Raw genomic sequence first — 64311 nt, 5'->3', positions numbered from 1 at the left:
AAATTGATGACGTCATAAAACAAACTTTCTAGAAAAAAAAAAAAAATTTGTTTTCGGTTGTTGTTGTTGTTGTTGTTGTTATCGAATAAAAAAAAAAAAAATGAAGAAAAAAATATTAACGAGGAATACAAGAGCACAAAAGGTTTTTTTTTTATTCTCCAAAAAAAAAAAAATTCGGTAATAACTTTCTTGTAGTAATAACAATAATAATAATAATAATAATAATAATAATAATAATAATAATAATAATAATAATAATAATAATAATAATAATAATAATAATAATAATAATAATAATAATAATAATAATAATTTTTTCCAGGGATTTTATTTATATGTATATACAATTGAAATTGTAAGAAATGGAAAAAAATTTTTATTTCCATTTCATTTCTTTCTTTTTCTTTCTCTCTCTCTCTCTCTCTAATTTAAATAATAATATTTATGCTAATAATAATGATAATAATAATAAGTTTTGGCCATGTTGATAACGAGAGAAAAGTTATGATTTATTAATAATAACTATCAAAATTTTATATGTATATAAACCGCGGGTTATAAATTTTTCCTGGAAAACCTAATAATAACAATCCTTTTTCGATTCAACTTTAAGTATCATTATTATTATTATCATTATTATTATTTATCGTTTTCTTTCTTTTCTTAATTTTAATGGAAAATTTTTTTTTTCAATAATTCAAAAAAAAAAAAATTATTTTCATTTACTGGCACTTTTTGTTTTGAGAGAAAGTGGAGAGGGAAAGGGGGGTTTTTCCTCTCCCACACCAATAACGTCTATCACGCGTTTGGATTTATTAAAAAAAAAAAAAGAAGGAGAGGGAGAGGGAAAGGGGGGGGGGGTAAAAAATTTTAAGAAAACTATTAGGAAACCTTTTGTAACATCCTTTTTAACCTTTTTTTTTCCTTTTTCTGAACAGAAAATATATATATATATATATATAATAAATTTTTTTTTTTTTTTGTTTACTGAGTCTGCGGAATAGAAAAGGCGTGACGCAGCTGGAAACGTGATTTTCTCTCTCTCTCTCTCTCTTTCTCTCACTTTCTCAACATTCAAGTTGTGACTTTTGTGCGGTTTTCACGTTTTCATTTTATCATTATCATTACTATTATTATTATTATTTATTAAATAGTTTTTTTTTTTATGCGTGAGTGTAAAGTGCGTGATATGCGTGATATTAATAATAATAATAATAATAAAAATCGGGAGCTGTACATAAATATAAATTTTTTTTTAATAAATTTGAAAATTGAATGTAAATTTTAAATAATTTTTTCGCGGTTTTTCATTTGTAAATTATTTAACGGTTAAATAGACTACTGGAGAAGGAAAATTTTTACTGGAGAAAATAATAATAATAATAATTTTTAATTATTATAAAGATCGTGCGTCGTATTTTTTTTTTATTATTTTGAAATTCGAAAAATAAAATTTTTTTTTACGGGGTTGTTAATGTTGGTAGTGTGATAATTTAAAAAAAAGGTTTTTTACGTTGGCAGCACTGCTTAAATTTTACATTTTGTTTATTTTTATTAATTAAAAAAAAAAAAGTGTGAGTAATTGTTATTATGATTTAGTGGGGGAAAAAAAATTTTTTTTTTTTGATGATGAGGATACATTTCATCCCTTTTTCCTTTTTTTCCTTCCTTCTCACATCCCTGTTTCGTTTATTTTTTGTTATTTTTTTCATCCCTTTTCTCCTCCCCCCTCCCTAAACTCTCTCCCTCCCCGAAAAAAAAAAAGAAAATTTACATTTATTATGATCGTAAATTTACATTTTACATAAAAAAAAAAAAAAAAATACTCTTGAGAATAAATTTAACGACGAAACGAACGACTCCGGTGATTACGATGACTGGAGAAAAAAAAAAATTAAAATAATAATGATGATAATGATGATGATAATATGTCCGAGTTTTTAATTAATGGCGACACCTTTGCAATCAAACGTCACATTAATAATAAAATTTTCCAGCGGTTATGGAATATGGGGGGGAGGGGAAAAAAAAATTCGTTTAACCGGAATCGTATGGATCCCTTCGTTTTTTTTTTTTTTTTTTTTGGAAAATCAATTCCAATGTGAATTTCTCAAGTTTTTCCAGTTTTTTTTTTTGTGTTTCCAGTTATACAGAAACGTTCATCTTATCATTCTAACGTTATCACTTAACCTCTTTCTTTCTCTCTCTCTTTCTTTCTCTCTCTCTCTCTTTGTCTCTCTCTCGAAAAAAAATTTATTTTTATATATTGAATAGAAAAAAAAAAAAAATAAGACAAAAAAAAAAAAGGAAAATTATTATCATTATTATTATTTTTTTTTTTTTTTTTTAATTTAAAAAATTCCAGTTCTAAATTTTCTTTTTTTTTTCTTCTTCTTCTTCCACGTTTTTTAATAATAAAATTTTCACTCGTTTTTTTTTTAACTCTTCAAACACGAAAAATAGGAAAACTTTTTTTTTCCCGCATCAAAATAAGAAAAAAAAAAAAATTTGAAGGAAATTCACTAAAACGACGACGACGAAGGGGATGATGATGATGATAATAATAATAATAATAATAATAATAATAATAATAATAATAATAATAATAATAGATTAAGTTTTTTTAGAAAGATTACGTGTGCGTGTGTGTGTTTGAGGGGGGGAAGAGGTTTGGGGGAAAGCTCAAAAAAATTTTTTTTTTTAAATAAAACGATTAACTCCTTCTTACACGCAATTTTTAATAACAATTTAAATAATTTAAAATATAATAATAATAATAACAATAATAATAATAATAATGATGATGATGATGATGATGATGATGATGATAATGATAATGATAATAATAATACGGGTAGTTTTATTTAAAATAGGAAACATCCAATTTAGATTTTTCTTTTTTTCTTTTTACGTTTTCTATTTCAAATTTCAGGTACGTAAAAAAAAAAAAAAAAGAAAAACCTTTTCCGGTTTTGTTTTGAGTTCAGTTTAGTTCAGTCAGTTTTTTTTACTTTTTCCGGTTCATTTCCCGTTCCAAAAAAATAAAAATTTTTTGGCAGATGGAAAATTAATCTTTTCTTTTTCGTAATTCGTTTTTTTTTTTTTTTTTTTTTAAGGATTGTTTTTATATATTTTTTTTCCAGCCGCATTTATTCCATTCCTCGTTCCAGTTTTTTTTTTATTTGTTGTTTATGATCCTTCAGCGAAATTTTTTTTTTTTTTTTCCTTTTCCTTTTCCTCTTTTACTACTACCCCTTTTGAAAATTTACTTCCTGTTATTTTTTTTTTTTGCGGTTTATTATTCGGATTTTTTACGCGAAGTCACGCACGAATCGTGAAAAAAAAAAAAAAAAATTTTTCCAAACGTTATTATTCGTTATTATCGATTTATTATTTAATAATTTTTATTGATTGATTGATTTAATTAATTAATAAATAAATAATTTATCGTTTTTCCCAAAAAAAAAAAAAAATTTATTTATTTATTCATTGTTGCCAACATTTGAAAAATCTCATAAGGTTTTATACATAAATTATTTTTAATTAAGGATGAAAAAAAATCTATACCAATTTTATTATTATTATTATTATTATTATTATTATTATCATCGTCGTCATCATCATCATCATCATCATCATCATTTGTTTAAAATCGATGACGAGACGTAAGACAAATGACGAGCGAAATTTTTAAAAATAGAAAAAAAAAGAAAAGAAAATTTATTGGAAAACTTTTTTTTTTTTAGAATTTTCGGTATTTTAAAAATAGTAATAATAATAATGATAATGATAATAATAATAATAAATATTAAATTGTTTAATAAACGAAAGGTGAAAAGGTTAAAAAAAAAAAAAGTTTTATATAAAACAGGAAAAAGGTAGACAAAAGACGAAAAGGTTGAGAGAGTGTGAGGAGGGAGGGGGAAAAGGGGAAAGGGGGAGCAAGGAAGGAGAGTGAGAGAAGGAAAGGGAAAAATTACTGGAAAAGTCCTAAGGCTCTTGTCAATTTTATAAGTGAACAAATTAGAAATTTCGAATCGTCGAACCATTTTCGGGGGGAAAAAAAGGATAAAATTTTTGATAAATTTATCGATACAATACAAGGGATAAAATTTTCCGGGAAATTTTTTTTTCTTTTCTATTTAAAAATTAAACAGACCGTAAATTTTTTTTTACTCTCAGGTACGTACGGAAAGGTTACACGCACGAAAAATCTCAAAAAATAATCATTATTATTATTATTATTATTAATATAATCGAACGAAAAATTATTTTTTAAAAAGAAAAAAAAATTTTTTAATAAAAAATTTGAATAAAAAATCAATTTATCTTCTTCTTCCACGTTTTTTTTTTTTTAAATTTACCCGCCATTTTTTTTTAATACGAATAAAACGTTATAAGAAAAAATTGTCCAGTCAAAAACGTTTTTTTTCCTTTTTTTTTCTTTTTTTCTTTCTAGAATCTTCTCTTCACGTTCGATACGTTTTTTCACAATTTTTTTGTGTCGTATTTATTGTCCTTTTTTATTTTCGCTTGAGTTAATTTTAACAAACAGTTCTAGTTGGATGATTTTTAAAAAAAAAAAAAAAAATTTCATCAATGCATTTCGAGATAAAAAAAAAAAAAAAAAAAAAAAAAATTTCAAATCACTCGTTTAAAAAGGGGTTAAAATTGAAATGAATTTTTTTTTTCCCCCTCGGTTTTGTTTTTTTGGTTAATAACGAATAAAGTGATATTATTAAAAAAAAATTTTTGGAAAAGAATTCGTATGAATTTTCTTCGGAAAAAATTTTCCGAGATTTCCAAGAATTTTCCTAGAGAAATGAAAATTAATAAAACGATTGGGGAAAAAAATTTACGACACGAAAATAATAATAAAAAAAAAAGGAAATAGTTTTGAAATCGATAAGAAAATCATTATTATTATTATTATTATTATTATTTCTTTCCTTTTTGTCCTTTGGAAATCAAAAACGGAAATAACAACAACAACAACGACAACAGGGACAGAAACGACAGAAAAAAAGATCAAAAAAAAAAGAAAAGAAAATTTTATTATTTTCCCCGCCCTCCCCTTCCTCCCCTTCCTCCCCTCCCCTCTTCCCCCCGATTACTTTTTTCTATTTTAAAAGAAAAATCAAAACTTTACACTTTTATGATTATTCTGTATCCACGACATTTTCATTATTGTTATGGTTTCGATGTTAAAAAAAATTTTTTTTTTGAACCCCCAGGAGAGAAAATTTCGAATTTATCCAATATTTGTTTTCTTTTTCTCTCTCTCTCTCTCTCTCTCTCTCTCTCTCTCGGTGGGGGGAAGAAGAAAGGAAGGGAGGAAGGGGGAGGAAATGTTTTTAAGAAGAGAAAGACAATCGTAAAATAAACAAATTATTACAATCGATAACAACAACAAGGACAAAAAACAAACAAACAAAAAAAATTTAATAATTTATAATTAAATCATTGCATTAGATAAAAATAGAAAAAAAGGAAAAAAAAGGAAAAAAGAGGAAAAAAAGGAAAAAAAAGGAAAAAAAAAAAAAAGGAAAAAAGTTTTTTTTTTTTTTTCTAAGTTTCAGAGAGTTTTTTTTAGTTGTTGATAATTATTTATGAAAAGTTTTTTTCACAAAGGATTTATTATTATTATTATTATCTTTTCATCCATTTTATTTTTATTTTTAATAAACTTTTTATTTTTTTATTTTATTAACATCAAACGATTACATAAAGTTTATAAATTTTTTATTTATTAAACATGTCAGAAAAATGATCAAAAAACGTTTTATCGTAAATAATAAACTTTTTAAAATCGTATTCGAAAAGGAAAAAAAAAAAAGAAAATTTTTTTATCTTACTCTATGACTTTAACTAATGACACGAAAATTTTCGAATTTTTTTTTTTTTGTCGTTGGTTTTATTTAAAACAAATGATGCAATCATTCTATTTTTTTTGGTAAACAAAACTGAAAATGCGGGTTTTTTGTTTTAAAAAGCAGAAGATAAAAAAACAAAAAAATATTTAAAATGTAATAATGTAAATTTTATTTTTATTTTATTTTTTTTTTTTGTTACAAAACCATAATTAATTTTAGTTTTTTAATTAAAATAAATAAATTTTCTTTTTTTTTTCCTCTTCTTCTTCTTCTCCTCATTATTATTATTATTTTAACTTTAACTTTTACTTTTAAATAATTATTTAAACGAATAAATAAATAAATAAACAAATTACAAATAAATTAAAATCAAAGCAAAATGAAAACGAAAAAGAAAGAAATAAATCCGTTTTTTTGTTTTGATGCGTTTGAAAAATCGATTTTGATTTTCCAAAACAACATCCATCAAAAAAAAATGTAAATAAATAAATAAATTTCGTATGTATTTCCCTTCTCTTCCCGCCCCCTTTTCCCCCCGGAATCGTATTTCGTTTCACTTATTATTATTATTATTATTTAATCCTACCTTTTTACGCTCCTCGTATAAAAAAAAAAAAATAATTTTTTTTAATTTAATCTATACACGTCGGATTAACAAATCATAAAAAATGGCGTCTGCGCTAAAAAAACAATTTTTTTTTTTTTTACTTTTTAAAACACGTTAATATAATTAATGATGATAATGATGATGATGATAAAACGTAACGTTCCACGTTTTTTTTTTTTTAAATTTTTTTTTCGGTTTAAAAACGAAAATTTAATACAAAAAGAAAAAGATAAATTATTAAAAAAAAAATTAACGGTTTTTTTAAAAATGACGTCATCGATGCGATTAACCAATCGTAAATATTTGTTTATTTAAATAAATTATACGTATAATTTGTTTCAGTTGTCGAATGTTTTTATTATACATTTCTTTTTTTTTTTTGAGTAAATAAAAATCGTTTTAATAACTGTAATTATTATTATTATTATTATTGTCGTCGTCGTCTGCTTCACGTATAAAATAAAATCGATCTATAAAATATTACAATAAAAATATAATAACAACACACCGCCGCCATTTTACACAACATGATGACGTCATGTTTTTTTTTTCAAAAAATTTAAGTTGGTAACACCGAAACGGTGTGATTTTTGTAATACAAACAACATTCAGTTTTCGTTAACGTTAATTAACGGACGTTTCACGTAAATTTTTGTTTTATTTTACCTTGTGAAGAGAATAAAATAATTTTTTTGTCATAATTATTTTAATTTCGTTATCATAATTACGTGACAGATAAATTTTATTAATAATAATAAATTAAAACGTGTTTAAAAAAAAAAAATAAAATAAACTCTCGCGCGTGAGAATCGTTTTTATAATAATAATAATATTTTCAGTCTGAAAAATTTAAAAAAAAAAAAATGCATTTGTTTAAATTCATAAATTTATTATCGATTAATAAATTAGTTGTTTTATTATTAATAAATTAAAACGAAATGAATTTAACGTGAAAAATAATAATAATAATTAAAAAAAGTGTGCTTAACTTGACAATAATAATAGCAACACATATAATAAAAGCGGATTTGTCCGCCATATTGTTTTTATCAGCAATGGTTAAATTATGTTGGAAGTTCTCGCGAGCGTTTCACGATTTGCGGGTAAGTTTTTTTTTTTTTAATAAAAACTTTTCTTATTATTATTATTACTTTTTGACGTAATAATTTTAATAATAATAATAATAATATAAAAAAGAATATAGTGATATGCTAAGAATATGTTTAAAAAAAAATAGATTTGATTTTTTTTTTCTGTGTTAAATCCTATGAGTTTTTTTTTGTTTGTTGTTGTTGTTGTTGTTCTCCATAAAATAAAATGACAATAAAAAAAAGAAAATAATTTATTTGTAAAGAAGATTTAAAAACAAAGTTTTTGTCATAAAAAAAAAAAAAAAAAAAACTAAAAAGTTAAAAAGAAACTTTTTTTTTTTTTTTTGGATTTTTTCGAAATAAGAAATGGCGTCAGGTGTAATAAAATAACGTGTCGGAATGGTTACCGATTGAAAATTTTATTTAAAACTTTTTTAAATCGATCTGTAGTTAAAAAACATAAGGAATAATATCCGAAAAAGTTGCCACACGAGTGAGAATAGAAAAAAATATTCGTGGGGGGGCAAGAGAATAGTTCATAGAGTTAAATGGCGGTGAATTCACAAGGGAAATTATACTCCCCCGGGCTTGATGTTTTCTCCCTCGAATCATTTTTTTAAAATAAAAACCTCCTCTGCCATACTCTCTCCTCTTTTTTAAGATTTTTTACGTATGCTTTTGAAAAATTAAAAAAAAAAAAAATGTCGGAAACAGGAAGTAGAACAAAAATTTCGATTTCTGTTGAGATTTGAAAACGCATCAAATTTTCACCAAATCTCTTTAAGATGATATTTTTCAAATAAATGATTAACGTGACATTAACCTTTTGGATAAAAACGTTTATATTTCCACGATTTTCTAGAAATGGAAACCTCTGCCCTTCCATACATGACAAATTTAAAAAACGTAACGAATAATAAAAACTGGATCTTGATCTATTACTAAGTTGGAATTTTATTTAGAAAAATTTTTTTCCACCTGCCGGACAAAATTGGAACGAAATTCCCACCACGTGATCCACCCACGTGATTATGGTGATACGTTATCATCAAATGATAAAAAATATAAACAAATTTAACGTTTAGTTTAGTAAAACATGTCGTGGATTGAGATTTACTTATAAAATTTTCGTCGTCGATATGTTTTAATACTTTCTGAACAAAAAAAATACCTTTCGTTATTATTATTATTATTATTATTATTATTATTATTATTATTATTATTATTATTATTATTATTATTATTATTATTATTATTATTATTATTATTTTAAAAGGAATGAATAATTTAAAGGTCGTGACAAAAAAAATTAACTTAAAGAAAATTTTAAATAATTTTGCAAAAAAAAAAAAAAATTCTTGTGTTTTTGTTTTGTTGTTGTTTTGTTTTTGTTGTTGTTGTTCTTTCTTATTGTTTGTTCTTTTTTTTTTGGGGGGGGGGGAATTTTCAATATTCAATCATTATTTCAACGAAGCACAAATTCATCATCATCATCATTATTCTTTAAAGAAAAAATTTTTTTTTTTTTGCTGTTTTTTTTTTTTTTTTTTTTTTTATAAACGTATCTCTCTCTCTCTCTCTCTCTCTCCCTCTCTCTTTCTCTCTCTCTCACTGAGTAAATGTTTCAAGAGTTAAGGTTTTTTAATAAAAAAGCTAGAAAATAAAAAAAAAAAAGGTTTAACCGGAAATTGCTTTTTGAATCAATTGGCAGAAGCATCAAAATAACAAGACCGAAATAATTCATTTTTACTTTTTTTTTTATTTTATTTTTTATTTCAATTTTCTATCTTTTATTTTTTTCCATTTGGTTTTTATTTTAAAAGCTTTTAAAAACTTTCCCGACGTAATAAAATAATAATGATAATAATAATAATAATAATAAAGTAATTAAAGTAATTTTTTAAATATTTTTGTTGTAAAGTAAAAAGTTATTTGTTTGCTCCTGTATTTCCGCCATTTTTTTTTTAAATATAAATATCGAAAGGGTTTTTATTTTTATTTTTTTTTAATTTTTCAAACGTGCACGCACTCGTACGCACACGCACACACACACACACAAACGTATAGAAATAAATAAATAAATAAATAAAAAGAAAATTTGAAGTCTTTTTTTTAATGTTTACCATAAAGAATTAAATTTCAAATAAAGCTCAAAAAAAAAAAACTTTCATATCAAAGAAAAATAAAAAAAAGAAAAAGAAAGAAAAATTCAATTCGATTCGATACCGAGAATAATAATAATAAAAATAAATAAATAAATATACGTACGTGGCAGAAGATAAAAAGAAAAAAGAAAAATCTGAGAAGATGATGCGACATTTTTTAAATTTATCACTTCGAATAACTATATACGCATTAATATTATCATTATTATTATTTATTTATTTTTTTTTTTTTTTAAATTTTCCTTTGGAAATTTTTATTAAAATTTCAAATAAAAATTTTTCACGCTTTGATTTTTTTCTAATTTTATTTAAAAATACAAAAAAAAAAAAGAAAAATGGCGGAAGGAAAATTTATTCTTAAGGAGAGAAAAAAAAAACAGAAAAATTTATTTAATAAGAAACCGAAGAAAAGAAAGATAATTAATTTTAAAGAAAATCATAGAGTAATAAAAAATAAAAACGTTTTAACGAATGAAGTGTTATGTTATGTTGGTAATACTTCTTTTTTTTTACTTACTCTATGGATTCGATTAATTTATATAATTTTCCTTTTTTTTCCGAAGGTAAATCGACCGTATTTTAGTAAATTTTTTTTTTTTTTTGGAAAATTTCCAGGAAAATTTCAAATTGGTTGTTGTCGGTTGTTATATCAATGAAGGTTTAATAAAAGTTTTTAATTAAATAAAAAAGGAAACCATTAATCCCCCGCTCGCCCCCCCCCCGAAAAAAAAAAAATTAAAATAATAAATTTTCATTTTACATATTTCATACTTAGGAAACCGGAATAATAATAATAATAATAATAATAATAATAATAATTTTTTTTTATTTATATTTTCCGAGGGGTAAAATTAATTTTTCCAAATGACAAATAATTCATTTCCGTTTCCTCAACAGCAAAGTAATAATAAATTAAATTAAATTTATAAAATCAATTAATTAATAATAACAACCAAAGTCATTAAATTTTATTATTATTATTATTTTCCCGCCATTTTTATCAAAAAAATGTTTAGCGACAAGTTTTAGGGATACAAAAAAAAAAAAATTTTCTCTTAAATTTTTCTTTTTTTTTCTTTTTCTTTCCATTATTTTCCATTTTCGTCTGCTAATTGATTTAAACGTTTTTTTTTTTTTTTTTTTACTAAAGTGAATTCGTTTTAATTTAAGAGAAACCTTTTTTTTTTTTGAAAAGGCATTTCTGACAAGTCGCTCTTTGAACAGTAAGTAGTAAGTAAAAAAGGTTCTAGAACTTTACCCGAGAGAAAAAAGGGAAGGGGGAAAAGGAAGGAGGAAGGGGGGAAATAAAAAAATAAAAGAAAAAGAAGAAAGATAAAAAAAAATATATATATTCATCAAATCCTCCACGCAAACTTGAGGGGTTTTTTTTGGGGGGGAAGGGGAGGGAGGGGGAGCTCGAACGAACCGCGTATGAAATTGTCCAAAAAAAAAAAAAAAAAAGGTAATTTGATATTCTGACCTTTGTAATTTAAAGATTCTTTTTTTCCGTTTGTTTTACCAAAAAAAAAAAATTTTATTTTTTACCTGGGGGGCCCCTCCCCCCACCCCTAAATTTTTTACATATAAAAGCTAACAAATATTACGTAATTTTTTCTTTTTCGTAAGAAGAAGAAAAAGGAAACAAAAAAATGAAAAAAATTTTTTTTTTTTTTGAATGTAAATTAAGTGAGGGGCGATGGGGGAGGGGCTTAGTTAACGTGTACGTTACATTAAAAATTTCATTGCAATGTTTTAAATTCGTTCCCCCGTGTTTTTTTTTTTTTTCGACGTTCATTAACGGAAAATTTTTTGTTTTGTTTTTCCAGTATCAACTCCGGCATTAGTTGGAATTTGTTTGGCAGCTTTGGCATTTTTCGTCGGTATATTTGCCGTGACTTGTTTTTGTCATAGGAGTCGTTATACAAATTATGGCTCTAATAAATTATTCGGTTCGAAAAAATTTAAAGCGGGAGCTGAAAAACCGTTGGCTTTTCATCAGCATAGAAAACCGACCGCTGTGAAAAGCCCGGCCGGAACCGGTGGAAACATTCATTATCTTAAGAAATCACCGAGTCCGACGGGTGGAAAATCTCCATCGGGGGTAAGTTAACACAAATTAACAAAAAAGTAAGAAATTTTAATTATTTCCCACGAGTGAGAAAGAGAGAGAGAGAGAGAGAGAGAGAGTATTAATTGATTTTAAATTTAGGGCAGCGCAGCATCTTCTCCAACGAATCCAGATCAAAGGAGTCCAATAACTGATCTTTCTCCAACTGCTGCTGCTTGTGCTGGTGGTGAAAATGGACAAAAAAATACTCTGACTGTAACGAATTCGGCTCCAGTTTGCGTTGTGGAAAATGAAAAACAAAAATCCAACAGCGTACAGAGTAAAGACGAAACAGAATCCAACGAAAAAAATACAACATCGACTGGAAAATTAGGTTTAATCGTGTTTAAATTGAGGTTCGTTTGTATTTTGTTGAATTATAAAAAAAATTTTTGGGATTTTTTTAATGCTGTTGTTGTTGCTGTTGCGATTTCAGGTACAAAACGGAAAAGAATGCATTGATTGTAAGCGTTGTTAAATGTAAAGATTTACCGGCAAAAGATAGCAATACCGATTCGAGCGATCCATACGTTAAACTTCAATTGCTACCCGACAAACAGCACAAAGTGAAAACTCGAGTTTTACGTAAAACAAGAAATCCTGTTTACGATGAAGATTTTACATTTTACGGAATAAGTCCGAGTCAACTTCAGGTTCGTTAGAACAACAAAAAACAAAAAACATTTTCAACGTGACAAACATGAACTTCCGGTTTCTTTTGTTTCCAGGCTACGACACTTCATTTCGTCGTGTTAAGTTTTGACAGATATTCTCGTGACGATATTATCGGTGAAGTTTTTTGTTCTCTTTCAAACATTGACGTGACACAATTTGAAAATCAACAATTGGCTCTCTGTCGAGAAATACAACCGAGGAGTATCAAAGTAAGTCAAAAATGGGGGGGGGGGGGGAAACCAACAAAAACGAAACATTTTTAAACGTTAAATAAAAATTTGCTTTGCAGATAAGATCTCAAGGACGCGGGGAAATTTTAATTTCGTTATGTTGGCAACCCGCGGCAAATAGATTAACCGTCGTCATACTCAAAGCTCGAAATTTGCCAAAAATGGACGTCACCGGTCTTGCAGGTATTGAAATAATTCAAAACGGATTTTTATTTATATCTCTTCGTATTTTCCGTACCTGACATTTTTTAAATCTTATTATATATATTTTATATTAGGAAAAAATGTTTTTTTTTTGATTAAATAAAAGGTTTTAGATGTTTTTTGAATGTTTTTCTCTACATTTTTTGATTATGAAAATGAAAAACTGTTTCAGATCCCTACGTGAAAATGTATTTGTTATGTAATAATCAAAGAATAGCTAAAAAGAAAACTCATGTTAAGAAAAGAACATTAAATCCTGTTTTCAACGAATCATTCATTTTTGAAATACCAGCTGGAGCTGAGAAATTAGACAATATATCATTAGAGTTTTTGCTTTTGGATTGGGACAGGGTCACTAAAAACGAGGTCAGTTTTCTCTCTTTCTCTCTCTCTCTCCATAAAATCCAATAGAAGGAAAAGACATGTAAAAATTTACATGATTTGTTTCCAGGTCATTGGTCGTTTGGAATTAGGAGGCGAAAAAGCGACAGGAACAGCATTACATCACTGGAACGAAGTTTGTAACTCGCCAAGGCGACAAATTGCAGAATGGCACAAACTTAAAGAATAAAAAAATTCCACATTGATGAACTGTTCTCATTTTTATTTAATCATCACCATTTTACAAAAATTTATTCCCTGGAAGATGAAAAGGGAATATATTTATATTAAAAATACTTATATATATATAAATACTACATCTATATAAATTCTCTATGCATGTTTTGCATTAATGATATTAATGATATAATATCCGTATATCTATGTTCTAGAAAAAGAAAAAATAATAATAATAATAATTCTAATAAGAGAAAACAAATTTTAAGTAGTTGCTAACTAAAAAACTATTTTCACTATTTTAAGGTCAATATTCATCTGACTTTTTAAATACACAACCTAAGCATTATTATTATTATATAAAAAGTTTTTAAAAGGTGGCAATCGAAAATATTAATACTTTTATTTAAATCGATTAAAAGTAAATTTTTTTTATTGTTATCAATTGTTTATTACACATACTGACTTGAATTAATAATTATTTATAAATTTTTTATTTATTTATTTATTTATTGTATGTGTTTAATTTAGAGTTTTGGAAAATGAAAGGAAAATAAACATAAGATAAATTTTGCACAAAATAAAATTGCGCATTATTTCGTGCTTTTTCTTAGCTTATTTAATAATTAATTATATAGAATAAATAATAAATGACAGATTTTGTATTATATACTTTAAATTCATTTTAATTTGTTTCTACAAATAAATAAATTTAAAGAGAAAAATAATGTAAATGATATTTTTTTAATTATTTTACCTTTTTAAATTTAAAGATTTATATATAAAAGGAATTTTTTTTATTTATTATTATAATTTGCTTCCTAATTAAAAAATGTAATTAAAAAAAAAAATAAACTTGCACTTTTAACATAATAAAAATATTTATTAAATTATTAATAATTTTTTATTTTGTTATGTACTTTCTCTCTGCATATATTCAATTTTTCTCATTTTTCATTATTATTATCATTCATAGATTTTGTAACTGAGTAAGTATACTTGAGTAGTGATTCTTAAATGAAATCTACACATTACAAATTAAACAATATAATTATTTAAAAATAATTTACCAATGACTTTTGAAGTCCAACAGGAAAGACGTAGTATTGGTTTTAAAGTGAATAAAACGACTTTTTTTTAATTAAAATAATTTTTTTCTTTAGATTTTTATTTAATTATTAAAAATTTAAAAAAAAAAAACATTTTTTATAAAAATTTCTTTCTAAAAAGTTTAATCAAATCACATTTTTCATAAATATTAATGATTAGAAATTTGATTTAAACAATTCTGCGTTTTAAATAAACGCTGAACGCCATTTTTAATAACGCAATGTTGCCAAATTTTATCATAGAGTATCAATTACGTAAAAATAAATTTAAATATTATTTGAATTAAAGAATAATTACATTTTTAAAAATAAAATTTAAATTTTTTAAATAAAATTATTAAAAATATCGAGTTTGATTTTTGTAGGAAAGTTAAAAATTTACGAAAACAAACGTTTTTTGTAAAAGTGGCAACAGTGTTGCAACGTTTCGATTAAATCTTAAATTAAATTATTGATTTTTTTTTTTTAATATATGCCGTATGGTGCCAAGAAAATGACCAATATTTAGTATAAATGTTTTTTTTTTTTAATTTAGTAACGTTCATAAAAAAAAATCATATATAAATAAATAATGTGAGTACTTTTAAACGTTTTTCTAAATTTTATTTCGGGAGATATAATTTACGAGGTCAATGTTTGAATCTAAACAATTATGTTGACCCTTAAAGTATTTGTAGTAATTTCTTTCAAAAAAATAAATTCTCAAATTCGATTCGATATAAATTACAAGCAAGTAAACTTTAAAATGGTATAAATATTTTTTGTTTGAAAAATATTTTATTAGTATTTTAGTGTTAATGCTTGTTTTCGGCGTAATATATACATACAAATGTGAAAAAAAAAAAAAAAAATTTCATCATCGTTTATGTTACTTGTGACTTATTTTTCAATTTATTTTATTTTACTTATATTTATTTATAGTACGTTGATAAAACATTTGATTTTACTGTACTTATTATTATTAAAATATCAATTTTAAATAAATGTGTGTGTGATTTTTAATTTAACATGTGCTAACCAATGGAGTGTTAATTAATTAATTGATAGTCTCAGTATATGAATTGTTACATTTTATTGTGAATATCAGCATTTTTATTTTTGCTTATTGTTCAATATTAACTTACTAACCAATATTATATTTAAATATGTTAAATAGAAAATTAGAAAAGATTTTTTTAGATTGGAAACAAGATGATTTTATTAAATGTCTTATTTAAAAAATTGATTTTACATAACGATACAGTTTAAATAAATAATTATTGATACTATTTATTACTTTTTAAATGTGAAACCTTTTCGTCTTTTGATTTTTTTTTTCAATATTGTTATCATCATTTTCGATAATAACTCTTTTACAAAGTAATTTAATTGAAATTAATTAAAAGCAAATATCGATATTGAAAAATTTTTCTCAAAGCAATTTACAATCGTGCTTACAGTAATTGATAAATCGATAATTCTATTAAATTAATTATATTTAATTATGTTTAATCGATAATAAAATAATAATTTGTAATAATTGGCAAAACTATAAGTGATATCGAAAGTTATAAAAGTTTATCACCCTTTATTACTTTTATTTATGATTCTTTATAAATATACGGAAAGCTTTGCTAACTTTACTCGATATTTAAAAATGTCTCTTAACGATAGCAAAAATATTTACTTTAATGATTGATTTTAATTCAAAGTCGAACAAAAACATAAAAAGTTACAAAAGTTTTTCTTTATCAGAAAAAGAAAAATCAATAAGAATTAGAAATATAAAAAAATTAAATATTCAACTCGTTTTAGTTAATCGAAATTATATTCGATAGATCGATAAATCGATACGTATATCAATCACGTGACATTTTCTCTCTCTCTCTCTCTCTCTCTCTCGTGTCAAAAGGAAATTAGTTATGCTGTTGTGTGTGGTTTTCACGGTTATTTTACATACCTAGTTTATCTTAATTATTTAGTAAAGTAGGTTTTTGAATAGTTTTTTTTTTTTTAAAAAAGATAAATTACTCGATGATTATTATAACGCGATTATTTAAGTATTTTTTATTATTATTATTATTCTCATTCTCAATAATAATGAAGAAAATCATAGTTAATAAATGTTAATTGTGAAGTTGTAGGGTTTAATTGTTAAAAATTTTCAGAACGTGTTTTTAAAAAAATTTTTTTTTTTTGCTAATTATTTCTGAAATAACATGTGCAGGTTAATTGGAAGAACAATATGTAGTTTTGTTTTTTTTTTTTTTTTTTTTTTTTTTAATGTATTCTCTTTATATACACATACACATATCTTTGTCTATCTATCTCTCTCTCTTTCTCTCTCTTATAAATTGTAAAAGAGTAAAATTAAAAAAAATTAATGTATGATTAAAATCATCTCCCAATCTTTGAAATCTTTTGTATTTTTCTGTTTCAGATGATAAATAAACTAATATGCCGAATGCAAGACGGTCGTGAGTGTGAAAGCCTTACAAATATCTAGAAATTTGTTTGTTTGGCAAGTTTTTATTAAAATAAATAAATATATAAAAAAATCCTTTTTCACATTATTATATTCCCCTGAGAATAGTTTTTTTTTTTTTTTTTAACTATTTAAATAAGTTTTTTTTCGAAGATATAATTAATTATTTGGATGTTAAAAAAAAAAAAAGATAATAACAACATCCACATATTATTGAAAAATGAAACATTGAAAAAAAAAGTGCGGACGAAAATAAAACCGTTAATAAATAAAAAAATATCATCATGGAATATCACAGATAGAAAATGTGAAAAATATATAATTAACAGTTTTTTATTATCATTAATTTGTTTCATACGCGTGAAATTTTATCAACGGATAAATTTCAATGACGCATTGGTGCGGTTATCCGCCATGTTTTCAAAATTCAAAAGTGCAATCGTTAATGCGGTCAGAGGATCGGATGGTTTGGACTACGTCGGAAATCAAAAAAATACAACAACAACAAATTCCAAATACGAATACACTCGTCCGAGTTTTTTAAATTTCTCTGATGAAAAAGTCAACGCGGCTTCGGATACGGAAATGAGACCGTTGATACTCCCCCGGGATCTGGAATTCCCATTCAAAGCCGGATATTGCGAATGCATCAACGCGGGAAAATCAAAACTCAACGAGGATCAGGGAGCCGTTTGGAGGAGAAAATTAACACCCAAATGGTGGGCGAACATGCCCAAGGAATCGTTGGAAGCTAACGAAGATAACGTGAATAAACTCGAAACGGATACATTCGATGTCAAAGACCCATCTTTGACTTACACGGTGTTTGCCATTTTCGACGGGCACGGTGGACCCATGGTTGCCGTAATTGCAGCAAAAGAATTGGAATCGATATTGCACGAGAAACTCGAGAACGTCGCGGATATATTGATACCGAATAATAACAGTTACGAGGGTGACGTTCAATTTCAAAGAGGTGGCATGAAGTATCAGGTGGATTTTAGGAAACCCGTAAATGCATCGCAGGTAATCGTCGGAGCGTTGGAAACGTCTTTCATTGAAATGGATAAGAGAATAGGAGAAGATAAGGAGAATTACGAGGTGAAAGGTGGTTGTACCGCTTTGGTGGTGTTGTTCATGCTCGGTAAAGTGTACACCGCATGTGCGGGTGATTCGCGTGCGATCGTGGCAGTAGGGGACAGAGTCGAACCCCTTTCCCGAGATCACACTCCCACGTCGGAACGGGTGCGCATATGCAATGTCGGATATCAAAAATCATTCCTGTTGAAAAACGACTACACTTCGTTTGAATATTACAGACGACCAACGTCCCAAGATTTGGGCAAACCCGTTTTGTACCGTCATCCGGAGGGTTTGGGATATTCTTACCGCACCATCGTGCCGGACGATTTAAAATTACCTCTGATTTCGGGAACCGGAAAGAGAGCGAGACTCATGGGTACCATCGGAGTGACTCGCGGATTCGGAGATCACGAATTAAAGGCGTTGGGATCTCTGGTGATGATAAAACCATTTCTTTCGGCGATGCCGGAAATCCGCGTATTGGACATAACAAAACTATCGTTGGCTGCCGCCGACGTCATCATAATGGGATCCGACGGATTGTTCGACGTCACGGAAAACGGTCAAGCCGTGAATGCCGTTCGAACGTCTTTTAAAAAAATGATGAACGAAAACAAGGGGAAAACAACCCTTTCGCCGACGTCGGACGACAAGCAATACATGTGCGCGGCACAAGATTTGGTCAATTACGCACGCGGTAAACCCTCGACGGAAAACAGGTCGTGGAAAAAAAGCGACGGGAATCCGGCGTCGGGAGACGACATAACCGCGTGGGTCATACCTTTGCTTCCATATTTAAAAGAACACGAATCGTGGTGCCTGAAAACAATTACGGATGACGTGCCTGGAAGTCTCAAGGCTTCGAACGTTACCACTAATAATAATAATAGTAATAGTAATAAAGGATTGCCCATTTGTTTAGCAGAAGACTGTTTGTTGTCGAGCGACGTCGAAGACTAAAAAAAATTTCCATTTTATTATTATTATTATTATTATATTTTTTAAAGACTTTTAATTTATTTTAAACTTGACTTATTTAATAAATAAATAAAAATTTTGCGAAATTATAAATTCAATAAATACATACATATATATATATATATTTTTGTTATTGTGAGAACTCAAAATAAATTATTGGGTACGGTAAAAAAAAAAAAAAAAAAGGAAAAAAGGAAAATTATTTTAATTAATCAAATCATCCTTAACTATTCATTATTTATTTATTTATTTATTTATTTATTTATGTTTTGCGTTAACAACAACAACAACAAAACCGGAAACGGCGTTTAAATGGTTTTTCACGTCGTTAAAAATAATTTAAATTTATTCTCAAATCTTAAATAAAAGCATAAAATTAATATTATTATTATTATTATATTATTAACATTTATTATTATTATTTATTTATTTATTTATTGAATAACCCGGATAAATAATTTTGAATGTTTTATTTAACATGTTGTTTGTTGCATTTAATGGTTGTTTTTAGTTAAACGTTAACGATATAAACAATCATCTAACAATCATTATTATTATTATTATTATTATTATTCGCTCTCGTTCTCGAACTTATTATTAATAGAAAACTTTTTATTAAATTGAATAAATAAATAAATAAATAAATAATTAACAATTGGGAAAAAATTTTGAAACAAATTACAAATTTTAATTGATTCGACATTGGTTGTTGTTTTAATTAATTATTATTATTATTATTATCATTATCATTATTAACATTTATGAAAAATTTAAAAGAAAATTCAAATTTTTTTTTTTTGCTACTTATTTTTTTATTTTCAGATATTTATTTAAATAAATAAATCCGTTCAATATGGAGGTGTATCAAAATTGTACGGATAATAGTCTGCTGACGGAAATATCATTGCCGCAACAACTTTATCTCAAACCGGAAGCCAAATTAAACGTAACGGTCGCGTTGCCCCAAGTTCGACTTCCGGGTAAAACGATATCCAATTGGGAGGTTATGGAAAGGTTGAAACAAATGATACAACCGGAAGAATTCATAAGTTTAAGGGTGTCGAAAACGACGATCGAATTCATACGTTTCGATGCGGAAATAGAAAACAGGAGTCAATTGGGTAACGTCATATCTCTCGTCGATGGTAAATCCATTAAATTGAGCGGATTTCCGGAATTGTTAAAAGTCAAAGCGGCAGAATCGAAACCGGATTTTCCGACTCGTCACGATTGGGATAAGTATTTTCGGGATGCGAAAAACATGAACGAAATGAAACCGGGAGAAAGGCCGGACACGATACACATAGAAAACATACCCAGCAAATGGTTCATATCGAAAAAGGATTTGCGTAACGGCGTCGAAATACCCAACGAATTCACATTGGAAAAAGTTTTCGAAATTTTCGGGGAAATCCGGTGCGTCGACATACCCATGCTCGATCCGTACAGGAATCAAATGAAAGCGAGCATATCAGGTATAAAAAAATTCAGTCATTCATCGGATTCGACATTCGATGCTTACATACAGTACAAGGAATATATATGCTTCGTCAAAGCCATGAACGCTTTGAGAGGAATGAAATTGGTTCACAAAGACGGAAACGAAACGTATTCGGCATCCATTAAGGTATATTTAAACGTCAAACCTTTTTTTTTTGTATTAACCTTTTAATTTTCTTTTTACGGGGTTGTAGAAAAAAACGGAAGGAAAACAAAATGGGGTAAGTTTAATTTTATTAAAAAATTTATTTTAATTTTTATGTGGGCGAAACAGGTTCGGATCGCAATCCGTTAAATTTTTTTTGTAACCGGATATATGAACCTGTTTCGTTCGCATCGCAGCGTGCGTCGTTCCTGCGATGTTGTATCGTCGTTTTGATGACGTCACAGGAGCATAATTTTTTTTTTTGTTTTGTAAAAACTAATTACGCAGTTTTTCGTTCAATTCGATTGGATTTGAACGATCAACTGCGACATTTTTCCAACAGATTTTTTTCTTTTTTTTTTTTTTTTTTGTTATCCAAAACAAGTTTGTCTTTGTACCTGTAAATTTTTTTTTTTTTACGCCGATCGAAAAGGAAAAAAAAAAAAAAAAAACCGTTAAAAAAAGAACGTCGAAAAATTCAAAAGTGTCGAAAGAAAATTTTCTTTGTATTGGGGGGCGGGGCGGGGCGGGGCGGGGGGGATGAAGGGGGTAGGAAAATATTTATTTAGCAATCATATATAATATTTCACAGCTTTTATACATAAATAAATTTATTGTGGCAGTGATTAATAGAAAAAAAATAAATAAAATAAAAAATAAAATAAAAAATTTACGAATGCATATAAATAAATAAATAAATAAAAATAAATAAATATTAAAAATGAATAAATATCAGAAATGTCGAAAATGAAAATGGCAGGTGGATTTCGACAAGACCAAACATTTAAGCGACATGTCTATAAGGAAAAGAAAATTAGAAAGGGAGAAATTAATGGCTAAGGAAAGGGAAAAAGAAGAAGAAAAACGTCGAGACGAAGAAGCGGCACGCATGGCGTTGGAAGAAGAAAAGTAAGATGGACGAAAATTGTTTAAAATTGTTTGGCCATTTGTTGTGACCTCTAATCGTTTGTTATTTTGTTTCAAGTCGAAAAAAACTAGAGGAAAAAGAAATGAAAGGAAGACGGCAAAAAGAAAGAGAAGAAAAGAGAAAGCAAAAATTGTTGAAAAAATTAAAAAAAAAAGAAGCCGAACAAATGAATATAAAAATTGCGATCGAAGAGAGGAAATTATTAATGGCGCAGAGAAAATTGGAAAGCATAAGATTGCTCGACGAATTGTTCGAAAGAGTCAAAATAGAAAAACAAAAAGAGGGAAAACGTGAAAGGATAAGGGAAAAAAAAGAAGAAGGCGGTGGTGGTTGTGACGATGACTATGACGATGATGATGAGGACGATGACGACGATGATGACAAGAAGTCGAAAAAGAAAAAAAGTGACAAACGTAAGAAAAAAGGATGTGATAAGGATAAAAAGAAAAAGGAAAAATTATTGGACAAGGAAAAAGAATTGAGGAAAAAATTAGTTAAGAAAATCAAAAATGCTCAAGAGCAACAAATGCAAGAGAGGAGAGAGAAACTCAAAAAGACTTTAGAAGGGAAAAACAAATTGAAAAATTCTATGAGGATGAGCAAAGAAAGCGAGAATTTAGATGACGAAGGAGGATTTGACGTTTACAAACGTGGAAAATTCGAAAATTACGAACATTTTCCGGATTATCCAAATTTCGAATCGTACAAAGGTGAGAGAGAGAGAGAGAAAGTGGAAAATGATTTAAAGATTGAGAGAAGAAAGAAAGAAAAGAAAAATGTTTTGTTGTTGTTGATGTTGTAGGAGGTTACGGCGGATATCACGATTGGAATCCGAAAAGTTTTCGAGGAGGTTTCATGACCAGAAGACCTTTTAGAGGTTATCGTAACATGTTTAATAATTACCACGAAGAATGGATGGCGTATCAGGATCACATAGACGGACGGTAGGTTTTTTTTTTTATTATTTCAACCTCTTTATTGTTCTCGCTACGAAGGGGGGAGGGGGTGACATATTTTTACATTTAAATGTATTTCCTACAGGAAAAAATTAGAAATGGAAGATGAAAAAAGAAAATCGGATAAAATATCCGAAGATGGAGTCGAAGATATATCGAGCGATTTATCGAGCGATAATTACAGTCATTTAAATTCGAGTTCCGATAACGATGATGATGATGATGATGATGATAATGATGATAAAAAAAGTAAAGGTAAATAATAATGCGAGATTCGAAAATGAAAATTTTTTGAGTTTCAGAATGTTTAGTGTGTCCTTTTTTTTTTTTTTTATAGGAAAATCATCCGAACGTATCGGTGGAGATTGGACGAAACCGGATGGTCATTCGAAAGGAGAATTGGATAGTAGTAGCATAGGTCCCGTCCATTCTTGGATCGGATATTCCGACTTTTACAATCCGAGATACATGAGAAGTCGAGGATTGAGAAGACCTCGCGGAGTGTACATACCCAGAAGAGGTTGGGGAAGAGGTTTTCCAGCTCAACCTAATCCGAACGTACCAATGAATTCGTTTTACATGCAAAGCATCAATTCTCAATATTACAAGTTAGTGTAAAGCAGAAGAAAATCTGTGGAAAATGGCGGATGGAAATTATTTTAATTTTTTCTTGTTTTTTTCCGAAGGTATTTCAATAAGTTAGCGAAAGGAGATTACAACGAACACGATTATCGTGCGCATTCGAGATCTCGTTCGAGATCCAGATCTCATTCGAGCGAGAGAGTCGTTTGCCGGAAAGTTTTGAGTCGTTCACGAAGCCGTTCAAGAAAATATTCTCGTTCCGTATCAAGATCCCGAAGTCGATCGAGGAGACGATCGAAATCCCGGAGTAAAAGCAGATCGAAAGACAGAGATAGAAAACGTTATAGGAGTCGCAGTTCCGGAAGCAAGAGAAGGTCAAGTTCAAAACACAAAAGATCGGAAAGTCGGGATCGATCGAAGTCGAAATCGCGAACTCCGATAAAGAGATCGATTAGCAAATCGAAAGAAATGACGACGACGACGACGGAAAAATCGGATGGGAAAATGGAAAATGCGGAAGATAAAGATAAAGAAAAGCAGAAGAGCAAGGATAAAAAGAAAGAAGTACAATCGGAGGTAAAAGAACCGGAGCCGGCGGCGGTCAAAGCGAAATCGGAAGAAACGGAATGGTCGCTGTCGTTGAGCGGTTCGGACGATTGGTCGAGAGGATCGCCGGAAAGGAAAGCAAGACCCTTGGGCGATCCCGATTGGATTCCCGATCGCCGGGAGAGAGATAATGAAAGAACGTACAGGACTCTGATGAGTAAAGTGACGGGAACGTTTTCGAACGACAGTTACATGGGATACGACGGGAGGTCGAGAAACAGGTTCGGACGAACTACGGATTACCGTTACGGCGGTGATAGGGAACCCAATTTGAGGAGTCACATTTCCAGGCCGTCCGATAATATGGAATCGCATCACGGGAAAACGGGAAAAGATTCTAAAAAATCGAGACACAAAAGGGATAAGAAAAGAAAGAGAAAAATGTCTTGAACTCTTTAACCCCATCGATAATAATAATACTAATAAGGGAAAAATTCAAAAAGTGCCGTCAATTATCCCGGAAACGCCACAATTTTCCGCCGATTGGTTTTTTTTAACAAAATAAAAAAAAAAAAAGGAAAATTTTATTTATTTATTTATTAATAATTCTTAAAGAAAAATTATCAATTTGACAAAAAATATATATATATATATATACACATAAAAAAAATCAGGTTCGTTTGATTATGATCTGTTTTTTTTTTTTTTTTTTCTATTCTCTCTCCTGTTGTTGTACAAAATTATTAAATATTTTTATCAAAAAAAAATAAAATAATAAAATAATAATAATAATAATAATAATAATAAACTAAACTATGTTTTATTATCGGAACAAAAATATCCTTTTACAAATAATTTTAATAACTTTTTTTTTTGTTTTGAAATGGAGGGGTGGAGAGAAAGGAGGAGGGAGGAGAAGAGGGGAGGGGCTTGATAAAAACTCCTCCCACTTCGATTCCATTTAATTTTATTTTTCTGATTTATTTAATTGTTTTTCAGGTATCAATATTCCAAAAGGTGTCGAATTTCCTTGTTCAATTTGATGACTCTTTCATCGTCGATTTGACACATTTCGTCGCTCAGCAGTTTATCCCTTTCTTCAATCAATTTATTCAATCTGTCTTCGTGTTCCTGATTGTTTTTAAGAAGGTAAGTGTTGCTCTCTCTAACCAAATCCATGCTCGCTCTAAACGATTCGTAATTCGATTTCGATCTGTTAAAGTAAAAAAAATTTCTCAAATCGATACACCTTCTAAGATAATCGCGAAAACGTTTTTAAATTTAATTTACTTGTAGGGAAAATCCAAATCCGACATGTTACTTCTCACGTCCATGTCTGAGCCTAAAAAATCTTTTGCATCCATCAATCCGTCATCACCGTCGAAAATACTTTTTTTACTTTTTTCATTCATGCACAATTGTTCCAAACCGAGTTTTTTCAATTCGTCTTTTCTATATTGCAATTGAACTTGAATGTTTTTCGTGTATTCGGATTTTATACGATGAATTTCTCTCACGGCTCGTCCCCATTGTTCTTTGAAAAATAATTTCGAATTGTTTGCCGTTTCAAGTTTTTCCTGCATCGTTTTCTAAAAATTTAAAGTGTCACAAATGATTTGGGGGTTCGATATGCTTTGATGGGATGGGAAGATTTGAAATAATCAATCGATTCGTCGCTTACCAAATCTTGTAAAAGTGTAGCCGTTTGTTCTTGCGACAAACAAGCTCTCCTATTTTTTTCAAATTCTTTTTCGGTCAAATTTAAAGCTTCTTTGAGCCTCTCATTTTCCAACTGAACGGCTTTGAGTTGTTCTCCGAGTTCTTTTTTATCTTTTTCCAATTCGCTTATTCTATTCATATTATCACCTGATGTCATTTCCAATTCTAATTTTAATTTGTCTACCTCTTCATTTTTCTCTATAAAATTACAACAAATTAATTAGTTTCTTTCTCTCTCTCTCTGTCTCTCTCTCTCAATAATGTAAGAAAGTTACCGGTTAACAATTTTAAATATCTGACTTCCAATTCATTTTTGGCGGATTCCAAAGCTTTTTCCTTTTCTAAAAATTCCCGATTTTTTTGTTTCACGTCTTCTGTTGCCGCGATTAGGGAATTCCCCAATTCCCGACACTGTTCCATTTTTTCATTTAATTTTTCCTCCAATTCCAACTTTCTATTTTTCCACTCCGTTCTCAAATCTTGTATTTCCGTTTTCAATTGAGCCGTAAACTTTAAAATTTGAAATGACAAAAATTTATTAATTTGTTTACTCATTTTTTAATTTAAAATTTTAAAATAATTACTTTCTGTTGGAAAATATCTTTTTGTCTTTCTTTCCATTCTTCCAACTCATCGACAATTTTATCCGTAACGGTATCCATAAATACGGGTGGGAGATCAGATTCATCTACCAACGTGGACGATTTTACTTTCAGTGTGACATCTTTCATTATCTGAGGACCGCAATCCGTTAAATTTGCAGAATAACATAATTTTCCAAGAGCCTCGTGAGATTTGATTTCTATGAGATCGATGTAGTAAAAGCCATCACTCCCATCGCAAACCAATTTCTGCGTATCCAATATACCTCTTGCGATTATGGTTGGTCTGTTTTGCACGTTCCAGAACATGGAAATCGTTGGTGGTACGGTCGAGAGTAATTTGAAAAATTCCGAAGGGGTTTCTAAAAAAATAAACGTGGCTTCTATATCGCAAAGCTCAACCGGTTCGTTTGCTTTATCTATTGTTATTTCTGGATGAGCAGTAAAAGTAACTTCTGATCTAGGACAAAAAAAAAATTTTTACTCAATTTCAAATGAATTGTTTTATGTGTGAGAGAGAGAGAGAAAAAAAACTCACCTCGATTGATGAAACCGGAAATTAAATTTTGGTGGTATTATATACCAAATAACATTTTTTAAAAAAATTTTTAATTTGTACGTGTGAAATGCTTGTACGCATTTTTTTTGCGGTTGTAAATCTCCTGATGAATTTTTCTTTTCATAATTTGTCAAATTAATTTTCTTGTCTTCGACACATGAGGTAATGCTATGTTTTGTTCTAGGACTTCTCGCTGGTGATGTGACATGTTCTGATAATTTCCACGATAAAATTTCATCATGGTTTAAAGCTGAAAGATCATAATGATACAATGAACAATCAATTGAAATCAAGGTAAGAGTGTTCTTCTGAACAAACAAACAAATTGTTTTATTTTGTGTTTGTCGAAATGTTAAATTCTTACTTACTTCCCACATCTCCACTGTCGTATTTTACTGGATTTTCATTATTAACCGGAACGTTTGATTTTTCTTCATTATTCTTCATTTGATCAACTTCTTCATTTTTATCACAGAGAGATTCATAAACAGGTACAATGTTTTCTTGCTGAAGAAAATCGTTATCATTTAAAACTTTATCTTGTATTCTTATATGTGAAAAAAATCATTTCGATTAGATAAGAGGAGTTTATAAATAATAATTTATAAATTACTTAATGAAAAAAAAAAAAAAAAAAAAAAAAACATTAATGTAATTTATACCTTAGAGATAATAAAACATGAGGTGAATATCCTTTGGATTCTTTTCCAAGTCCGAGAACTTTAAAATTTTCTTCGACAATTTTAGCAGGTTTATTTTTTTGTACATAATAAGCTGATCGTAAATTAACGACAACATAACCAAATTTTTCCTTTTGATTTTCGTTGTAATATTTAAATAAGTTAATCTTTATTGGAACTCCATTATTTCTCATTTTTTTTAAATTTATTTTATTCGTTTCCCAAATTAAATCAACATTGAATCTTACAACAGAGTCGGGTTGTTTCAAATCTGTTTCCATTTGATTATCTAATAATGTAGCCATCATAAAAACTGGAGTGTTTATAAATCCAAGGTCGGTGACTGCAAAATGAAATAAATAAATTATATATAAATAATAATCATAAGAATTATTAATGGGATTCAAAATCAAATTTCAGGTTTGTTTCATTTATAAAAATAAACCACTCATAAACATATATCAATAATTATATTTATTACTGATTGTTTTACATTAATGTTATAATTATATTTGTAAAAACAATATCTACATAATAATAATATAAATAAAAATTATAGCAAGTAATTTAAATTTAGGAATTTACAATTACTTAAAAATTAAATAAAACCGTTAATTTAAATTTAACGAACCTTCTTTCAAAGCCAACACGACTTCTACGTCAGGTCCGATTAATTCTTCCATATTTTCCCTTAAATAAATTATTTATATCATATAAAATAAAAACTAATCAATTCCGATATAAAATAACATAAACGTGTTTTTTTTTTCTTTTTTTTTTTTTTAAATAAAAAAATTATTAATTTATTATTCATAAGAATTCCATTACATGTTTCTGATTTCAATTTTTTTCTTTTTTTTTTTTCAGTTTTGCCAAATTAACTTCGAAACGTAAAAAATAAGGGGGTGCCAACCGTTCAAATAATAATGATGGCGGAAAAAAAATTGTTTAATACGGGTAAGTAAGTTTAAATTATAATTTTTCTAACAAGTTTTTTTGTTTTAAACTTTTTAATATTTTTTTTTTTAAAATAACAAAATATTTTATGATTTTCTTCTTCTTCTTTTGCTTCTCCTATAAGTGCTTTTGCATTTAAAAATAATTAAAAATTTTAATTAATAAATTAATTTTTTAATTGTTTTGTTATAAACAATTTTATTTAAGAAAAACTTTTTGGTAAATGGCTTAACAAATAATTGTGCATACATAAAACAGGGAATCATTTCCAAATTATTAATTTTCATACATAGTTCATACATAGATACATAAGCGACGAATTTATTTTTAATAGTTTTTTTTTTTTTTTAAACCGTCATTTTTTTTTTTTTTTAATATTCGGTAATTAAAAAAATAAATAAAAAACAATACAAGTAGATTAGAAAAAGAAGAAAAATAATAAAGATGATTAAAATAATAATAATAATTAAAAAGGAAAAGAAAAAGAAGGAAAAAAGTCGAGTGCGAATCGCAAGAGGAAAAAGGAAAAAAAAAAAGAAAATCTGTCAAAAGAAAATTATCGGTTAGTAATCGTAGTGATCGAACTCTATTACCAATAATGGAAAATGATTGGTTGTATCAGAAAAGTATAAATTTAGGGTATCGATGAAAAAGTATTGAGAAAATATCGATGATAATAGAGCGCAAGTCGAAATAGGGATGAAACAAGGGATGAAATCTCAATAAAGAGATTGAGGGGAGTTGATTTCATCCCCTGAAAATTTCCTACAAAATTCACCCTCGAATTTCCTACAACATCCTTCCCTTTCGTGAAATGATCGTTTTCATCTCTTTCCCATTTGTCCCTTTGTAAAAATTTTTCCTTTTTTTTTTTAGGTATTCGTTTAATTGATTTTTAGGTTCAAAACCTGTTTTATGAAAAAAAAAAAAAAATTTAATGTGTTAATGATTAACCGAACGAGCAAACAGGAAGAAAAATCTTTCAATCTTTTAAAATGGCATTTTTTTGATTTTCAAATTTTTCAGGTATCGTCATAAAAATTCGAAATATTCAATTTTAAACATTTTTAACGAATCCCTCGTGAAAATTCAGTCGAAATTGATATACATCAATGGGGGGTTTGTGGAAGGAAAAAAAATTTTTAACAAAACCCTACGTTCACCCTACGTTCGTCAGGAAAATCAACCCCCTTAGTAAAGGCATATACACGTTCAAACGGTTCGTTCACATCCTACCCTTTGATTAAGGTAATATAAAAATTTGTAGGTCGATATGAATTTTCCCCGTTTCTTTTTCGTATACCATATCGGGGTTTTTCCTTTTTCGTTTCATCCCCTTCTAATTCGTATCCCAACAGCTTAAAATTGGGTTTTCCAAAATCAGGATAATAGAATTTATCGTACGTTGAACGTTAAAATATAAATGAAAGGGAAAGAAAGGAAGAAAAAAAAGAGAGAAAGGTAATGATTGAGAGGGGTAATTTTCCTCCCTCTCAATATTCTATCCCTCTTCGTATAAAACAAGTTAAAAAATCAATAACAGAAATTTTTTTTTTTTTCTAACTCTTTTGTTATCGTGTATGACGTCAGTGATAAGAATGATAAGAGTCAATAAAAAAAAAAAAATTCGGAAAATCTCACCGGGAAATTTTTGGAAACGAAAAAAAAAAAAAAAAAACAAATTGTAATATGAATATTTGTTTTTTTTTTTTAAATTTTCTCTTGATTTTTATTTGAATTTAATAATTAAAAAATAAAATTCTTAATACGGTCCTGATACGTAACAAACAATGACATGTTTTACACATATAGTCTCATTGTATTTAACATTAAAATTTTTTGTATTCGTACGTGTAATGCAACAACAGATGCTCAAACGAACAGCTGGTTATTGGGGAGGGGAGGGGGGAGGGGGGTTCGTCCCAATTGCTTTTTCTTTTCTTTCATCTAACACTCAGCTTGTATTTAATAATCAAAAAAACATCCGATGCAGAACGTCGGTTATATAAAAAACGACGTTGTCGAGAGCTTTTGTATAATAAGAAACGACGAGTGAGTGCAGCACATGATTTACTGATAACGAACGACAGTAAAAAAGGGCCTGTCGGATTTTGGCAAGAAAGTAATATTTCTCTCTCTCTCTCTCTCTTTCGATTTTATTTTAGTTATTCGTTTCGTATTCGAACGCTTGACAACAACAGGAACACCTCTTTCATCGCATGCGTATTTGATCAAGGTTAACAACGGACGTGCTGTTGTGTCGAGTCTCGTGCCTTTTTTAAATATCCGGGGATTCGGCGGTTCTTATTCCGCAGCTTTCAACTCAGTTTCCGTTTTTTCCTTTGTTTTATTTTCTTCTCCGATTTCTCGATTTTTCTCTTGCTTTCTCACTAACTTTCTCTCTCTCTCTCTCTCTCTTTGTCTAACTCTCCTTCCTGGGTTGTGCTTTTTTGTTTTAATTTATTTCCCCTCATTTAATTTTTGAAAAGAAAATTTACCTTTTTGATTTTTTTTCTCTTTTGTCTTTCTCTTTATTTATTATTTTCTTTCTTTTATCAAATTTAAATCAATTTCGTTTTATTTCTTATCAGTTACAGTTTTATCGATCGCATTCATGTACGTACAGAAACATTCTAGAATTTTCCAATCGAAAAATTTCCCGAAAAAAAAAAAAAAAAATTTATTTTTTCAATTAAAAAATGCGGGTTAACAAAAAAGAAAAATAATAATAATAATAATAATTCTGTTATTATTCTTTCCAAAATCCTTTTGTTTGTACGATAACAAAACAAACAAAATGATAAGGGGAAAAAAATTTTATTTTCCAAACTGGAAAAAAGGCAACAGAGGAGGGAAACCCAAAAAAATAAAAAGAAATTTTTTTTTTTTATCAAGGGGTAAAACTCCCCTTCCCCGATTTGTGAAAAAACATCGAAGGGACAAATTTCAACCATTTTTACGAATCGTGTGAGCAAACAAGAGGAGAATAAGGCCAACAGGTTTGAATTTTAGGAGATTTTCCAACAGGAAAACATAAAGGTTAAAACGTTTGCTGTATCACTCCGGAAAATGTTTTTAAAATAAATTTTTCCTTAATTTTTTTTCCCCGTTTTTGGTTTTTTTTTTTTTTCGTTTACATTAAATCACTGGAAAATTTTTTTCCAGATCGTGCATTCGAAATCACTTATTAGTAATAATTTTATTTTTCGAAAAGAAAATTCTGGAAAAAAAATTCCTCCATTTTTTTTTTGTCGGAGCTCCCCAACAATTTCGTTTTTTTTTTTGGGGAAAAAATTTTCAGATATGATCATGGGGGTTTTAATTTTTTAAATAAGAAAACAAAAAGAAAATAATAATAATAATGATAAGAACAATAATTAGAAAAATAGGGGTAAGTGAACGGTCCCTCAGTTGAGGAAAATTTTCTCCAGGATTCAATCGTGAGTTTGTTTTCTCCGGCACAGGAGAAATAAGAAAGTGGGGGGAAAGAATGAAAGCGGAGTGTAAAGCTCGGATAAAAGAAAAGGGGAAAAAGGACGACGAGAAAAAGCAGGTCCGCTTTAATTTTGGTTTTATATCAGAAAATAATAATTTTCCGAACGTTTTGAATTTTCCCTGGAAAAATTTAAAGGGTAAAATGGAAAAGAATTTTCTATCGATTTTTTTATATACATTTTAAAAGAAAATATTTTTTTAATTCCAGCCGGGGGTGACTGGTTCATTTTCATTTTGGATATTTAACAGGAAGGAATAATATTTAAAAGGTTTTTTTTTCACTCTGGAAAATTTATATATATATTTTCCAGTTTTCCTTTTTCCTATCTCTGCGTCTGTCTGCGTTTGTCTGTATTTTTGATCGACTCTCAAAATTCTTTTCTTTTCATTTTCCCCCTCTTTTTCTTTTCTTTTCTTTTCTTTTAACTTATTCGGGTGAGGAAATTCCAGTAACGATTTTTTTCACGTTCCAGCCATTCGGTTCCATTAAATGTAGAATAAAATTTAAAAATTATTTACATATATTTTAATATCATGCGAATTATTAACAAATAAATAAATTATTATTATTATTTTTAAATCCAGGAGAAAATTTCAAATCGAACTTTCCAGAATAACTGAATATGAATTTTTTTTTTTTTTATCAATCAAAAATTACAAAAAGAAATTTTTTTTTGCTGAAAATGGTATCAAATGGAAAAAGGATCACAGTCAACCTGTCAGCAAAAGCGAGCTTTTTATAAATAGGAAAATATATTAAAAAAGAGGTACGAATAAGAAAAGAGTCAGTTAAAATACTGGATGTTAAACAAAAGCGTGAAGGAAAACAAAAGGGGATGAAAAAATTAAAGGGAAAGGAAAAATTTTGGAATATTCGTATGATAAGGAGTCAGCAATAAGGACAGTGAAGGAGGAATCGCTTTTTAATATCAGAAAATCAGAATAACGTAGACGTTTTTTCTTTTTTTTTACGCACACGAAAAATTTACCCTGCGTAATAAAGAAAATTTTACTCCGGGTAGGAGGAGAAAGGGAAGGAGGTAGGGAACGAAATCGACAGCGATATTAACGACGCAAGCTCTAAAAATCGTGGAAGGAGTTTGCGCGCGTCGTACGACGGCGTTGATTCCACGACAGATGACAATTATTTCATTTATTAAATATTTTTTTTTTTTTTTACGAACGATTTAATAATAAAACTTTAATAAAATCGACATTTTTGATTTTTCCGAGAGAGAGAGAGAGAGACAGATAATAAATTTAAACGAAAAATAAATTTTAAACGTGGAAAAAAAAATAAATAATAAAAATTTAAATAATTTAACAAAAAAATTAATATTTTTTTTTTGAAGATATTTCGATTGAAAAATTCATTTCAAAATATAAAAAAAAATTTTAAATGTTAAAGACCCGTTTTTTTTTTTTTTTTTTTTTTTTAAATACAAAAAATAATATGAATAAATTTTAAAAATTATTATTAACTCTCACATAATTTACTACACATTTAATATATATAATGTTCCCCAAAAAATTTATATTTTTTTTTTCTTTCGTAAAGGTCATAATTATTTTTTTTGAAAAAAAAATAATTTTTAAAAATTAAACCCCCCCCAAAAAAAAAAAAAAAAATGAATTAAATATATAAATATATATATGTTTACCTCCATTCCATTTTAAATTATTTACATTTTTTTTTTTTTTTTGTCACCGTCAGGTAAAAAAATTATTTGATAGCTTTTAATAAAAAAGTTATTTTTCTTTTTTTTTTGTAATGATTTTCAGAAAACCTGTAAAAAAAAAAATTTATGATGATAATTTTCGAATCGAAATATTTGTTGATAAATGAAAAGGAAAATCATACCTGAATTCAATTTGTCATGAGATGATAATTTACCACAACATTATCGATTTCTATACAAATGACAGTATATATATATATATACATATATATTTTTTTTTTTATATAAAATAAACACAAAAAAACCCGTACTTAATTAACTTTTCTTTTTTTTTTTTCACATGAAGGAGGATTTTCATTAACGTCCAAAAACGATTTGGGTATCGAAACATCGGAATTTGTTTTTTTTTTACTTTTATGATTTATAATTGCATCGCAAGCGTATTTAACTGCATTTTTACTCTGTATTAAATTTGGTTCGCTTATCGATAATTTATCATTATGGACTGAATTAATATCGTTTTCTAAAACGGTATTTATCTGTTCGACAACGTTCGTGTAGAAATTATAATAATCATCTATCCATTCGATGTAGGTTGCCCATATAATTTCTTCACGTTCTAAATTTTTTATTTCTTTATTCGATGGCGATGTATACGCGATGGCTTTTTTCCAAACTGACGTGTCATATTTTAAAAATTTTGCAAACACAATGCATGTTGTTAATAATGTAACAACGATGCATGCGTAAAATTGTACCGAAATTAACAAAAGTCGTTTGGCTTCTAGAAAAGGGGGTATTCCGAATATGTCGGATTGATACGACGGTGAAAATAACACCTTTAGCGTTTGTTTATATATCTTTATGATCATAACATATAATTTTTAAAACAACCCCAAAATTTGAAAGCAGACGACCTTTCATGATTTAATACATTTTAAACACTGCCTTCTTATTATTCGTTATGGTGGTATTATTTAAATTTTTCTCGAATGGGTCATTACATAAACATTTTTTGCCATTTTAAAATTTAAAAATGAAAAAAGAATGGGAATAATAATAATAATATTGTTTACAGTAAGCTAAATACGGTTTCTTTAAAAACGAAAAAAGAAAAAGAAATGTAAAATGATTTTTTTATATAATTTTAATCGATAGTAAAACAAGTTCATTTTATAATTCTTACTCATAATAAATCGTGACTGAAGTCGGCTTGAATTCTGTGGCAATGAAGCAGACTTCCTACTTGCATGTTTTTCTAATATTAAAGGCAGAGATACGGCGAGGTCGTGGTCATGGCTAGAGGTTGATGACGTCACAGAGCATTCACGTAAATCCACGTGATTTTATTTTAAAAATTGTTGTATATTTTATTCGTAAAAGTAAATTTTTATTTATTTATTTTTTTTTTTTAAGATTTTGATGCGTACGTTAGTTTTAAATTTAATAATACTAATAATAATAGTAATGTAATTAAAATTTATTCATGTATTCACTCGTAGGATTTTTAAATTAGTTTTTCTGTAAAACAATAATCGTTAATTTGCAATTTATTTATTTTGCTTTGCATATTTATTCAAATGTAACGTTTTTTTTCGATCGCAATTGTTAAACATGAGGAAAATTGATTTTTAAAAATTAGTACAATACAAAATTGGTAAAAAAAAAAAAAATTATTTTAAAATGTTCAAGTAACGTTTTCGAATAATTCTGGCAACCGAGTTTTATCGAATGCGCATGTGTTCGTCGCTATGAATAAAATGCTACTACATAAGATAAACATACACACACCGCACGCTATCGATTTGACAACGTTGCTTTCGTTAACAGAGAAATATTTGTGTATCGTACGGGGTAACCTCTTGATTTTTATGAAGTCTTAGTATAGAGAATACTCAAAAAATTACGAGTGAGTGAAAAGTATCTGTCTCAATCATCGTACAAACACCCAGAGTGTCATCATTTAACATATGCGAATTCACATCAACTTAAAATTTTTTTTAATGAAATGGAATTAAAGTAAGATTTCCAAGAATTTCGAGAATTTCTGGCTCGCAATAGAAGAAGAGAGAGAGAGAGAGAGAGACGGAGAGAACCGTGGAAAGTAAAAAGAAAGAATGAAAATATATAAAAAAGAGGGGAGGGAATATCAACGTTTTGCCGTTATCCCCGCCATTTTTATTTTTTATCGACTCTTCTTCGTTCGAATTTAATTTTTTTTTTAATTTTTTTTAATTTTTTCAGAGCTTGTTTTAAATTTGACTGTCACGGGGGGTAAGAGGGGGGGGGAAGATTCATAATAATAATAATTAAAATAATTAATATTAATCGACGTACTAATTTTTTTTTTTTTTTTATTAATTAAAATAATAGGGGCCGTTTTTGATTAATAATTACGTAGCAATTTCAAACTTACTCTTCAATTAATTATTTACAAATTTATTAACCTAAATAATTTGTTTAAAAAGACAAACGAACGAACGAACAAACAAACAAACAAACAAACAAAACGATTCGAATTTAATGTTAAAAAAAGGGGGAAGAAAAAAAATTTAAACGTAACATAAAATTATTAACCATTCCATAAGTTAAATATAAATTCAATATATATACATATATAATTTTTAAAAATATATTTTACGCGCCATTTTTTTTCTCTCCACTTTCGCCCTTTTCTTCTTCCGTTAAAAATAAATAAAAATAAAAATAAAAAATAAAAATAAAATTATTGATATATATTTTTCGTTCTTTTTTTTATCAAAAATAACGCGCATGCGTCAAACGATAAAAAAATTAATATTTATTTATTTATTTATTTATTTTTATGTACATAATAAAAATAATAATAATAATAATAATAATAGTAATGGGTCATTCGAATTCATATTTATTTATTTATTTATTTAATCATTAATAAATAATTCATTTATTCTCCCCCTTTTTAATTTGTAATAAAAACGGAATCCGCCATCTTGTTTTTTTTTTTTTTGTTTGTTTGTTTATTTTTATTATTATTATTTATTTTATTTTAATACATTGAATAAAAAAGAAAACGTTAATTATTTATTTATTTATTTATTTTTTTTTTTTGTAAAAAAAAATAAATATTTATATATTTTTTTATTTTTAAACGAAACAAGTAATCAAATTCATTATTAAATTTTATTAGTTTCTTATAATATTTAGGAGATTTTTTTGTTTTTTTTTCCCCCATTTCTTTCGTTTTCTTTTCACGGTTATTTTTTTTTTTTTTTTTAGCCTCCATTCTCGTTTGTATATCTTTGTTGCCCCACTCTATCTCTATCTCTCTCACTCACTCACTCTCACTCACTCACTCACTCACTCACTCTCTAGTACGCCGAATCAGTTTATCTTGTCGTCATTTTTATTTTATTTTTTTTTTAAATATTTTTTTCCTCTCTTTTCGCCATTTTTTATTTAATATCTGTTACCGTGTGCCAACGCGTTTTTTTCCCCCGAATCCTATATAGAATAGTATTATTATTATTATTATTTTACAACCTCGTAAATTATTTTATGCCCATAATAAATAATTTTTAATTCGTTATTATTAATATTAATTGCATGTTGCATTTACGTGCATGATAATGTACGCCATAAAACAATTTTTTTATGTTTCTCCTGTTCCGTCCTTTGAAAATTTCCATTTTGAATTTTTATTAATTAATTTTACCAGACGATTAATTATTTTATTTATATTATATACTTTAATATACGTATTTAATCGAAAACGTGCGATAATAATAATAATAAAGTCTAATTAAAAAAATAAATAAATAAATCCGGTCGAAAAATTATATAAAAAGTTCGAAAAAAAAAATCAACAACAACAAACGCTGCCTACGTACCGTGATGAAAGGGTTAAAAAGAGGTTTTGTGACGTCATCTTCGCATTTGTGATATCAGTAAATCAAAATATTGAAGAGGTTTATATCTACCCTTAACAAGAATAATTTTACGAGGGTCAACAACACACATGTGGTTCGTTTTTTTTTTTATCGAAATCGTCCTTTATTATTATTATTTTTTTCCTCCCCTTTTTCTTGTTTCCTTTTTTTCGTTTGTGAATGGAATAAATGTTTTTTGTACGAATATTTTTCTTTTATTATTATTATTATTATTATTATTATTATTATTATTATTATTATTATTATTATTGATATTTTAAAGAGTATTAATAATTTTTTTTTTGATGATTTTCAGTTTAAACACAGTTTATATTTAAAATTAAAAGTTAGGGAGCAGAAATAAAAAAAATTTAATATCGATGGGGTATTATCACACACACACACTTAAGGTATACTCCCCACCCTGATAAAATTTTTACACGGAATAATGATGATAAATATATATATCAACATACGAAAACAAATGGCGTTAGTTAGGTAAATAATAATTTAAGTAAAAAAATTTTTTTTTTTTCTAAACGTAAATATTAATATAGAAACTCGTTATTGACTTACAAAATTAAATAATAAATTTAAATTCGATTTCTAGAATTTTCGATAATAACGGACGGGCAAACGAACGGGAAAAAAATAAAAAATAAAAACAAAGTCCACGTGTTATTTTCCATGTTTTATTATTATTATTATTATTTTTTTTTGTATTTATTTTTCGTTTCCCGTGAAATATAATCATGTGCGTCTGCGTGCGCATGATCTGCGCGAACTCTCAAAATTTCTTACCATGTGTGTCAGGTGACAATGCCCTTTCAAGAGGTACTATACGATCATGTATATAATTTTAAAATTTGTAATGAAATAAAAAAAAAAAAAAAAAAAAGAAATGAAAAAGACGCAAAACAACAACGTCGACGACGATGACGACCATATTTGATTATATCTTGTGTAAAATGGTAAGAAAAAAAAATTTTTTTTTTTTTTTTTCCAGCAAAAATATTTTCTCCAGTATTTATTAGTTCAAAATTTTTTTTTTTTTCCGGATTTTGTCGAACAAATGTGTCAGCTACCATAAATTAAATTTTTTTTTATCGCACGTGCAAATCTTATAAAAATTACACGAGCGTAATTAACGTACTACACGTTCGGTGTAAGAGGTTTGCCAAAGTAGTTTTGTTTACGTTTGTTTTATTTTCCAAATGTTGTCAGCCTGCGATATGATTTACATCTACTTATTTAAATTTTTAAAAATTAAATAAAAGTCAAATCAATTTTTAAGCGCAGACGGAATATAAGTTTTTGTCACACGTAAAACGCGTGAATGAAGGGGGAATGGAGTGAGAAAGTTGGGAAAGCAAGCGCAAAGTAAAAGATTTAAAACGCGCATGGGGCCCATGCCCGACGGCCCCCTTTGTCCTGCAATTATAAAGCCCTATCTTGTTACTCTACACTTAAAATAACGTGCCCTTTTAGCCGGCATTAGTTTTATTCTCTATTTGGCCTCCATGGCACTTGAAGGTGACGCTGTGGCCTCTCTATGCGCGACATACGCAAACTAAAACGTTTTCTAATAGGTAATAATATTGTTTTAGAGGTTCGCATATGTGCTATAAGAATATGTGGATACGAGTCCACGTCGGATTCTAAAATCAAAAACCGGGAGAAATGTAATAATAATAATAATAATAATATTCCGCTGTTACAGACTCTTACGAGAAAAAAAAAAGTAATGAACCGTTAAAAAAATTTTTTTTTTTTTATTACGTTATTCCCAAAATTTAATGTACCTATATCAGGGCCCCAACTTTTTTTATTATTATCATTATTATTATTATTAGGTTTAGAATTTTGAAAGTAAGAAAAAAAATAATTTATTATTATTTTTGTTCGAGTGTTGGAATTCAAAAGGATTTTGGAAAGTTAATTAAAAATTTTCTTTTTAAACAGTTACCTGAACAAATCTGAACGCTTATTCCTATGAAAAAATCCTGGAATTGTCGATAATAATAATAATAATAATAATAAAAACTATGTCGGTTACGCATTACTTGCGACGTTCAGAAATGACAGTTAGAATTATGAAAATTAATGACAGAAACAATTTCTGTTGTATTAAAAGGGCCCAGAGTTTGTTAACAGGATAATTGAATAATATCCCGAATAAAATCCCGGGAAAATATGAGATTGGGAAAACGGGAGAAGATAGTGTTGGGGGGCACTGCTCGTAACCACGAAGATATTTTAATAGAGAGTTGGAATAGATGGACGACTATACTTAGTGTGTCACATTTAAGGACATGATATTGTAAAAATAATACTATTGTGTGGAAATTTACATTTATGTATTTGTAATTATGCTAATTTTCTAGTTCCACGTTAATATTTTCCTTTTTTTTACATAATGGCCAATAAGTGTATAAATCTGGGTAACTTTGACCAAGGGAAAAATTAAATTGTTTAATTTGTTTATACCATAGTTTATTTTGTTTTATAAATTTTTTTTTTGACGTCGATTATCATTCGAATTCTTTGATTTTAGAATTAAAAAAAAAATTTGCATTCAATTAATTAAATGAGCGAAATACTAACGAAATCATCAAGTGAAGAAAAATGGCTGCCGCTTCAACACGTAGTAAATATCTTCGCTTGCCTCAGTCGTAACTAAAATTTCAGGTTTCAATACCGTTAAGTAATACGAAATGATATTTGACTTTTAAAAAAGCAAAAAATCATTTGATCGGAGGATACGCGGAAAATGAAAAGAAAGAAAAAAAAAAAATAAACAAAACGAAAAACCTATAAGGGAAGGGGAGACAGGCAAGAAAGCTGTCAGTCTTACGTCACTTTCACTCTAGCGAACGTCAAATACTCGCACGTTAGATCAGATAATTATAATGTTGAGGAAGTTAGATTCTTTATACGAACCACGGAGTTTGATAGAAAATTTTAATGATGTAGATTCACATCAAAATGACAACAAAAATTGACGAATCGTTTTGTAAAAAAATCGTTTTAAAAGTCGATAAAATTAATTAATTTTTAATTTTTTTCATTAATTATTATTCTAATTATTTTTTATTAATTAAAAAATTGTAAAAAAAATTAATTAAATGAGTTAAATTGTGATTTTTTCATCAAAGCGAACGTAATTAGTTGAAACGTTGTGAAAATAAAAAATTCATATGTGTTCCGTCGTCGACGCAGACGGCGGAGAAGTGAAGGTTCCATTTTTCGACACATATATGTGCATATGTGAATGACGTCACAGGAGGAAATTATCAGATATGCCTTTTTAACATTTTATATTTAATCTAATTTAAAAAAAAAATTTTTTTTTTTTGAAAATTAAAATTATTTTTTTTAATTTTTTTAAAAAACGTTACAAAATTTTTTTCGATGGTAAAATTTTAAAAAAAAAAAACGATTCGAAAAGAGTAAAAAAAATTTTAACGAACTATCACGTGGTGCGTGAAAATTAAAAAATTAAATTTTTTATTTTATTTTTTTTCCCCCTTTATTTTTACTGATTTTCTTTGATATAAATAAACCCTTTAATGCAAAATGGGATTGTGACGTCAACATAAAAATTCCCATATGTTTCATCTAATAGGTACTCCTCTAATAGAAGAACATGAAATAAAGAACGTGGGGGATGTTGATGATAAAAAGAAAATGTAAACTTTTCCCCTTTTTGTCTCTACCCCCAAATCTTTTCCTCTATATATACACATGTTCCCACCAATTCCTTTTACGTTAAAATTTTCCAACGGTTTTTCCTATTTAATTTTACTAATGTAAATTTTCTCTTACGTGCGTCATTGAATGACGTCAAATGATTTTTTTCCACATCGTTAAATTAAATTTTTTTAAAAATAAATTGTCAATATTTTATTATAATGAATTAACAGGCTTAGCAATCATGTAATAAACAATTTTTTTTTTTTTTTTTTTTTTAATTAAAAACAGTTTTTAATGGCAATGACAGTATTTTTTCTTTCATTAATAAATGAAAGCTTTTTCTTCAGTTATAAAATATTTTATTTAATAAAAAAAAATCAAATAAATTTACAAAGCTCAGAATACAAAAATTATTTTAATTTATTAATTTTAGTTTTTGTACATTTTAATAAATCATTTAATAATTTTTTTTTTAAAAATGTCATTAATAATGATTTACGAAGTTTAAATAAATAAAAACGTGGATGTAGATTACAATGCAAGGTTACAAATTTAAATTTTAAAAATGTTTTCTGACCCCCAAAAAAATGAAGGTTTTTTTTTTTTAATACGGAATAACCATTAGATTGGATTTTACGTTGAAAAAATTGTTTATATTAGTTACATAGTGTTGTTAAGACCCTTATTAATCTAAAGTATTAAAGTAGGTGTAACAAGACAACAGTGCCTACAGAAGCACGTGACCAAATGAAATTAAACGTTTCTGATTGGCCGTCGATATGTCACGTGAATCTACGTCAAATATGATGGTCACACATGGCTGCAGAAAAGCGAGCGCATTCATCAAGGTTTCATCATATAAAGGAGGTAAAAGTTGTCGAATATGCTATTCTCGCATTTAAACACTCGGTCGGTCGACGCGAACGACGTTTGATAAAGTTGTTGCGTAGTCGTTGTTTTTTTTTTAGTTTCAAGTTCATCATGGATGATGGCGCTCTTGACATTTTTTTCTTCGTCTTCCTTCAATTTTATCATTTTAACTTTTGACTTTCATCATTTTTTTTTTTTTCGAAAATTAAACCAATCTTCGAAAATAAATTAAATGTAATATAATTTTGTTCGATTTTTTTCCTTAATATTCTCTTTATCATCACAAAAATTCTTCAGACATTTTGTTTCTGAAAAAAAAAAAAAAATAAAAGACAAATTTTTTTATTGATTTTTTTAACGTTTAAACATTATAAAAATAATATATATATTTCGTATTCGTAAATTTACAAAATGTCCCAGAAGAATTTTAAAATTACATTTAAAAATTAAATTACACGTAAAAATTCCGCCATGTTTAAAATAAAACGAAATTTACATACGTGTAAATAACCCAAATCGAATGAAATCGACGACGACAACAAAAAAAAATGGGTTTGTGGCAGTAACGTCGACTGAATGGATGTGTGGCCTTTATTTACCCGACATTAGAGGAACTCTTTTGGCCACGAATTATCAGAAATGTATAATGTGCAAAAGGTTTAAAACTACTCGTTTTCAAATGTAATTTTTTATATATATTTTACATGCTTAGCTTATGACGATAACTATTTGTGAATATAAACGAAGTCGAAGTTTTCATTCAACACCTCACGGGCACGTGTGCAGCATTTACACTTATGTTGAGCTTATGTATAAAACAATTTTAACATTCTCGATAAAATTTTTGAAGGTTATTGAAAATTTTGAAAGTTTTACTTATGTTTACCTTATGATAAAAGGTAACATAAACATATATTCGTTACAATTCGAGTTGGCGCACGCGGGTTTACCGTTTCACCGCTGTTAAGTTATTTCACGTTAAATGTATTTACGCGATGTATGAAAGAATGAATAGAAATGGAAGGTAAAAGAAAAAAATTTTTTTTTCCCTTAAATTAATTTCTCTTAGCGTTAGCGTTATTTAAATATATTTAATAATGATAAATTATAATAAATAATATATTAATTAATTAATGAGTGTTTAACAAAAGAATTTACGACGTGTGTCCAATGTCAAAATGATAAAAAAAATTTTTTTTTCCATCTCGAAGAAGTAGGAATTACATAATAAATACAATAAGAATAAAGAAGGAAATAAAATTTTAAGAAAGGAAAGAAAATTTAAAAAAAACGATATGTCACATGTTATTTATATTGTAAGTCAATTTTCTTTTATTGCTGACGTAAAGAATCGTAGCCAACGGGGGTTGTTTAGATATTTTGTTACACCGCCCCTTTAAAATGTCGAAATGAGATTTTGTATGATAAAAGGAGGGAATATAAGAAAGAAATGAGGAATAAAAAAGAAAGGGGAGCACAACAAGGAAGAGCGGACCGATGATGCGAGATGGTGTGAAAAGATGGAAAAAAGGGGAGGAGGAGAAGAATTTGGGTAAAAACGAAGGGGGAGCAAAAGTGGCAGGAGATGAAGTTGATTCGACGCGCGTGGGGGGCGTCCGGTTCAAAAATGCGGGGTTATTTTCAACTAGCCGGACCGCCTTAACGCGCGCCGTCGGATTAGAAAATGATAAAATTGAGAACGTCATGTAAAAATTTAAACAGGCGCTACGATCGCGACGCGTTTACAATTTTTTCCCACGTAATTTAAGATGATTTTATTTTCGTATGGATTACGTGTACATCATTCATCAATTTAAATTTCCACTAAATATTTTTTACGGTGGGGATAGTTTGTACGCCGCTCAACGTTGCCAAAACTTTCCGACTCGTTAAGCAATATTTTTTTTTGTACTAGATAAGTTTTTTTTTTTGTTATATTATTAAATAATAATTTTACAATTTTGTTTAGTTTAAAATTTTTTTTTTTTTTTATAAGAAATATATTTTTCAATTTTACACGCACACACACACACACACACACGTAGGCATTTTATTTTAAATATTAAAAATTTTTCTTGATATTTTTATTCGCAAGGTCAACTGCAACGTAAAAAAAAAATGTCGTACGAAAAAAGTTAATTACTCGAATAAAAATTCAAAGTTATTATTATTATTATTATTATTATTATTTTAAATTATTATTAGCTTCGATTATTATAATTCAACTTATATATAATTACGTAATTAATTTTTATTAAAATAAATTTATATTATTTACACGATAAGAAAAGCATTAAATGATTCACATTAGCTGTAAATAACATATCGAGGTACGTTCAGGAATTTCAAAAAATTAAAAATTATTCTTCTTACGTCATCAATTTGTTATTCCACGCTTCGATTCGATTGATTTGGTGCCGAAAAAATTTACTTATTTATTTATTTATTAACATTTATTAAGTTTTAATTATTTGACTTACCGTTATTAAACATTTTTTTTAATATTTATTAAAAAAAAAAGTAGAATAAAAGCACTTGAGCACAATGTGACTATTTTAAAATGTATTTTCTCGTCAAGGTGTTATATTATTCTCACAAATATGTTTACGTAAAGAAACATTTAAAAAACAATTTTTTTTTTTTTTTTTATCTAAATAATAAAAAAAAGAAATTACAAGTTTGCGAGTTAAAGAAAATTAAATTTGACGCTTTTTAAGCACGTCCAATTTTATTTTATCTCAAAATGTATTTCCTTTGAGTTTTGACGTTTCAAAAAGAATTGATAAGATATTTGTTTTTTTTTTTTTATTAACTACTACTACGTTTTGTGCGTGATTTTGTCGTTTTTAAAAAAATTTTATCGCAACAAAATAAATTTTATTTTTTAATTAAAGGATCATACATAATGATTTTAACGGTTTTTGTAAAAAAAAAAAATAATTAGCGAACCATTAGTAATATATTTTTCATTAAATATTCCACGTAAAAAAAAAAACCCCTTGTTTTTTAGCCCTATGAAAATATATTTACGTACGTGTAAGTGTTTTTATCTAACTTCAAATTTTAAGGCGCCAATTAAAAATGATTAATTTTTTGTTTTTAAATATTTTATTTATTATTTACTTTTTTCATTATTTTAAAAATAAATTACTAAAAAAAAAAAAGATAAAAAGTAAAATCATTGTATAAAATTGGTTTTAAAAACAAAATGAATTGGAATTTTTTTTTACGGTTTTTCACTTCATTAATTAAAATTTTTTTAATTTACTGTAATGATTAAAATTGCAACGGTTTGAAAATAACTTTTTAAAATCTTATTAGTTTTTTTTCTTATTTTAGAGTTTATATTTTGTTAGTTTTTTTTCTTAAAAAAGAATTAGTTTATTAAATAAAATTTTTCCTACAATTAGTTTTAAAACGAAACAAAGTCGTATAATGATAGATGCCATGTTTTAAATTATAAAAATCCAGTCAAAAAGATGCAAAAAATTGGATTAAAATAAATAAATATTAAATTTAATTACTATTATAATAATGAATAATGAAAAAAAATAAATTTAATAAATAAAATTAATAAGGCAAATTAATTTTAACACGAGTAACAACATATGCATAAACGTAACACACACACACGATTTTTTTTTTCTCACGGTTTTAGTGAATTTAAAAATAAATAAATAATTTTATACATAAATACTGGATAAAATAAAAAATAATTATTTTATTTTTAATTGAAGGATAAAAAAAAAAAAATTTATAGTAATCTTGACACAAAAATTCATCTGCCATTGGCAATTAATAACCTTGATATCAAAATATTTTCTATCCTCTTCTATTAATATTTTCTATCTTTTTTCTTTTTTTTTTTATGGAAAAGATTATATTTAAAAAATTATTGTAAAAGTTCTAAAAATAAAAAAATTAAGTATAAATAAATAAATTTCAATAATTAAATTTAAAATGGTTGACTTTAAACATAATTTTTTCAAAAAAAAAATTTTTTTTTTTTTTAGGTATTAAAGGTTACCGCGTTTACAAAAGTTAAAAAAAAAAAAAAATAATAATAATAAAAATATATGAGGATTAATTTTACGGGACCTGAAAATATAATCAAGTTTCTTTTGTAATAATAATAATAATAATAATAATCCATTGAAAACAATAATTCCCAGGTAACCTTGTTGTGCTTGGAAAAAACCAACCTATAACACGAGTTTAAATGATCAATCATTTCAAGGTTAAAAACTCGCATTGCCAACCTAATGGCGGTTAAAAAAAATTCAAAAATAACAAAAAAAATTTTTCATATAAAAAATATATTGAAAATGTTATTTTTCTACCAATTATACTAAATACTTAACTAAAAAGATATAAGAAATAAATTTGTGTCAGGTACGTTTTACATGTTGTCAGGTTTTCATATGACTTTTATATTTCCATCCTTCTCTTTCCGTTGACGTACAGGAAATAAACATATTAGGTATATTATTATTATTATTATTATTATTTACCAATTGTTGTAAAACCTGTAGTTTAACTATTAGTCATGTCAGTCAACACATGACATTTGGTACATAACTATTGATTCTTATGAGTTTGGTTATGGTATGAAGTATGGATTCTTATGGTATGGAGTAGGTATGAGTATCTTTAAGGTATGAAAAGTATGTTCACTCTTAATTTCCCTTAAACATATTGTTTTATAATCATTGAGTTTTAGGTATTTCTAAATAAGAAGAACCATTTGAACAATTCATTGTTGATTTTACAATGTTTGCATGTTTACAATAAAAGCAGTTGCGTCTGTTTGTGTCTAATTAGGTCACCGTAAAAGTATTCAAACAGGAATACTAGGTACGACCTTATCAACAAAATATAAAAGAATAATTCCACACACACAAAATTTCTCAACAATAAATTGATTATTGGGCTGAAAAAATTAAAAAAAACAATTTGCAATTTGTTTTTTTTTTTTTTTATTTAAAAAAAAATTGTGTAAAACAATGTAGGTCCTTGTTTAAACCTTTTATTTACTTACCAGTTATTATTATTATTATTATCATCAATACAATAGTTATTTTAAATGTTTTTTTGTTTAAATTCAATTCAATTAATTTAATTTTTCAATAATGAATATGCTTTACATACAAGTTTGTTTCATGCTTAATTTCATTGTGTGTGGAATAACCAAATTTTTAAGTTTGATTAATTTTGTTTTCTTGTAATAAAGGAAGTTTTGATGATGGTGGATCTTCTTTACCACTCATTCATGTTTCATGAAACAAAATGTAAAATGGAATCCAAGATGTCTGCATCTGCGGTTATGAAACCATACAACAATTCAAAAACAATTCCAACCGACCATAGAGCTAAAAAAATGGAAGCTTTTTAATTATAAATTTATTATACAAAAAGAAACAATTTGTTTATCATTTAAATAAAATAATATAAAACAAACATTAGCAGCTTTGACTGAGTCAAAGGTATTTAATTACAATAAAAATTAATTTAATGAATCATAAAAATAAAAAATTTTAATTTAACTAATAAAGGTGAAGGTCGTGGCACTGATAATTACGCACATCTCAGAATAAGAAACGACAAAAAAAAAAAAAATCGATTTTTTCGATACACAATTCACGTTAAATGTGGCGGTTATTTGAATAAATAAATAAATAATCGATTCTTCTTCTGACACGTTATCTTTCTCCCGCGCGAAACCTTTTTAATTTAACCTAATGGGGTGTATTATAATAAAAAAAAAAAAAAAAAACGAAGAATCTCAAATATAAGTAAATAAATGTAAGTGCGTGTGCGTGTGAGTGCGTGTGCGTGCGTGCGTGCGTGCGTGCGTATACATTTACGTTTACGTTAAATTTTTTTTTGTATCTAATTCTGCAAAAAATTAAAATACGTTTGGCAACGTTGAAAACGGATTTTTAATGAATACAACTGGAATCGGAGTCACGTCTTAGTCGAGACTCGTTTTTCAAAGAATAAATAAATTTTTTTTATTTTCACACGATTCGTACTTCAACCTATATAAATCAAATACGTTTTTTTCATTTTTTCCTCTCGTCGTCCATTTATTTTCACACGAAATGAACTTCAAAAAAAAAATCGACGCGTTGCTTTAGTAAAATCCGTTGGTTTCTCAGTCTTACACGTGTTACAAAGCTTTTAGCATTTGTTGATTGTCGGTCGGTTTTTTTTTTTTTTTTTTTTTCAACTTCATTTTTTTTTTCTCTCTCTCTCTTTCTCTTTCTCTCCTGTTTTTTTTTTTTAAAATTTTTATTTTTGTGTGAGTTTTTTTAATAAAATAAAACTGTCGGGTCGTCGTTGTAATTTTTAACTTGTTGTGATGTTTTATTATTTGATTTAATAATTTTTATAATTATTATTATTATTTAAAGAAAAAAAACCTTAGCTAAGGATTTTTTTGTTATAATAGGAAGAAGACGCACAGGTTTTTATTTGAATTACATACAAGGTAAATTTTAAGGTATTCATATTGTTTTTTTTTTTTTTTCTTTTTATTTTTATAATAATTTTGTTTAAACGTGTTTTTTTTTTTTTAAATTAATAATATTTTAATAAGTTAAAAAAAAAAAAAAAAATTTTTTTTTTTGACGTTTACACAAACACACATCAAATTGTTCTTTTTCATGGTGGCGTTTTTTTTTTTAATAAAAGATTTCGGTGAGTGTTTACGTTTAACTTATGCGAGGGTAAATCTTCTTATTATACGACGAGGGGTATTTTGTTGTATAACCGTTATTTTATTCGATTTTGAAAAAATTTTTTTTTTTTTTTTTAATTTTAAATGTGAAAAGCCGTTTTAAAAATAGAACATTATTATTATTATGTGTTACAAAAAGAAATCTATTTATATTATTATTATTATTATTATTATTATTATTATTATTATTATTATTATTATTTATTTCTATCTTATATTTTCGTTTCGTGTAGTATAAAACGTTTTTATAATTTTACCGGTAAGACAAAATGGCGGTTGCCAACGAATTCTCATATTCTCATTCTCATTCTCATTGAGTTGATGGTTGTTGTATTATAAATTCGATTCAAAATGAGGATTAAATTTTTATCGTATTATTCAACTGTGATATTAATAATAATAATAATATAAATGTTAATCAATTACTACTGGTGATGATCATAAAATAAAAAGCTTTTTTGGCAAAGCTTTTACATATGAGATTAATGTGGAAAACAAACAACAACAACAACAACAACAACAATTTTTTTTAAAAAGAAATTTGAATGAATAGATTGATTTGAATTTATAACTTTTGTTGTTAAATTGTATAATTAAATTGTTATTAATAATTAATTATGTAAAAAGAGAAGAGAAAAGAAAAAGAAATCTAAAAATATATAGGATGCCATTGAAGAATAATGAAAAGAAATATATATGTACAGAAAAAAACATGTTTTTTTTTTTTTTTTTTAGGAAGGAAAGATGAATGCAAATTTTAATTTAATTTTTTTTTGTTTTTAATTTGATGAAAACATGTTTGTTTAGTTGAAACATTTTAAAATATTCTCATACAAAACATAAAAATGTTGCATTTAAATATATGTTTGTTGATAATGTTTACATGTGTGTGTGTGTGTGTGTAATTTTTTTTGATAGGTTTTTTTTTTTCATAGAATTAATTATTTTATTTATTTGTAATGGTTGGAAATGATACCTGATGATGATGATGATGATGATGTTGTAATTATCAAGTGTGAATGAATCTGAGAATTTGAAATTGTTCATGTGAAAAGGGGATATGGGATGAAACATGTGGAAAGATTGTTAATGGCACATCAAAAGTATCCACAGAAGTTTTTTTTTTTTTTTTTTTTAAAGAGAATTAAAGGTTGAGGATGGAGGTTTATTACTGCAAAATAAGATGAAAAACAATATGGAGAGGGATGAGGGGGGGGGGTCGCCAAACGATTCTCCATCGCCTTCTTCAATAAAAAAAATTTGTTTTAATTCAAGGACTGGACAAATGTTCGTGGAAAAAAAATATAAAAAAAAAAATACCGGTTTTCTTATTTTTTTTTTTTATTCTTTTATTTATTTATTTATTTATTTTTAATAAACGACAGGCTGGCAAGCAGACAACGAGTTATTATCATGTGGGGGGGATGGGGAGGGGAAAAGAGCAAAGGTATGCTAAACCTTCTATTTTTCATACCTGAACGAACGAACGAATACAGATTTTGTACAGATGATAGTATAAATAATAATTTTGCCTTTGTTTAAATTTGTGTTCGAACTTTACCACGTTTTACCATACGCAAAAAATGATAATAATAATAATAATAATAATAATAATTTAAACGTAAAATACGATTTTACTGGTCTTTGGCCGAGAGCCACTTCCTCAAAAAAAAAAAAAAAAAACGAAACACGTCTGGGTTATCTGGGAAACAAAATGCGATTCTACGCATATCGAACATTTTTTTATTAGTCTTTTTTTTTTTTTTTTTTTTTTTTTAATAAATTGATTTTGTTATGAAAAAACGCCTCCCCCCCTCCCCCTTTGATGTTTTTCAAAACGGTTTTTTTTCTCGGGGGGGGGGGGGAGGGAGAGAGAAGAGAAAAAAAAAAGTAGTAAGAAGTTTGCAGATTTCGTTAGTTTCGAACGAAATGGGTTCAATTGGAAAATGTTGTGTTAGGATCATGTTGTTGTTGTTGTTGTTAAGTTTACCGTGAAAACAAAAGAATGTTCTAGAAACTAAAGTTAAAAGAGGTGTTCGACGATGCGTGTACGCATATACGTAAAAAAATATTCCCGGTGACGAAAAATAAATCATCGGGAATATTTATTCTCCATGTCGTAGATGATGGCGTCAAATTTTGTTTTTTTTTTTTTTTTTTTTATAAATAAATTGATGATTGTTTTTTATCGAGCGTATCGGTCTCATCATCATTATCATCATCATCATCATCATCGTCGTCGTCGTCGGTTTCGAGATGAATCTTAAAAATAATAATAATACCTTCTGCTTTAAGAACAATGGGAAAAAAACGACACAAAAGTTTATTTTTCTTTTTGTTTTATTATTATTATTATTATTATTGTTCAGGTACAAGAGGTGACGTTATTGTCGGGGGGGGGTAGGGAGCGGTGAGGAAGAACACGTTTAGGTTTTTTTTTTTTTTGTTTTATGGAAAGGTATCGATTTACGCTTGATCTATAAAAATAAAGGAAGCATGTGTGTGTTTTAAATTTGAAAAATGCATAGGCGTCACGCGCCTAAAAAATTTTCCATATATATAAATAAAACGCGCATTTTTTTTTTCTATTGACACGTTTCCGAAGAAAATTTTTTATTTATTGGACGGTTAAAAAAAAAACTGGAGAGTACGTTGATCTCGGATTTCTTTACGATTTCGTCGTTGAAATTCGATAAATAATAATAATAATAATAATAATAATAATAAATAAAATAAAAAACTAATAATAATAATAATAATAAAACGGCCGTCGATCGTTTTGTTTTGGCGACAAAAAAAAAAAAAGATTTTTTTTTCTTATAATTTGAGAATGTGAGAGAATATTCGAGATGTGTCAGTTTGTTTGTTTGATTCGAATGGAATCAAAAATCATTTTGAATTCTTTCATGGCTGATCATGGCGTCGTCGCAATATTCGATTGCAATTTTTTTTCATAAAGAGAGAGAGAGAAAGAGAGAGTGTTAAGAAACATAATCGTGTTTCGAAATTGATTTTTGAAAAAAAAAAAGGGTGTTAGGCTCATTTTTGGTTTTGTTTGTCGAAAGGTCGCGGAGGCGTCTCGTCTCGAATAATGAAATGAATCACAAACCTGAAACTCCTCGGGGAACTCCAAAAAAAAACCGTTTTTTTTATTTTATTGAGTCATTCTTTATGTTTTTTAATAATAAAAGTTGTTTTCGTTGAATTTTTAATAAGTCGTTAATTTTATGTTTTGTGTTTTTTTTTTTTTTTTTTTTTTTTTTTTCATTCTCATTTTACTTTCTCATTTTTTTCCAGTGAAAATGTTGCGCTCATTTCGAGTTGATTTGTTCATTGAATGAAAATTATTCCGTTTAAAACGATATATCGTTCGATGTATCGATCGATTATTTCACGCTGACGTAAAATTTGTTAAATTTCTATCGTGCGTTACACGTTTTCCTCACGCTGACACATTTCACGGAGGAAATATGATAGGAGGGGAAAAGAAAAAAAGGAAAAAAATTTCGAATCATTTCCGGTTTACGCCCTCGCGACACTTTTTTATCTTTATTTGTTCTAGTAATAATAAATATCTTTACCGAAATGAAATATTTTTTTTTCATTGGGAAAACGTCAGCACGCTCGATTCGATAGATCGATCGATTTATCGAATCGATAAATATTTGCACAACGCCTTCTTTTTCCCCGTCCGTCATTATTATTATTATTATTATTTTACTAAAGGGTAATGAAACGGAAGAATTTTTTCAAATCCATTTGCCCCAGGGGGGAGTAGTAGGATGGGGGGGGGGTTTCCGACGCACCGGAAGTCTCGAGTGGTAAAAAAAAAAACTAAAAATTTGGATACTCATACGTCATTTTTTTTTTTTTTTTTTTTTTTTCGTTACGTTCGACACATTCTACAAAGTTGTTTGTTTTGCGTTTTGTGTTTTTGTTTTTTGTTTATTATTATTATTATCATCGTTATTTTGGTTTGATTTAAATATAAAACGTAACGCAACGACGGTTGGCATTTTGAAATTCAGGCTTGACAATGTTTGTGTTTATGATAGTTTTGTATTTTGATATTTTCACAGGCTATGAAAAAAATCAAAACATTTACGATGAATTGTTTTGGTTTTTTGTACGATCGATTTTTCCACGGGGTAAAAAACGTTTGACCGGAACCTGAAACTAAAATAGAAAAAGAAAAAGATTAAATAGAAAGAAAAAAAAAAACAAATAGTTTAAAAAATATATAAATATTATCGTAGCCTAAATATTACCCCGAATCATTTTTGTTTTTTTTTTTTTTTTTTTTTTTTTTTTTTTTTTTGCGCAATGAAACTTTTACGTTTTGATGTTTTCTAAGAAAAAGGATGTTTATTTATTTTTGATTCGAGCTTGAGGTAAGATATAATAATAATAATAATTTCTCCATAACGTTTTTGTTTTTCCTAACGGTTTTTCCGCGGTAACAAAAAAAAACCTTCATGAGCACAGCTAAATTGTTTTACCACTTTCTGTTGTTGTTGTTACAATTGTCTGATCTGACAATCAAAGACAAAGCAGATTTTGTTTGACCGTTAAAAAGTTTATGGGTTCATTCAACGATTTTCCTATTTCGTCCCCCGCTTCCCGTTCCTCCTCCCCCCCCAAAGAGGAAAGAATTTTAAGGAATTTTTTGTCTTTCTTTTCTCCTTCGTTTCGAAGGGCGTTAAGATTTGAAATAAACGTAGAAGAAGAAGAAGGAGGAGAAGGAGGAGGAGAAAATTATTTTTATTTTTATTATTAATGATCCGAGACTACAATAATAATAATAATAATAATAATAATATTAATAATTTTAATGGAGTTTAATGCCACACAAAAGAGAATAAAATAAAATATGCCATCAGACGTGTAAAAAAAAAAAAAACTATAAAAATGAACAAGAATTTATTATTATTCGCATTATTATTATTAGCATTATTATTATTATTATTATTAGTATTATTATTAGTATTAGTATTATTATCATCAATAATTTAAACGCCTTGTTTTGCACTGTTGTCAAACTTTTACAGGTTTTTTTTTTTTTTTTTCATTTTTTTTTACAAATGACTCGGAAAAAATTATTTTGCGCATTTAAAAAAAAAATTCCAAAAATAATTTCGGTTGTTGTGGTTGTTGTTGTTGTTGTTGTTGTTGTCGTTGTCGCGGTTGTTAGCATTATTTGTACGGTTGTTAACATAAAAATCAACTCTTGGAAATTCTTCGTTTTATGCGTTAGAGTCCATAAAATTTTATTTTTTTTTTTTTATTTTTATTTTTGCATGGTTTATTTCGTTTTCTCTCCATTTTTTTTTTTTTTTTTTTAAACCGTATTTTCACACAACGGTATGATGCGTAAAAAGCAAAAAAAAAAAAAAGCATAAAGCGGAGAAAGAATAAGAGAGAGAGAGAGAGAGAAAGAGAGAGAGAAAGAGATGTAAAAAAAAAAAAAACATTTATTTTTAATCGTCTCGAACGTTCGATTCTATTTATTCCACCAAAAAAAAAAAAAAAAAGAAATTTTTAGTTTTAATAATATCATCATCATCATCATCATCATTATTTATTCTTCGTATAAGAATAATAATAATAATGATGATAATCACTCGGTCGTCACGACGGTAAATCGAAAGAAAGTTTTCGTGATGGTATTCTTCAAGACGTTTAACATAGACCAGATTAACCACCTGTTTCCACGTTGACGCAGGTCAAGGGCATAGTCTCAAAATAATTTTTTTTTTTTTTTTTGAGTAAAAGTACGTTTTGCGATGATGACGTCATCATGCGGGGGAGGTTGTCTTCTTCTCGGGGTTAGAATTGATGACTTTGTGCAAGGAAATTATTTTGGCACATTTAAAAAAAAACAACAAACTTGGTGTCAACCCACGTGTCAGTGATTTATTTTGATTTTTTCAAAGAGAGAGAGAGAGAGAGAGAGGTTGATTTTATTAATTCCTTCTCTTTTCCTTCCACCCTCCCCCCCCTCTTCTTTGCATATTGCATTTTTTGTTTGGATTTTGAAAAAACAACAGAAGGAAAAAGATTTTATCGTAGAATGTCATTTAAATGTCGGTTATTTTGCTCTTGATAAATAATTATTTTTTATAAAAAATTTATTGTTTGATTGTCCAAAAAAATATTTATCAAATTTTATTATTATTATTATTTATTTTAATGTTTTTTTTTGTTTTGTTTTCGTTTCAGAATGAACGAGTAAAGCGAACGGGAAAAATTTATATATAAAAAAAAAAAAACTTTTTTTTAACACCTCGGTATAGACAGACAGACGGACAGGCGCGGTTGTGAATTTCAATAAATTTATTTAAAAAAAAAAAAAAAATGTCAGAAAATTCTAGAAATAATTCTGTCGGAGTCGAAATGGATTCTTTAGACAAAAGAACTCGATTTCAAGTGAATCGAGTTGATGCTCACGCATCGCACGATGATGGAGAAGAAACGGATAATTTGTGCGATGATGATGATGATGCGAGGTGAGTGTGTATGTCAATTCATCATATTCCAGACTCCAGTACGAATACGATTCCAGTTTTGTCGTGTATGAGAAAGAAAGAAAGGCGACGACTGGAGAGAAGATTTCTCCGATGCGGAGAAAATATTATTATTATTATTATTATTTTGATTTTTCAGGGATGAAAACGATGAGGAAAGAGTTCGACTTTACAGCGAAAGCTACGATACAAAATATGCGAAAAGTTTTCGCCATTTTACAAGGGAAGCTCTTCCGAGGATGGACAATTATAGGAATATCATGTCCATTCACGCAGCTTACAGGCCTACCTTGGATGAACTTCACGATGCCACACTTCATGGAAAAGTAAGAGACAAAAAAAATTTTTTTTTTTTTTTTATTTTTTTCTCGCGTTTTTAAAAGGCGGGGTGTGTGTGTGTGTGTGGGGGGGGGGTGGAATGGGATAGGGTGGTGGTGGTGGTGGTGGAAAATATCGAATAAATGAATGATTAATAATAATGAATGGATGCTGAGTCGAGATGATGAGTCGACAACTCACCGCCATGTTTAATTTTTTTTTTTTTTAAAAACAAAATATTATCTTTCGCGTCTATTTTGCCACGTGAATTTTTCCCAAATGATTTTTAACGATTTATTTAAAGATGGCGATAATGAGAGAAAAGAAAGAAAAATACGCAATTTAACAGTCCTGGTGGTGGTGGTACCTGCCGAGTTTTTGAACTCAATTTAAAATGAATGTTATTAACCTTACGCGTGAGTTGAGAAAATGGTACCCATTCATTCGGTTGGTTGATGAGGAACGCGTCTTGAAGATTTTTTTTTGTTGTTTCCACGGTCCATGGATAATAATAATAATAATAATAATAATGCCAGGGTTTTGAGTGTTTGTCTAAACATTGCGGTCGCATTTTCCACGTACGTTCATGATTGATTTGTGGTCAGATGGTTGGTTTAATAAACAATTAAATTTTTTTCGTCTTTTTCGGTATCTGGAATCGTTTTATTTAATTCTGTGGTTTTTCCACACAACGTTGAGTCAAGAGAGTAAATTCTTCGTATTTCAATTTCGACATTTTTATACCTCGAGGAAAAATTATAAACTTTCAATATCATTGACCTGACGCGGGTTCAAATCCGCCGTCACGGAGTTTTTTTTTTTTTTTTTTTTTTTTTTTTTTCCAACCCACGTCAATCGGGGAAGAAGAAGAAATAAAAAAAAAATTTTCAGGTACGAATGTGGGGGATACATTCGGAAAAAAAATAAAAAAAATAAAAAAAAAAAATTTTTTTTTTTTTTTTTTATTTTTTTTCCGGGGAAAAGGTGTTGTGACGTCAGTTAGAAATTTAAAAGGGCACGCCTTAATTGATTATCTCTCTCTCTCTCTCTCTTTGGATTTTCACGTTGCCGTCCTACCCCTACCGTACCTTTTGTTAATAAGGGCGTGAATGATTCTTTTTTTGGTTAGGTTTTTCCTTAAGAGAACAAAAAATAAGGTATATTATTAGGTTTAGTGTTGAAAATTTTGTTGATTTATAAATTGTTTTGATCTTATTCGAATTCGTTTGACCTTTTGCGGTTGTAGTAATACTACTACTACCACTACCACTACTACTCCTACTACTACTACTACTACTAATGACAGGGTATTAAAATTTCGGTTAAAATTGTTCATTCTTCCACTCCAAGCCGGCCCGTACTTTTTTTTTTTTTATTGTAAAATTTTATCACGGTCTTGTTTATCGAACCTGAAAACCTGTATTGTTAAAAAAAAAGAACAGGAAGGATTTGAAAAAAAAAAAAAAAAAAAAAAAAAAAAAACTTTTAGAAATGTTTAGAAATAATATCGAGAACGACAATGGGGGGGGGGGAAGGGGGGAAATAGAGTTTGTTTTGTTTGTGTTTTGTTTTTGTTTTCGTTTTGTTGTTTTTGATTATTTATTTTATTATTATTATTATTATTATTATTATTATTATTGTTTAATTTTAATGCCACGACAAGACAATATGAATTTTTTTTGAATGTATTCAGGTGGTTTGTCAATAACGTACGTCATTACCGTGTTAAATTGTTGAATCCGTCCCAAATTATCAAATTTTTTCTGTTGTTTTTTGCGTGTTTGTTTGTTTTGATCGTATTTTGTTTTTTCTGTTACACACACACACACACACACACACACGTGTGCACGCACGCACACTAATAATCGTTGAGATGAATGAACCGGATGTTTGAATCTCCTCCTTCTCCCCTATTCTCCCCTACCTACCCCCTTGGAAAAACAAAACGAAACGAAACGATGATGCGAATTATTATTATTATTATTATTATTATTATTATTATTATTATTATTACGGACTTTAGTTTCATTTTGACATTTTCATTTTTTTTTTTTTTCCCCCAATGAAAAGAAGTCGAGACAGAGAGAGAAAAACATTTCCATGAAATCCATTACAATCATTAAATGTTTTGTTGAATCGAGCAAAAATTAAACAATAGCAAAAATAAAAAAAAAATTCGTTTTGGGATTATTATCATTATTATTACTATTTTTGGCCGGAATTATTCTAATGATTTTTTACCATTCGTATTGTAAATTATAAACAACGGTGGTTGATGATGATGATGATGATGATAATGTATTAATAATAATAATAATAATTATTTTGATGGTGAGCGTTCGTTCATAAGTTTTTTCGTCGGTTAAAGATCACGAAGAATATTAATTAATGGAAAATTTTTAATTTTTTTTTTTTTTAAATTTTCCGACGAGAAAATTTTCTTCATCCAGCCTTCATCATTTTTAAATGTTAATCACGTTATATACGTGATAGCCTAAATAAAAATTAGGTTGGGTAATATCATTTAAAAAAAAAGAAGAAGAAGAATGAAATTTTAAATTAATGCCACGTTTGACACGATGTTAACGTGTCAAGAGAATTTGGCAAAAAAAAAAAATTTTCCTTTGACAATAAATAAACGAGTACGCGGTGGCGGCGTTAATAAAGGAAATAAAAGGAAAAGAGGGGTCAACATACTGAATTGAGTTCTTTGCCATTGGCGGGTACTCGCATATAGCGGCGGGTACTCTTTTCTCTCTTTTTAGCACCTAATTATTAAGACGATAACCTAGAATAACCTCTTTGGCAATGGAAATTCATTTTTTTTTTTTTTTTAGATTCCTTTGGCACAAAATGGAAATTACCATTGATTTATGACTTTTCGTTACGAACGTTTCCATTGATTTCATTTAATAAGAAAAAGAAAAATGTCGAAATGAGTTTTTTTTTTTTTTTGGGGGGGGGGTTTTGCATCGTGATGGATTAAGGTATAAGTGATTAAGGGATTAGAATGGATTAGGCATATAAGGGATTAATGAGAAAATTTTAGAATTTTCATTTCCGTTTCGTTTTAGTAGGAAAACGTTTTTCTTTTTCCTGTCGTAGTTTTCCTCAGTCAATTTTTTTTTTACAACAATTTGGGACAATCGTATTCGTCGTGTCTTTCATTCTTTTTTTTTTTTTTTTTTTTGACTTCTCGTATTTGCTGTCATTCATTTTTTTTTTTTTTTTTTTCATTTCAAAAGTCGTTTTGACGTCATTTGCGTGCGTGCGTGCGTGCGTGCGTGTTCGTGCGTTGCTCTCAGTCGTGATTGTCGTTCGTATTTTATTTTTTTTTTTAAGAATTTAAAAACGTTAAAATTTATTAGGGAAAAATTGCGAAACGAAAATGAAATATTAATAATGATAACGACGTAGTAGAATAATGATAAGTGTGATTATATTAAGAATCCATTGAATGTGAATTCACCTGTCGCGTCAGACCGCCATGATGATGGTTAAAAATGGCGGCGTCGTCGGCGTCGGCGGTGGCGGTGGTGGTTCTCATTCTTTGCCAATAATTACATTATCCGAGTTCATCAATCAATTAACGATGACCGAAATTAATTAAAATCCTCCATAATTGACATTGACCCCTTTTAATCGTGTCAATTATATAAACTTTTTAACTTTTTTTTTTTTTTTTTTTAAATTGACAACTCCTATAATAATAATAATAATGATAATTTGGTTCTTTTTTCCTCTTTGACGCGAAAGTAGTAGGAATACGAGGAAAACTTTGAGACGAGGTTAAAGGTCAACGTTTTTTCTCTTCCCGCTCGCACAGCAAAATTTAAATTGAGGTTTTTGGACCCAAGAGTGGAAAAAGAAGAAGAAGAAGAAGAAGAAGACAATCGTTTGTTTGTTTGTTTCTTTAAAAAAATTTAACGTTTTTTTTTTTATTTTCCAGCCGACCGAGATACCGACAACGACAAAAAATGGCAGAGAAGAAGGTTCAGTTAAATTTGGTTGGGTTCAGGGTGTTTTGGTACGATGCCTTCTTAATATTTGGGGTGTCATGTTATTCCTTCGGCTATCTTGGGTCGTCGGACAAGCCGGAATCGGTGAGTATAAACATAAAATTTTTTTTTTTTTTTAAACTCTCGCGTCTTCTGCTAGTCTTTTTTTATAATGTATTCTTTAATTAGGTCAAGCCATGATCGTTATATTGGGTGCGACCGTCGTCACCACCATAACGTCGTTGTCGATGTCTGCAATCAGCACAAATGGAGTCATCAAAGGAGGTGATAAAAAAAAAGTTTTTTAATTAAAATCCCTCTACGGCGACGACGTTTATTATTATTATTAATTAATTATTTATTTATTTATTTATTAATAGGTGGAACTTATTACATGATTTCAAGGTCTTTAGGACCTGAATTCGGAGGTTCAATAGGTTTAATATTTTCATTAGCCAACGCTGTTGCTTGTGCCATGTACGTCGTTGGTTTCTGCGAATCATTCAATTCATTATTGGCTACGTTCGATGTCAGCATCGTCGATGGTGACGTTTCCGATATAAGAATCATAGGATCCATCACCATATTACTCCTTACGGGAATCGTATGCGTAGGAATGGAATGGGAAGCCAAGGTGAATCAAATTAGTCGTTGTAAAAAAAAAAAAAAACTGTTTTCTAGTACCACGATTTCCTTTTAAGGTTTCCCCCCCCCCTTCCGATCAGTTTTCAAAAATGTTGACAAAAACCTTGAGAATAATAATAATATTGTTTTTTTTTTGTTCCAGGCACAAGTTGGTTTGATGGTGATTCTGGTAATCGCCATTTTAGATTTTATGTTAGGAACTTTTATCGGTCCGAAAAGTGAGGAAGAAAAAGCGAAAGGTTTCGTCGGTTACGATAGTGAGTACACGCACACGCACACACACACACACACATTGTCGCACAGGAGAAAAGAAAAACAAACAAACAAACAAACAAACGAATGAATTAATAAAACAAACTTGAAAGAAAAAACTAAACTGTTATTAATTTCACGCCCTCGTAAATTTTGTTTGTTTATTGTTTGTTTGTTTGTTTGTTTGTTTTAAACGAATTTTTTTTTTTTGCTGTTGTTTACCGATTAACGATGTTGATGCATTTCTCGATTGCATTTGGGGCTCAAAATAACCGCATCCGAAATTTTCTATTTTTTTTTTTTCCAGATGACTTGTTAAGTCAAAATTTCTGGTCCGATTACAGGCCTTTCGAAAATACAGATCATAATTTCTTTTCGGTATTTTCGATATTTTTTCCAGCTGCGACTGGAATTTTAGCCGGTGCCAACATATCTGGAGATTTGGAGGTAAAAAAAAAAACCCAAAAAAAAAAAAAATTTTGGTAGTAGTAGTAGTAGTAGTAGTAAAACGTTCGAGGGTGTAAAATTTAATGAAAAAAATCAAATAATAATGATAATAATAGAGAATTAAATTTCTTGAACGGTCACAAAAGTTTTACTCGTTATTAAGGAACCTGGAAAAATTGTAGGACCCTCAGCATTCGATACCCAAGGGAACTCTATTGGCTATATTGATAACGACAATATCCTACATAATAATGGCTCTTCAATCCGGATGGACGGTTCACAGGGATGCGAGTGGGGATGTGAGCGAGCTTAACGACACGAGTGTTTATAATTGTACATACAGGCCGTGCAAGTACGGTTTGCACAATACCATACAGGTACAAATAAATCCCGGGGAGTTTTTCCCATTTTTCCCCTTTTTGGAAAATCTTTTGTAATATTTCGTTCGTTTTTATAGGTAATGGAAATCGTTTCCGCTTTTGGACCATTTATTTATGCGGGTTGTTTTGCCGCAACCCTTTCATCTGCCCTTGCGAGTTTAGTGTCGGCACCAAAAGTTTTCCAAGCTTTGTGCAAGGACAGCCTTTATCCGTACATATCGTGGTTCGGTAAGGGTTACGGAAAGAACAATGAACCCGTACGGGGATACATATTAACATTTTTCATAGCGATTGCATTTATATTAATAGGTAAAGGTTTTCTTTTGTTTAGTCAAACCTTTTCATAAAAAGGTTCTATTTAACCGGAAAATCGATTTACCCCCCCTTACCCTCTCCCTTTTTTTTTTTTTTTTACAGGTAATTTAAATTCGATAGCTCCGTTGATTTCAAATTTCTTTTTGGCTGCTTATGCTCTCATTAATTATAGTACGTTTCACGCGTCATTGGCCAAACCCGTGGGATGGCGCCCGACATTCAAGGTAATCTTATCATCAACGTTTTTTTCCTATTAATTATTAATTCGCAGGGAAAAAAGCGTCAGCGTCGTCGTCGACGACGACGACGACGACGACGTCATCGACGTCATCACTTTTGATGGAAATGATTCCGACATTTTTGTTTGTTTGCTTAATGAAACGTCGTAATGCTCATTCAACCATGAAATAAATAATAATAATGATTTTTTCTCTCTCTCTCTCTTTCTTTCTCCATCTTTATTCTTTCTTTATAATTTATTTAGTTTTACAATATGTGGCTGAGTCTCGCCGGAGCACTTCTTTGCGTTGCCGTCATGGTTTTGATAAGTTGGTGGACGGCAGTCATAACTCTCGCCATCGTTTTGTCTTTGTATTTGATTGTGGCACATAGGAAACCCGGTGAGAATTTCAATTCCTTTTTTTTTTTCCTTTCATTATGGGAAAAAAATTATTATTATTATTTTTGTGCGTGACAGATGTCAATTGGGGTTCGACGACTCAGGCGCAAACATACAAAAACGCTCTGACGTCCATAATCCAACTGAACAACGTCGAAGATCACGTTAAAAATTATCGGCCTCAAATATTGGTTTTGAGCGCTCTTCCAAACAATCGTCCTCAACTCATCGATTTTGCATACCTCCTCACGAAAAACCTGTCGCTTTTGATATGCGGTCACGTGATTAAGGTGATTATAAGCGTGATTGTGGCGTGACGCACGCCGCCGCCACACCCCCCCCCCCCGACATCTTGGTTGGTGACTTATTGGTACTTATGGTTGTTTTGTCTTGTTTTTCAGGATTCCGTGCCTCAACGTGTGAAAAATTCTCTCGCGAACAGGAGCAGTAATTTCCTTCGGATGCACAAGATAAAAGCTTTTTACGCTCAAGTCGACGAGCTGAGTTTCGAAGCCGGAGCGAAAGCTCTCCTCCAAGCTTCCGGTATTGGAAAGTTAAAGCCGAACATTGTTTTAATGGGTTACAAATCGGATTGGCAAACGTGTAAAAAAGAAGATTTGCTCATGTATTTCAACGTTTTGCAGTGAGTTGTCCTTCCCCCCCCCCGCTGCCCACCTTTTCTCCCGGTTGTTTTTCCCGGAATGTAATATGGAAATCATTTTTTCTTATTTTTCTTCCGAGCAGCAAAGCGTTCGACATGTACATGGCGGTATCCATATTGAGACTTAAAGACGGTTTGGACTATTCAAAATATTTATCGCAAGAAGAGGAATACACGACGAACGGTCACATACATCCCGTGGGAACGGCAACAAGTTTAGCAACTCGTCAGCATTCTCAAGAATTCATTCCAAGAAACGAAAGTTTTATACAAATGTCAGCAGGTAAAGGAAGACAAAATTCTGGAACGTTTTTCCTTTTTTTTTTTTTTTGTGGGGGGGGGTGGGTTTGGTTAAGGGGGGGGACATGGGGAGGAGGGTGGATAGAAGGTAGACAAAAAAATTTTATTTTAGCTGAACATTTTTATTAGGTTTTACTTTTTCTTTTTCTTCTTTTTTTTTTTTCTCCTCAGAGCTTACGAAATATTTACAAGTACACTTTAGATTTAGTAGACGCGGTAAGATTCGAAATTTGAGTTTTTGGTTTTCTTCTTTTTTTTTTTTTTTTTTTTGATTTGATTGATTGAGTTTGATATTATTATTATTATTATTTTCCATCGATTTCCGTTTTGATGCTGTTGATGTGAGCTTTGGTTTTTTTTTTTTTTTTGGCTTTTGCCCGTTTGTACCGTGTTTGTTTTGTTTTGTTTTGTTTTGTTTTGTTCTATTTTTTCAATACGTTTAACGAATGCCTAATGTTTAAAATTTTCCCTAGCTAGCAGTACGAGCGATTTGACAGCGCCATCAACTCCTAATTTAAACAAGAATAGAAACAACAGAACGAGCGAAAGTCCCAACACGGAAACACAAGAACCTGACACAACCGTTATCGATGTGAGAATAGATAAGAAAAGTCAGAAAAAGGAAAAATCGAAAAAAGGTTCGAGAAGCGATTTGTTCAGGTATATATCTGTGCTTTTTTTTTTTTTTTTGGGGGGGGGGTGGGGGCAATTTGTGTCAGTCAAAAGGAATGTTTGTTTGTTTATTTAATTGTTTGTTTTGTTTTGTTTTGTTGCATAACATAAGGAGTCCGAGTGGTACGGAATTGCCCAAAGACATTCTAAATAATCTTACATTGTTCCAAAGGAAGCAGAAAAAAGGAAATATTGACGTTTGGTGGTTATACGACGACGGAGGATTAACATTACTTTTGCCCTACATAATAAGCACGAGGAGTAATTGGTCAAATTGTAAGCTCAGAGTTTTCGCATTGGCCAATAAAAAGGATGAATTAGAATTTGAACAGAGAAGGTTTCTTTTCTTTTCTATTTATTTATTTATTTTTTGGCATTACTGTTTTCATTGCCTACAACAACACCATCACCACCACCAGTACCATCACCTTCAGTACCACCACCACCACCACTACCACGACCATCACCACTTTTACGA

General features: G+C 28.3%; 6 protein-coding genes across 6 annotated transcripts in view; 4 read left to right on the top strand and 2 right to left on the bottom strand.

Moving 5' to 3' along the window:
- Positions 1-11432: 11432 nt before the first annotated feature.
- Phum_PHUM400010 (synaptotagmin-4, putative) lies at positions 11433-13523 on the top strand (the record flags this gene model as incomplete). The annotated part of the gene is made up of 8 exons (XM_002428728.1): positions 11433-11448; positions 11563-11837; positions 11946-12199; positions 12280-12496; positions 12572-12727; positions 12808-12931; positions 13125-13318; positions 13404-13523. The coding sequence occupies 8 exons, from the start codon at positions 11433-11435 to the stop codon at positions 13521-13523; spliced, it is 1356 nt and encodes a 451-aa protein (XP_002428773.1).
- Positions 13524-17497: 3974 nt separating this feature from the next.
- On the top strand, positions 17498-19126 carry Phum_PHUM400000 (protein phosphatase 2C, putative; the record flags this gene model as incomplete). The annotated part of the gene is made up of 2 exons (XM_002428727.1): positions 17498-19016; positions 19092-19126. The coding sequence occupies 2 exons, from the start codon at positions 17498-17500 to the stop codon at positions 19124-19126; spliced, it is 1554 nt and encodes a 517-aa protein (XP_002428772.1).
- An 871-nt stretch (positions 19127-19997) lies between these two features.
- Positions 19998-24251, top strand: Phum_PHUM399990 (uncharacterized protein; the record flags this gene model as incomplete). Its single annotated transcript, XM_002428726.1, has 7 exons — positions 19998-20771; positions 21550-21698; positions 21775-22427; positions 22520-22661; positions 22759-22928; positions 23011-23281; positions 23360-24251. 7 exons carry the CDS (start codon positions 19998-20000, stop codon positions 24249-24251), a joined length of 3051 nt encoding a protein of 1016 aa, XP_002428771.1.
- A 552-nt stretch (positions 24252-24803) lies between these two features.
- On the bottom strand, positions 24804-28044 carry Phum_PHUM399980 (uncharacterized protein; the record flags this gene model as incomplete). The annotated part of the gene is made up of 9 exons (XM_002428725.1): positions 24804-25014; positions 25092-25390; positions 25483-25718; positions 25796-26030; positions 26105-26582; positions 26661-26931; positions 27050-27228; positions 27344-27704; positions 27993-28044. 9 exons carry the CDS (start codon positions 28042-28044, stop codon positions 24804-24806), a joined length of 2322 nt encoding a protein of 773 aa, XP_002428770.1.
- A 5759-nt stretch (positions 28045-33803) lies between these two features.
- Positions 33804-34416, bottom strand: Phum_PHUM399970 (uncharacterized protein; the record flags this gene model as incomplete). Its single annotated transcript, XM_002428724.1, has 2 exons — positions 33804-34352; positions 34387-34416. The coding sequence occupies 2 exons, from the start codon at positions 34414-34416 to the stop codon at positions 33804-33806; spliced, it is 579 nt and encodes a 192-aa protein (XP_002428769.1).
- Positions 34417-55095: 20679 nt separating this feature from the next.
- The window catches only part of Phum_PHUM399960 (sodium-potassium-chloride cotransporter, putative), a gene marked incomplete at both ends in the record, with an annotated part of 10468 nt that continues 1252 nt past the window's right edge, over positions 55096-64311 (top strand). Inside the window, 16 exons of the mRNA XM_002428723.1 lie at positions 55096-55208; positions 55366-55552; positions 59494-59647; positions 59732-59827; positions 59923-60176; positions 60330-60444; positions 60747-60886; positions 61069-61263; positions 61344-61575; positions 61684-61805; positions 62066-62201; positions 62279-62490; positions 62602-62843; positions 62945-63144; positions 63635-63821; positions 63946-64120. Of these exons, the coding sequence (XP_002428768.1) occupies positions 55096-55208; positions 55366-55552; positions 59494-59647; positions 59732-59827; positions 59923-60176; positions 60330-60444; positions 60747-60886; positions 61069-61263; positions 61344-61575; positions 61684-61805; positions 62066-62201; positions 62279-62490; positions 62602-62843; positions 62945-63144; positions 63635-63821; positions 63946-64120 (2760 nt within the window). The remainder of the gene's footprint in view (positions 55209-55365; positions 55553-59493; positions 59648-59731; positions 59828-59922; positions 60177-60329; positions 60445-60746; positions 60887-61068; positions 61264-61343; positions 61576-61683; positions 61806-62065; positions 62202-62278; positions 62491-62601; positions 62844-62944; positions 63145-63634; positions 63822-63945; positions 64121-64311) is intronic.

The sequence above is a fragment of the Pediculus humanus genome, genomic scaffold, assembly GCF_000006295.1.
Source record: "Pediculus humanus corporis 1103172107910 genomic scaffold, whole genome shotgun sequence".
Taxonomy (NCBI): Eukaryota; Metazoa; Arthropoda; class Insecta; order Psocodea; family Pediculidae; genus Pediculus; species Pediculus humanus.
The sequence above is the reverse complement of the archived record's forward strand: the minus strand, read 5'-3'. Positions and strand labels throughout refer to the sequence as shown.